The sequence below is a fragment of the Bos indicus x Bos taurus genome, chromosome 7 (genome assembly GCF_003369695.1).
Source record: "Bos indicus x Bos taurus breed Angus x Brahman F1 hybrid chromosome 7, Bos_hybrid_MaternalHap_v2.0, whole genome shotgun sequence".
Taxonomy (NCBI): domain Eukaryota; kingdom Metazoa; phylum Chordata; class Mammalia; order Artiodactyla; family Bovidae; genus Bos; species Bos indicus x Bos taurus.
In genome coordinates this window covers 10,390,865-10,462,953 of record NC_040082.1, presented here as the reverse complement: position 1 = coordinate 10,462,953, position 72,089 = coordinate 10,390,865, and positions in this window count along the sequence as shown.

The following is a 72,089-nucleotide window of genomic DNA, read 5'->3' as shown; positions in this document are numbered from 1 at the left end:
GGGAATGACATGTGTGCAGGTGTGTGTGTGTGTGTGTGTTTGGACTCTGCCAACACTGGGATTATAGCCAGTATTCCCTACATACTTCCCACTTGGACTGGCGGAGCTTCAATTTAACTAAACCTACAATGTTTTTAATATGTTTATTATGCTATATCATTGTAAGGATTAAACAGAGCAATATCTGTAAAATATCTGCACCAAATGACAGCAGTAAATAAACTGTGGCAGGCAGCAGGGGAATAGTTATTGATATGAGAGTTGTAATTATGGAATTCTTTGATTAGTTTCTTCTTCTTCCATAAAAATATTTTTTGTTGTTTACATATTTTATTCACTTTACTGGCACTCAGTGAATGGACTCATTGAAAAACAATATAAAAGAAAAACAGATGTGTGATTTTCATAAGTTCCAGAATATCATTATGTCAGGTAATAAATAAACTAAGCACATTAAGCAGGAAAATGTACTTAGGAACTAAACAGAATTTTGTTTATATGTGAACAAATGGCTGTGTTGCCAAAGAATAAACCATTCAACTTAGATGTAATAATTGAAATGAATATGCATTGAATGCATGGAAATCAGCCTACTTTTAGGAAAAGATGCTTTCATTTTAGTAAGACAGAAGCTAATCAAGGCATAGGTGCTATTCTGGGTAAATTAAAACAAATTAGTTTAAATATTCATTTTTTTTTTTGTAAATATGCTGTTAGTTTCAAAAGTATCCAGATTTTGTGTCAATTTTAACAAATTTATCAATTAGAAAAATATTCCCCTCTATCTGTGTAATTTACAGTTTCTTCACATACTCTGAAGAGTTTGAAAGAAAATCTGCATGAATTAAGTTCTTTGAATTGGTTTTACTACAAGTATATTATATTTTAAAAAAGCTTTACCTGTTATTGTAAACATTTTTCTTTAGATGAAAGACAAAATAAATGAAAACAAGATGATAACTTAAAAATTCATACCACTGAAAGAATATATGGATATACTTTCCTATGAATATTAAAGGATTATTTAATAGTGATTTGAACAATGAAAATTTTAAAATAGGTTCTTAAATGACCCACTACATCCATAATACAACCAAAAAATAACAATAAAGAGGAATATACGGTTCCAATTCACATTTAATTTTAAATGATCTTAATTCTCCCAATACATATTTTCAAATATTGGGGTTTTTCAGTTTACTGCAAGATCCAACCAGTCCATTCTGAAGGAGATCAGCCCTGGGATTTCTTTGGAAGGAATGATGCTAAAGCTGAAACTCCAGTACTTTGGCCACCTCATGTGAAGAGTTGATTCATTGGAAAAGACCCTGATGCTGGCAGGGATTGCGGGCAGGAGGAGAAAGGGACGACAGAGGATGAGATGGCTAGATGGCATCACCGACTCAATGGGTGTGAGTTTGGGTAAACTCCGGGAGTTGGTGATGGACAGGGAGACCTGGCGTGCTGCTATTCATGGGGTCTCAAAGAGTCGGACACGACTGAGCGACTGAACTGAGCTGAACTGAACTGAAAGTGGTAGACATGCAATCTTTGACTTACAATTTTATTCACAAATTAAAATTTATAAAGTTTGAAAATTTTGGTTTTAACAATTCTGTTAATTCTCTTAAAATGCTCTTTTTTTCAATGTTAATTCCTCATTGATAATATCATTGTAAATAACTTTCACAACCTTTGATGCTAGTCTCAACTTTCTACACATTTTACACATTTTAACAAAGTTCAATGCTTAAAACTCTAGATTTTATGTACTGATGGGTGTTTTAAATATAATTTCACATTATTATGCTGTGAAAGATGAAAGAAGAATCAGAGTTAATAAAAAAAAAACTAACATTTCAACTAATATTATCCTATGGAAATTCAGATAGTAGAGAATGTGGCATTATTGTTACTGAAAAAAAGAAGATAATGGAACTTGGAACTCAGTTGGTGGGTATGTGTAACACAAGCCTGTGCGTGTGTGTGGTGTATAAACAAAATGTCCAATTTGTGAGATCTGTTTAAATGCAGTAACTTGTTCTCTGCGAATTGAGCAACAGATTGAATTTTCAATTAGCTTGGTAATCTAACAGAAAGAAGCTTTGAGTCATGAGGGTGATAGGGTAATGTTTACTCATGAAAGCTTGGCGTATTCACTTAGGAATATCAAAATATATCAGTTCAGTTTGGTCACTCAGTCGTGTTTGATTCTTTGGGACTCCATGGACTGCAGCTCGCCAAGCTTCCCTGTCCATCACCAACTTACAGAACTTACTCAAACTCATGTACATCGAGTTGGTGATGCCATCCAACCATCTCATCCTCTATTGTCCCCTTCTCCTCCCAAAGTTTCCCAGCATCAGGGTCTTTTCAAATGAGTCAGCTCTTCACATCAGGTGACCAAAGTGTTGGAGTTTCAGCCTCAACATCAGTCCTTCCAATGAACACCCAGGACTGAACTCATTTAGGATGGACTGGTTGGATCTCCTTGCAGTCCAAGGGACTCTCAAGAGTCTTCTCCAACACCACAGTTCAAAGGCATCATTTCTTTTGTGCTCAGCTTTCTTTATAGTCCAACTCTCGCATCCATACATGACTACTGGAAAAACCATAGCTTTGACTGGATGGAACTTTGTTGGCAAAGTAATGTTTCTGCTTATAAACGGTCTAGGTTGGTCATAACTTTTTTTCCAAGGAGCAAGTATCTTTTAATTTCATGGCTGCAGTCGCCATCTGCAGTGATTTTGGAGGCCCCCCATAAAAGTCTTTCACTGTTTTCATTGTTTACTCAACTATTTGCCATGAAGTGATGGGACCAGATGCCACGATCTTAGTTTTCTGAATGTTGAGTTTTAAGCCAACTTTTTCATTCTCTTCTTTCACTTTCATCAAGAGGCTCTCTACTTCTTCTTCACTTCCTGCCATCAGGGTGGTGTCATCTGCATATCTGAGGTTATTGATATTTCTCCCAGCAATCTTGATTCCAGCTTGTGCTTCATCCAGCCCAGCGTTTCTCATGATATACTCTGCATATAAGTTAAATAAGCATGGTGACAATATACAGCCTTGACATACTGCTTTCCCAATTTAGAACCAGTCTGTTGTTCCATGTCCAATTCTAACTGTTGCTTCCTGACCTGCATACAGATTTCTCAGGCAGCAGGTCAAGTGGTCTGGTAGTCCTATCTCTTTCAGAATTTTGCACAGTTTGTTGTGATTCACACAGCCCAAGTCTTTGGCATAGTCAATAAAGCAGAAGTAAATGTTTTTCTGGAACTCTCTTGCTTTTTTGTTGATTCAACATATGTTGGCAGTTTGATCTCTGGTTTCTCTGCCTTTTCTAAATCATCAGTAGACACTCCACTATATCATCACATCATTGAGTCACTAACAACTATTCACCTTCTATTTTATGCAGATCTTCAGTTCAAACTGTTCTTGAAAAAAAATCATTAAGAAATTGGTCAAAACTGCCATTTTGAAAAGGGGATAATGGACAATTCACAACATTTCTTAACATAGCAGAAATTAGTGAATGTAGGCTCTCAAATCAGACAGTGAATATGAATATTTGCTTTTTCAGATCCTAGTTTCTTAGAGAGATTTTATCATTCACCTTCTGTGGTTACATTTGTACTGCTTTTCTTCATCTGTTTCATCTTATTTCCCTGAGAGAGAGAGGAGAAATGACACATTTATCCAAGATGTTTGTACAGAGTTAAATAGAAATTGCTTTGGAGTAGGAAGAAAGAGTTCTCAAGATTTATTTTATGAGTCAGCTTAGCAAGCTTCTCCAAACTACTGGCCCCAGAATAGGAGCCCACATACACTTCTAGAGTGGTCTGCACTTCTTGGATTTTGATGACCAGCTTTTTGTTTTGAGATTCCTGGGAAGATGAGAACTAAGTGAAGAAAATAGTAAAGAGAAGCAGGTGCTTACAGAGGCCGCTGCTGCTAAGTCACCTCAGTCGTGTCCAACCCTGTGTGACCCCATAGACGGCAGCCCACCAGGCTCCCCCGTCCCTGGGATTCTCCAGGCAAGAACACTGGAGTGGATTGCTATTTCCTTCTCCAGTGCATGAAAGTGAAAAGTGAAAGTGAAGTCATTCAGTCATGTCCGACTCTTAGCGGCCCCATGGACTGCAGCCTACCAGGCTCCTCCGTCAGAGGCTACTAATTATCAAAAAGAACAAATTTTCTGAGTTCATCAAATTTTATTAACAGATAGGGACTAATAAAAGTTATAAAAAAGTTAGTACCTCTTTTAACTCACATTTTCCAATTTTTTTTCTTTTCCAAAGCAAAAAGCAGAGTGAAGGTTTATGTTACACATTTTTTTTCCTCTACCTGGTCAAGAAAGAAAGAAAGTATCTTACATATTTTATTTCTCTGCTTGGGGAGGGGAGGGAAGAAGAGAGAGAGAAGAGGGAGGAAAGGAAAAAATAAACAGAGGAATAATTAAGAAAATCTCTTTTTGAAAAAAGGTAAGAGAAAAATGTACAGATAGCGTAAGTTTTTGATACATGAAAACATTAGTTTCTTTTTTTCTAGCATATTCTTAAAGGAGAAACTTGTGTGAAAATAAGGACTATATTTCAAGATATTTACAACTAGTTTTGTTATATTTGGTAGTATATATAAATTTTCGTTTATTATTTTTATGGAAAATACCTTTCTACAAAAGGTTAACAATAGTAATATGGAACTCAGGAATTACGGAGTTTTTTAATTTTCTTAGTATTAGTCTATTTATTGAAGGTCTATTTGAACATTGTAAGGTACTTGTTGCATTGCTAGTGCCAGTGCTCTGTCACTTCAGTTGCGTCTGGCTCTTTGTGAACTTATGGACCATTGCCCACCAGGGTCCTCTGTCCATGGAATTCTCCAGGCAAGAATACTGGAGTGGGTTGCCATTTCCTCCTCCAAGATATCTTCCTGATCTAGGGATCAAACCCGAGTCTCTTACATCTCCGGCACTGGCAGGTGGGCGCTTTACCGCCAGTGCCATCACTCCGTCATGTCTGACTCTTTGTTAACCCCTGGACTGCAGCTCGCCAGGCTCCTCTGACATGTTACATTACATTACTGGGCAAAATTCATACTAATTTGAGCTAATATCTGATTTCATTCACAATGTTTTCTTTTTCTGCTTAGAATCATAATTTCAGGATAGCTTCGTTTGAGCTTCTCTCTGGAAGTCTAATATGTGGACTCATTATATATGCATAGCCACAGCTGGGCATGTAAAGATGTTTTCACATTACTATCAATGACATTACAGATATAGCTATAGGTACGGATAGCTTGGTTCCAATAATTGTACATGGGTATGTATTTCTAAGAAATAATTTCTCTATTGTTTTATTGCCCTTTTACTTAAATTGTGTTTTTTTTTTTAACTTAGTGAAAATAATTTTATCTCACTAAGAATGACAATGGAGAAAAACATAAGAATAAACAAATAATTCAAAAGTCTGAAGGTAAGGATCAACTCAAAGCAAATATTTGCTCATGAAGAGAGGCATTGTTATTTGGCTATCCTTTTGATGGATTTACAATATTCATGAGCTAGCAAGAGGGAAATGTGTTCTTCTTGTCCAAATGTCTCAAATAGGAAAAGATATATAGAATGTCAGAAGAAAATAGATACAAAAAACTACTTCATTGTACTGAGGGACTCAGCATTATCATATTGTTTGGTTGTTGTTTAGTTGGTAAGTCATTTACTACTGAGCCACCAGAGAAGCCTATGATATTGCTTTGTTGCTGCTTACTTGATTAGTCACGTCCAAAACTTCTGTGACCCCATGGACTGGAGACTGTCAGGTTCCTCTGTCCATGAGATTTCCCACGTAAGAATACTGGGGTGGATTGTCGTTGCCTCCTCCAGGGAATCTTCCCAACCTATGGATTGAACCCCTGTGTCCTGCATTGGGAGATGGATTCTTTACCACTGAACCACTTGGGGACCCTTTCATATGCCTTAGGAAGGAAAACAACAACCACAAAAATAAAACAGTAAATAAAAAAGGACTCTTAATCATTATTTGTCCTAAAGGAGGCAATTGATGCTTTTGAACTGTGGTGTTGGAGAAGACTTTTGAGAGTCCCTTGGACTGCAAGGAGATCCAACCAGTCCATTCTAAGGAGATCAGTCCTGGGTGTTCATTGGAAGGACTGATGTTGAAGCTGAAACTCTAATACTTTGGCCACCTGATTCAAAGAGCTGACTCATTTGAAAAGACCCTGATGCTGGGAAAGATTGAGGGCAGGAGGAGAAGGGGACGCCAGAGGATGAGATGGTTGGATGGCATCACTGACTCAATGGACATGAGTCTGGGAGTTGGTGATGGACAGGGAGGCCTGGCGTGCTGTGCTTCATGGGTTTGCAAAGAGTTGTCCACGACTGAGTGACTGAACTGAACTGACTAGGGTATGGAAAAATCCTAAAGGAACACAGAAGACAGTTTCCAATTAAGAAAACACAAACCATCCTAAGAATTTTGATCAGAGGATACTTAATACAGAAAATTGATTACATGGGTGATGAAGGAAATAAGAAGTCACACAGAGGATGTTGAAAGAAGCTGAAGATGAGCGATAGCAAGACATCAATACCATTCTGAGGTTGGAGAACTTATTAAGGAGACTGTGTGGTCACAAGTACCCAGTATGTGAACTCTATCGATGTCAACATTCTGACTGTGATATTTTACAGTGGTTTCTGGAAGCATTTTGGAACTGGGTCAAGTGTACATAGGAGCTGTCAGTATTGTTTACAAATGCATGTGACTTCACAATTATTTATAAACAATAAACTCTGTGTTAAATAATAAAGGGAAATAAATTATTTCTGAATCATGAGTTGTATATAGGTAATTAACTTAGCCATACATATTTTAATAAATGCATTTGGCCATTGAGACCAGGAATTCATTCCAAATTTCATTTTTAGAAAAATAATTGCTATGAGATAGACACGTAATTCTATTTCCCTCCATCTACCCCCCCACCCCCACCTATGTAAAGAAATCAGTGATGAGGGTATTAACAGAATCATAACTAGGTTTGGCTAAACTATATGAAACATGAGCTAAACTTTAATCAGTAGAAGAGATCTCTGTTCCCAAAAAAACATGACTTTGCAATAGGTTATATATTTATAAAGTTTTTAGATGTCAGTATCACCGTGATGGCTTTGGAATGGGTCAGCTTGGTTAGGCTGAGCTCCGTTTCACAGAATCCAGTTTTTTTATGTTTCCATTTGGGAGGCAGTGAAGAAAAGAGACATCCTTGCTAGATGAAGAGAACAGAGGCAGCCATGACCATTGTTGGCGTGTCCCTATGTGTGCACACATATGTGGATACACATGCTGTGTATCTGCTGATTCACTTTGTTGGTTTGAAGCAGTAGTGGATTTGCAGTTGCTCCATCCTACTTAGATTCTTCTTTCAGTTTAACTTCTGGACCAGGTGTGGGTTTAGTTTTGCAGTGAAGGGCCTTGGAGTAGGACACTGATTTCTTCCGGATAACATTGCCACCAAGGTCAAAGGCAATTATAATGGGTATAGATTTCAGTCCATTCCTTTGGAATTAACCCACTCCAGCATTCTTACCTGGAAAATCCCAAGGACAGAGGTGAGCCTGGTGGACTACAGTCATTGGGGTCACAGAGTTGGACACGACTGAGCGACTTTCACTCACTTGGAATTCCAGCTACTACTGCCTATGGCAGGGATCCCTGGGATCTGGGATCTAATGCCCGATGATCTGAGGTGGAGCTGGTGTAATAATGAGTGGAAATAAATACCATCCTGGAACCACCCTCCCTCCCCTGGTCTATGGAAAAATTGTCTTCCATGAAACCAGTCCTTGGTACCAAGATGTTTGGGGACCGTCAGCCTATGGTTATCAGCCTGGTGATTTCCTTTCCTCATGTCTGTCTTGTGTGTTTCAAGCTTCAATATACAATACTGCAACAACAACCCCACAGTCGTGGAAAACAAATCTCTGTAAAAAATCCCTACTATATCCCCTACTAATTTCTGACTTCTGCCATCATGACCGTACTAATTTTTTTTAAGTAATTATTTCTTTTCTATAAATTCACTTTAGAGAGATGTCAGTATACATTTGACATGTCATCACTGGCTGAGACATACACACTCCTTTACTAATAATGGTTTATCTCAAAATATTTGAAATATATACAGAGGCTACAAAATAAGCACTGAAGGCATTGGAAATATCAGTAGTATGAATTTAAGTTGGAAATCATCCTGTAATTTTATTATTCATTTATTCAATGACTTCATTTTAGGATATGAGCTAAATTTAATGAAAAGAATAATTTAGTACTTGCAGAGTATAACAAGATGTTGATTGTGTTTTAAATATACAAGCCATTACAATATTAAAAAGATGCCAACTCTGTATTTATGAAACTCATTGACAGTCAAACTCAAAAATATTAATTTGGAAAAGCTTACAGGCAGAACTTCAAAGGAAGACTTACTTGTTTCATAGGATTGTTAAAATTTCAAAATTGATATCGACTATCCCTTGCTTCCTTTTACCTTGCTCTGAGCCACAATCTAAATGTGTGAATCAAAAATTGAGTATCATAAACAATGCATAGTTTGAACCTGGGAAAAATTAAACTGGAATTCTGCCAGAGTTTTGCATATTTGGTTCATCAATAATTCTGTCTTCTCTCTGAAACCAAAATTGTAACACTTTCACCTTCAGACAGTGGGGGAGCTTTGACGTTATTTAGTAATCCACGCATGAAGTTTGGAACTGAATTTCAGATGACTGGTGACAAATCATACATAGTCAAATATTAACTTCACTGCAGTTGCATATCTGGAAGCAAATGGGCTTTTACTATGGGCTTTGCTTCATTATGTGATCAGAAGGGTCACACTTTGATTGTCTTTTCAGTAATATTTGATTGAACAAAAGAATAGCCAGTGTTTATTTCAAGCTTCCTGGAAAGACTGACACATGATTTATCCATACTTAACTGAACTATTCAGAAAACAGCCCACAGTACATGGGAACATCTGAGCTGCTCTTGTATAATTCAGTTCCTTCCTTATCTTTCCCTCTAACATGTCATAACCACTTGTTTTTCAAAAATATGATTTCATCATTTTAAAATCATGTCTGTCTTAAGAAGCTGTAGCATCAGTCAGTTCAGTCAGTTCAGTTGCTGAGTCATGTCCAACTCTTTGTGACCCCATGAATCACAACATGCCAGGCCTCCCTGTCCATCACCAACTCCCGAAGTCTACTCAAGCACATGTCCATCGAGTCCGTGATGCCATCCAGCCATCTCATCATCTGTTGTCCCCTTCTCCTCCTGCCCCCAGTCCCTGCCAGGATCAGGGTCATTTCCAATGAGTCAACTCTTTGCATGAGGTGGCCAAAGTACTGGAGTTTCAGCTTTAACATCAGTCCTTCCAATGAACACCCAGGACTGATCTCCTTCAGGATGGACTGGTTGGATCTCCTTGCAGTCCAAGAGACTCTCAAGAGTCTTCTCCAACATCACAGTTCAAAAGCATCAATTCTTCGGTGCTCAGCTTTCTTTATAGTCCAACTCTCACATCCATACATGACCACTGAAAAAACCATAGCCTTGACTAGACGGACCTTTGTTGGCAAAGTAATGTCTGCTTTTGAATATGCTATCTAGGTCATAACTTTCCTTCCAGGGAGTAAGTGTCTTTTAATTTCATGGCTGCAATCACCATCTGCAGTGATTTCGGAGCCCAGAAAAATAAAGACAATAACACCTTTAATGGCAGGGCCCCTCATTTGTCATCTGTGTTTCTTTAGAAGGTAGTACATAGTATGGGTTTTAAAACAGTTGTGCAATGGAAGAACAAATAAGCAAGATTAGCTGTTTCTCTGATTACCCGGAAATTAACCCCACATTGTCTGAAATCTCTGCTAACTCCTTTATGGTATTTTTGTGTGTATGAACAAACTTAACTCTTACAAGAGCTCCTATTCACCTACTGTTAAGGGTGTGAAAAGTGAAAGTGAAAGCCGCTCAGTTGTGTCAGACTCTTTGTGACCCCATGGACTGTAGGCCGCCAGGCTCCTATGTCCATGGGATTCTCCAGGCCTGAATACTGAAGTGGGCAGCCATTCCATTTTCCAGGGTATCTTCCCAACCCAAAGATTGAACCCAATAATTCCCACTGCAGGTGAATTCTTTACTGGCTGAGCCACCAGGAAAGCCCAAGAATACTGGAGTGGGTAGCCTGTCCCTTCTCCAGCAGATCTTTCCGACCCAGGAATCAAACCAGAGTCTACTGCATTGCAGGCAGATTCTTTACCAGCTGAGCAACCAGAGAAGCCCATATAAAATGCATATGCATCTATGTTTAGCAGTTTAAAGATGCTCTCCAAGATGAATCTTCTCTTTTCCTTTTTGCACCCTTTTCTCTGGATATGTACTTCATTTTTCTCTTCTGCTATCCTTGGATTCTGCCACTCCCCAGCCAGTTTTTTGTTTGTTTGGTTTTCCTTTGTTACTACACTGGGAATACTCAATAAACAAACATGACTAAATGTGTTCTCAGGAAGCTTGTATGCTAGTCGAATATATTGGAAAATATGACTTAATTGTGAAGAAAGCTGAGTGCCGAAGAATTGAAGCTTTTGAACTGCGGTGTTGGAGAAGACTCTTGAGAGTCCCTTGGACTGCAAGGAGGTCCAACCAGTCCATCCCTAAAGGAGATCAGTCCTGGGTGTTCATTGGAAGGACTGATGCTAAAGCTGAAACTCCAATACTTTGGCCACCTCATGCGAAGAGTTGACTCATTGGAAAAGACCCTGATGCTGTGAGGGATTGGGGGCAGGAGGAGAAGGGGACGACAGAGGATGAGATGGTTGGATGGCATCACCGACTCGATAGACATGAGTTTAGGTAAACTCTGGGAATTGGTGATGGACAGGGAGGCCTGGTGTGCTGGGATTCATGGGGTCACAAAGAGTCGGACACAACTGAGCGACTGGACTGAACTGAACTGAGTAGTAAACTTGACTCTATTGATACCAAAGGACTAAAAACATTATAACTTGGTATCACATAGATGCTAAAGCTGAAACTCCAGTACTTTGGCCACCTCATGCGAAGAGTTGACTCATTGGAAAAGACTCTGATGCTGGGAGGGATTGGGGGCAGGAGGAGAAGGGGACGACAGAGGATGAGATGGCTGGATGGCATCACTGACTCGATGGACGTGAGTCTCAGTGAACTCCGGGAGGTGGTGATGGACAGGGAGGCCTGGTGTGCTGCGATTCATGGGGTTGTGAAGAGTCGGACACGACTGAGTGACTGATCTGATCTGATCTGATCACATAGAATTTTTAAACAGACAAGTAATTATTACATTGGACAAAAAGTCACAAACACATATAAAAAAATCTGATTGCCTAGATTTTTTTGGTAAGTAATACTTTAAAAAAGCTGAATCTTTAATTTGCATACATCACATGGGCAACTGTTCAGTTGTAGATTCTGATTCAGTAGTTCTGAGGTGGGCATTCAGCATTTCTGAAAATCTGCTAGGTGATGCCATTGTTAATCTTTTGACTATTCACAATATCAAAATGCTAAAATGTCAGTTTCATTTCAAAGCAGTCAAATGTGTTTCAGTTTGTGTTTCAAAAACACAAGTGAAAAATCTATCCTTAATATACTTTTATATGTTATATGAATACAAATATAACAAAGTATATCTATATATCCAGTATATCTAATATATCTATCACATACATCTAATAGATGTTACTATATAACATAATAAATATTTAACTATCTAATATAATATCACAGAGATACATATATCTCCAACAAAACAATTACAGTTTTAATGTTAATAGAAATAATATACAGAACCCAATATTCAATATTAGAATCAGTTGTAGTCACCTTTCTTTACTCAGTTTTCCCCTATGTCATATTTAGTTTTTTTATAACATTGATTTTATGTGTTTTGGGTTAGGTTCTTCAGTAAGATACCCTGAAGTAAAAAAGTAGATAAAAGGCAGTTTTATATTAGTCCCTCTGCTAAAGAGCTTCTAGAGATATACTAGAAATGTATTTATAATAATCAGCTGAGTGTCGCTGTGATGCAATATGAAGGTGCTAATAGCTTAGAGTTCCTTTAGAATTCCCTGGACTACCTTTTCTTCAGTTATTAATTCATTCTAGTGATTATTCTTTCCTTCGTTGTGTTCCCTGCAATCAAATAGTAATAGTAATTCCTGGCTCAGTAAGAAACCAGAGCTCCACCTAGGGGTAGAGTCCCAGGTTGAGACCTGAAGAATGAGTGCTGCAGCCTGTGCCATGCATTTCTTGTAATTTACAGATAGAAACGGTTTAGGGAAAATAGACTTGTATATGAAAAGTCACTTTTTACCATTTTACTTCCTTTGCCTCTACAAAATAATCACTGAGGTGATACACTGCTTAGAAAAACTTATGAGTAAAATTTTCAACAGAAGTACTATTCAAAATAATTAACACACCAGAAATGGATAATTAGCTTGTGATTTCTCATTATCAACAATGACAAAGTTATACAGTTCTAGGATCATGGAATTTACTAACATATAAATTCTACTGAAATTAATGTTATTATCATGAAATAAAAATTCTGGAACTAGGTGTTATCTACACTACCTAAAGTGTGATTTACAGTTTATATCTTTACTGGACTGCCTTGATAAAGCAAATTGTGTCCCGCTTTGTATTTGAGAATTGATCTAAAATGCTGCACATTTTTAGCCCAATAGGATTCGGTATTTGTGTATACTGTAAAATGATCACCAAAATAAGTCTAGTTAGCATCCATCGCCATACATATGTACACTATTTTTCTTGTAATGAGCACTTTTAAACTCTCAGCAACTACATCCTTAGAATCTACTTTGTTTTACAGATAAGTTGTATCTGGCCAAATTATATTCAGGGAACAAATTGTCTTTGATTCTCTTCTGTTCTGTTCAGTTCAGTTCAGTCACTCAGTCATGTCCGACTCTTTGCCACCCCACGGACGGCAGTGCCCTAGGCCTCCCTGTCCGTCACCAACTACCAAGTTTACCCAAACTCATGTCCATTGAGTCGGTGATGCCATCCAACCATCTTATCCTCTGTCATCCCCTTCTCCTCCTGCCCTCAATCTTTCCCAGCATTAAGGTCTTTTCAAATGAGTCAGTTCTTTGTATCAGGTGGCCAAAATACTGGAGTTTCAACTTCAACATCAGTCCTTCCAATGAACAGCCAGGACTGATCTCCTTTAGGATGGACTGGTTGGATCTCCTTGCTGTCCAAGGGACTCTCAAGAGTCTTCTCCAACACTACAGTTCAAAAGCATCAATTCTTTGGTGCTCAGCTTTCTTCACAGTCCAACTCTCACATCCATACATGACCACAGGAAAACCCATAGCCTTGACTAGACAGACCTTTGTTGACAAAGTAATGTCTCTGCTTTTTAATATGCTGTCTAGGTTGGTCATGACTTTCCTTCCAAGCAGTAAGCATCTTTTAATTTCATGACTGCAGTCACCATCTGCAGTGATTTTGGAACCCCCCAAAATAAAGTCAGCCACTGTTTCCACTGTTTCCCCCTCTGTTTGCTCCCCATGAAGTGATGGGACCAGATGCCATGATCTTAGTTTTCTGAATGTTGAGTTTTAAGCCAACTTTTTCACTCTTTTTTTTCACTTTCATCAAGGGGCTCTTTAGTTCTTTTTCAGTTTCTGCCGTAAGTATAAACCAAACAACAAAAACACCAAAAACAAAATAACTGACCTGTAAACCTCAGGCCCAGGCTTCTCATTTCCTCCTTTTAGCTACACAGAAAAATTCCAATGGATGATTCACACACTAGCATGCTACATCTTTATTGTGGAGATCATATCTCTCACTTGTATATTACAGACTCCGAGATATCTGGAGTCAGGAAACCTGTTCAACCCTTTCTAGCCCATATTTTATAGACTCACTTCACAAAGGAATCCATACTTTGTCACACCTACTAATGTTCTTTAAAAAGAGTGTATAGTATACCATTTTAAAACTGGAGTAGAACGGAAACATAAAAACCATTACATAATGAAGAGATGAATCACTGGAAAGGAACAGGAAATAAAATAGGCTTAAGAGTGCTGCTTTAAGCAATGTTACGTTGCTTTATATCCTCAGGGAATAAGATCTAAGTACAGAACAGATTATTAAAGTAATATAAAAAATACAGGGGGGTGGGCTTTATCATTAAATGCATTTATTTCATCACTAATTCTAATGTCAGAAATGCAAACATTTCCATACTCACTTTTAAGTGCTGAAACTACAAAGTTAATTGTAAGCTATTGTGTCTTTGATGCAGAGAAGAGAAACGAAGAGAAAATACAAAGGCCTTCTATTTTTTTTAAGACAGATTTAGAATTGGGTTACTTATTGCTTAATATTTTTGACTTTAGGTATGAGGTGTGAATGGTAATGCAGTTCAGATATACACTTGTAAAGTTCTATTTATATGATTTGACTGTAATTTGTAGCTTTCAATACTTCCCCAAAATCAACATTTGACCATATATTACCACTGAGAAATAATGTCTTCAGGCCATAATTCATTATGGATACTTGATGCTGTAGTCCCAAGAAAGGTAGACATTTAGAATAGGATGAAGCCACTTAAAGTTCTAGCTCTTCACAGGTGCAATTTTCAGTGCATTTCCCTTAATATACAAGTGTGGTTTATTTTAAAATATAGACTCATACTTGACTTAGCTCAAATAGAATCATTTCTTTTTATATTTTTATAAAATTCTTTTATAGCACAGGATTCTTTTCAAGTCAATAATATCTATCATCTTATGCTAGTCAAGCATATTCTTTTAGAAGACTGTGGAGCAGCTGGAAAAATCTGTGAAAAAATCAAACCATTTGAAAATATTTTAATGAGAATGATTATTTGTGTGGTCCTCTGAAGACTGCTGAGCGCCGAAGAATTGACGCTTTTCAACTGTGGTGTTGAAGAAGACTCTTGAGAGTCCCTTGGGCTGCAAGGAGATCCAACCAGTCCATTCTGAAGGAGATCAGCCTTGGGTGTTCTTTGGAAGGAATGATGCTAAAGCTGAAACTCCAATACTTTGGCCACCTCATGTGAAGAGCTGACTCATTGGAAACGACTGATGCTGGGAGGGATTGGGGGTAGGAGGAAAAGGGGATGACAGAGGATGAGATGGCTGGATGGCATCACCGACTCGGTGGACGTGAGTTTGAGTGAGCTCCGGGAGTTGGTGATGGACAGGGAGGCCTGGGGTGCTGCAATTTATGGGGTCGCAAAGAGTCGGACACGACTGAGCAACTGAACTGAACTGAACTGAACTGAAGTGAAGAATGCTGAAAAGAAAATTTTTTCTTTCTCCCTCCTGATTCTCTGCCAACTGACTAACCAGACCTTTCCCTGCCCACATCCCCTCTGTGTTTTCCTGCTTGACTTTGTTTTAGACTTTGATCTGATCAAGGGAGTTACCAAGAGAAGAATCACCTTCAGCAACTGCCTTCATACTTTTTAAAAATATTAGTAGAAATCTCCAAAATGTGTGCAAAAAAATATTCAAAAGCTTAGGGGACTCTAGGGGCACGTGTGTGCAAGTTTCTTTGTTGAATTACTAATTCCATTTGGAATTTTGTAGGCCCTGAGGAAAGAAGATATGGGGGAAGGAAGTATGTAAGAATAGGAACGCTAAAATGGCTCAGCTTCAGCCCTCATCTTCTCTCAGTACTTTGTTTATTCCTGAACAGTGAACGGACTGAATGCCCCAAACGGCTGTTTTCCTGAGACAAATACCAAAGGGGCTCTACAAACCACAATAGTTAACGACAGAACACCATGCAGCCCACCTGCTAATTTGTCCCTTTTTAGTTCATTTTTCCTTCCTGCTTCAACTGCCAATTTCATTTCCGGCGATCTTGTCCTTCAGGCCCATGTTTCTTGCTTTTCCAGTGTATACATAATCTGAAGACTTTAATGGTGTTTCTCTTGAGTCATATTATGTTCCCCAAATACTCACTTTTAATTTACTTAGGTAAAAATGGCAAAGTAATGACATAATTTAAATGTATAATAAAACAAATATGTCTAAAAGACCATAACACCAGAAGTCAATTGCAGGTTCTGAGAGGAGCTGTGCTTGGCAAGAGAAGTTAGATATCTGTGTTAACAACAACAAACTGTGTTAAATATATGAATTTGTTGGTCCCTACATTTGCTAAAAATTGGTGTTAAATCATAGAAAGCAGAACCTTCTATGATAATCGAAATATTTTTATTTTAGATTTTGAGAAATACAATTCTTTATCTATGGTCAAGTGCAAGAGCGCCACACTTTTTTCCTAGGAAAACGAATAGTACAGTGAAAGGATAATGACAACTGGACTCAGTAGCCACAGATTTGTGTTTTAGTTCTATCACTTATCAGCTATGTGATTTCACTGAAGATTTCTACTCTCTGTGAGCATGGGTTTTGTTCAACTATAAAAAGGAACCAATAACAATATTTTCCCTATCCACATTCATAAAGCCCATGCAAGTTAATGGATGTATATACATGAAACAAACTTTGAAATGGCATATCAAAATATAAAACTGATGGGAAGGTAGTTAGGATCTAGACAGAAGTTGATAGATGGAAGGAGATAATTTTGAAATCACGGAGCAGAAAAAGAATGGGGTAGAACTGCAACTTATCTCTCATGTAGGAAAGTTTGGTTTGGCGGCTGGTTAACAGACTTAGCTCTGGGTCTTCAATCATGGCCGAGTTGCTGTCAGACTTAGGACTAGGTTTTCAATCATGGCCAAGCTGTTAGTCAGGCCTAAATAACAACGTCCTATGTGGTAGAATAATAAAGAATTATGTACCCATCTTTCTGATGGTCTGGGTTTGTAGTGGCCATTGATTATCTGACAATATTTTTCAGCCTTATAAAACTTGCTTCAAGAAATTTCCATGTTAGTTTCACAAACTTTTTTGAAGTGGTTACCAATGTTGACCAGTTAGTCAAGTATGATACAGTTAGAACATATCCAATCTGTCCTTAAACTTTTACATTTTTGCTCTGCACATGAGCTAGCTAGAATAAGTTTGCTTTGATCACAGGATTACTGTCTAAAATTTAGGAGAGATAGTAAAACATCATCAGGATCATTGTTCAGAAAAGGGAAATCATAAATCAATGTCCTGGTGCATTTTTTTGTTTGCCTATGATTTTTTAAGGTCTCTTTGACCTAGAAGCAGAATATGTCTGAGGTTTCCATGCCTACTCACCTCTCATGGTCAGTTAGTACACAATACTGATAATCAAGAACTATAATATTGCTGATCAAATTGGTACAGACGTTTGCCTCATTTTTCTAGTTACTGATTGGTTATAACAAACACTGTTAAAATCCTTCCTCTATATTATGTACTTCTCATACTTTTTAAAAATATGGCTACTTCATGAGCTCAAGGTGATCTCTTTTGGTCTATATGTATTTAATAGGGGAGATTTAAATTTATTATACACTTAGAACCCCATTCCTCTTCTTGTTACAAAAATCTACAGATAAAATTATAAATATGGCTCAATAAGTAAGATCTATGTAAAATTTCATTAACATAAAAGATTTCAAGTTGTTGCAAAACTGATTCTCATTCTCAAATTTTAGAAAGCCAATGTAGATATTTCTTAAACATCATCAAACAGTAATCGTGGCACTGAAATGTATTTTTCAGTAGAACTGGCAGAGGACAAAAGGCATTTGAACTTACTTTGTTGGAAATGACTGAAATTGTATTGGGAACAAAATAGTTTAAAATAGTTTACCTATGCTATTCAATTTACAACAGCTCTAAACTTTTTGTCAGTTTTGCCATCTGTTTTTTTTCTATTTATCATCACTCAAAAATCCACTGGCTTATTCATGCACACTTGTTCATGTGAACAAAACAATAGCAGAGCAATATGCTAATTAAAACTTACAGAAAGAAAAACCATCTATAAGTCCATGTACATGAGCATAGTGATGTATTTGTAAAGATCATAAAAAATATATTACCTATTATTAATATTTTGGAATAACTGAGTCTAAAAACCAGGTAAATTGAATTTTATTCATACCACTTGAAAGACTTCTAATATTCGGATCTTTCTCTCATATGTTCACATGGAGAAAGCAATGGCAACCCACTCTAGTACTCTTGCCTGGAGAATCCCATGGATGGAGGAGCCCGGTGGGCTGCAGTCCATGGGGTCACTAAGAGTCGGACATGACTGAGCGACTTCACTTTAACTTTTCACTTTCATGCCCTGGAGAAGGAAATGGCAACCCACTCCAGTGTCTTGTCTGGAGAATCCCAAGGACAGGAGAGCCTGGTGGGCTGCCATTTATGGGGTCGCACAGAGTCGGACATGACTGATGTGACTTAGCAGCAGCAGCTCATATGTTCAAAAGAGAAGAGCTCCATGATGCCACATACTCTATTATCCCAACTTTTGGTTGCCATATCTTAACAGAAAAAAATGGCAAGCATAGCCTAAGGTCTAAAATTCAAGTAGAGCAGAGAAACCACGTGCTGGATTCCAGAATAGTGTGTGCATGCGTGCTAAGTCGCTTCAGTCGTGTCCGACCCTTTGCGACGCCATGTAGCCCGGCAGGCTCCTCTGTCCACGGGATTCTCCAGGCAAGAGTATTGGAGTGGGTTGCCATTTCCTTCTCCACCAGCGTAGTACACCCTATTACAATTACTATAGAACAGCAGCCCCAGATTCCCACAAAATTTCCCATTGGTGTACCAAAGACATCATGGCTGCCATTTAAAACCGGGCACCAAGGGATGGAAGAAGGTATATAGAATATGGCAGTCTGCAGAGTGTGGTCATGCAGAGTGTGACCTCCTGATGTTCCTAGTTTTCTCCCCCTGGTTCTTGGCTGAGAAAGGAGAAAAAAGATGAACAGAGGAGGAAAAAGGAAAGACAAAGGGAAAAAAAAGAACAAATTTTAATAATAATAATTTCTTGCATATTTTCCTCATTTTCTCTAGATGCAATAATACATATGCAATCTTATGGCTGGAAGCAACCTTGATATGCAGCTAGTCCAAATACATCAAAGTCTTTGCATATTGTGTATTTTTTTAAAAAAAAGTTGTCAGATTTGGTCGAAAGGCAAGCACACTAGAGGCGGACTAACAATATCTCATTCGAACTATATGAAGCTATGGATATGTCACCTAATCCTTCCAGGCCTTGCTCACAGCACAACATTGGTAAAGCCATAAGGGAAATGGTATAAATTATATACACTTCTATCCAGATTGTTTTGAAGGTGTCAGGAAAAATATTTTGAAATCCCACAGTACTATCCAAATGTGAAATGTAATTATTATTTTCCTACACTTGTAGCAGAACTCAGAATGAAAACATCTGGATGTCAACTATAAATATAGTTAGCTAAAGCAAAAAAGCTTTCTTGCTTTTTTAGATTCAGAAAGGACCTAAAGAAATAAAGGACAATATCAAAAAGAAATAATGAAAGCAACATTGCTTAAGCAGATACAAAGAGAAAATAGCTTAAATAATAAGATATTCTGGCCAATTACAGAACCTTTATGGGGGCTGAAAAATAAATCATTCAGGATGAAATAAAAACGAGAATGTTTTTAAAAAACAATGAAAATGGAGGTGAAGTTTAAAAAGCATTCTAACTGCTGGAAATAAAGAACCAACGCTGTACTCAACACTGAGCACTAAAATGAGAACACCTAGAACTTTTTAGAAACATAGATAATGCCCTTGGAAAGCATAATGTCATGATGCATCAGCAAACATTTATATAAGAATTTTTTCTTTCTTTGTGGAAAATTAGTAAAAAAATCAGACATTTTTAAGACAAACAAGGAGTTTCACTGCAGACCTGAGCAGACATTCTGAGAATATAACTGGAGAAATATGAGAGAATACAGCCTTGGCATGGTTAAGCATGGCTGAATGAAGACAGCTGATGAAAAAGGTAGGTAAAATTAAGACTGACATTAATTGGAATAAAAAATATTACTACAGTAAAGGCAGTGCAAAGACAAGTTGGGATTTCATTTAAAAATATTTTATAAAAAGCCTTATTTATATTGGGCAATAAGCTATGCTATGAGGAATTTACGTTATTTTATTTTTCTTAATTGAGATGCAAATACTTGACTTGCAACACTGTGATCATTTAAGGTGTAAAATATGCCTTATCTGATACATTTATATATTGCAATACAATTACCACTGTAGACTTAGCTAATACCTCTATCAAGTCACAATATTACTTCTTTTACAGTGAAAACAAATTTCTCTGCAGCACCTACAACACTTAAATTTCCATAAGTATTCCACTGTTTTCCAAGTTTCCAAGTTTTCACCATTTTTTCCAGAATTTCCATTTTATTAATATGTTTCTGACTATTAAGTCTGACTGGCAACAGGGTACCTCTGAAAGTTATTTCTGTTGTTGTTGGCTTGCTGTGACTCAATTCAGGTCTTCAGACTATTCTAAATGAAAAGTTCTTTCCTTTTACTTCAAAGCCACCTTCGATTTCATACTAACTTTATAACCTTGGTTATACAACTTAATCTCTCTTTATGCAAGATTTTTGTCTACATAATAGGATAACTCATCATATAAACTTATGTAAATTTGTTTTAATAATTTCATGGATATATGTAATAACAATATCATATGGCATTTACAAATCATTTTTTTAAATTTCTTTACTTATTAGATTTTTAAAGACTTTCCCCCAAATCATTACATTTTTATTAAAATTAGAGATTAGTAGACATTTTCATAAAATGAAAGAAATAAAATGATTTTAAATTATTAAAAGTTAGTATTGTTCTGGCAGGATAGCAATTAATTCTTGTTACTTTTTAAAGCTAATATTAGTTTTCCACATTTCTTATATAGACATTTTACTTTTACAATCAAATAAAAAGCAAATAATTGCTACTATGTAAGTTCCCTATATATGAGCGTGTTCCATTTCAAGAGTGTTGTTCGTAAGTCTAATCTGTTCAAAAGTCCGATAAAGTTAGCCGAGGTACCCAACTAACACAATTGGCTATATAGTATTGTACTATAATAGGTTTATAATACTTTCACACAACTACTACATAAAAGGCAAATGCATAAAAAAAAAAATAAAGCAAACTTTTTAATCCCACAGTACAGTATCTTGGAAAGTACAGTATACTGTACAACAGCTGGCATAGAGGACAGGCATTGAGTGAACAGAAAAGAAGAGTTACTGATGGAGGAGGTGGGGGGGGGGTGAGTGGGAGAAGGCAAAACCAAAAGATCCTGAGAAATAGGAGATGAACAGCAAGCTGCAACTTTATTCATGCCTAACGCTGATGGTACAGATTCTTGTTCCTTGCTGGATTCAATTCTGTCTACCCTCTTGAAAAAATATCCAATGATGTCTGGGTCAGTTCAGCTTAGTTCAAAGCTCAGTCGTGTCCGACTCTCTGCGACCCCATGGACTGCAGCACGCCAGGCCTCCCTGTCCATCACCAACTCCTGGAGTCCAACCAAACCCATGTCCATTGAGTCAGTAATGCCATCCAACCATCTCATCCTCTGTTGTCCCCTTCTCCTCCTGCCTTTAATCTTTCCCAGCATCAGGGTCTTTTCAAATGAGTCAGTTCTTCCCATCAGGTGGCCAAAGTATTGGAGTTTCAGCTTCAACATCAGTCCCTCCAATGAGCACCCAGGACTGATCTCCTTTAGGATGGACTGGTTGCATCTCCTTGCAGACCAAGGGACTCTCAAGAGTCTTCTCCAACACCACAAAAGCATCAATTCTTTGGCTATTGGTTTTGCTTTTTTTTTTTTTTTTTAATGTGTTTGCCTTTTACGTAGTAGTTGTGTGAAAGTATTATAAACCTATTACAGTACGATACTATATAGACAATCAATTCAAAAGCATCAATTCTTCGGCACTCAGCTTTCTTTAGAGTCCAACTCTCACGTCCATACATGACTAATGGAAAAACTATAACATTGACTAGACAGACCTTTGTTGTCAAAGTAATGTCTCTGCTTTTTAATATGCTGTCTAGGTAGACATGGGTGATGTCTGGGTAGTATCTCTTTTTTTTTCTCACCGCAAATGACAAGGTAGCACTGCATTCTGAAAGGCTGCCACAGCCTTCATGTACCATTCTAGGCTAATGTCCTGTGTCTCAAAAACTAACAGAGCCTCCTCAAATCAAGCGCCTCCTCAAAATTACTCAAAAAAAATCAGACATTTTTAGAATAATGAGGAGTTTCATGCAGACCTGAGCAGACATTTTGAGAATATAACTGGAGCACATAAAAGAGAATACAGCCTTGGCATGGTTAAGCATGGCTGAGTGAAGACAGCTGGTGAAAAGGGTAGGTAAAATTAATTATGGTATTTATTGGAATAAAAAATATTACTACAGTTAAGGTGGTGCAAAGGCAGGTTGGGATTTTGTCTTGAGTCTCTTCAGTCTTTCAGTTGCTTCTTCCGCTTATCTCTCTTCATCCTTACCTGGGCCTCTTTCTTCGTCCATTCTCCATGTCTTCATTAGTAAGCTCCTGGTGTTACACAGTAAGGAGACCAGTGAAGCCATCCTCTTGCAGATGTGGCTTGAAATAAGGATAGTGTACGTGAGTACTCTATACACTACTGTTCGGCACACAAAAGCACAACCATTTGTGGAGGATGCATGCACGCAACAGTGTCAGAAGTGAAAGTGAAGTGGCTCAGTCGTGTCCGACTCTTTGCGACTCCATGGACTGTAGCCCACAAGCCTCCTCTGTCCATGGCATTTTCCAGGCAAGAGTACTGGAGTGGATCGCCATTTCCTTCTCCAGGGGATCTTTCTGACCCAGGGATCGAACCCAGGTGTGCTGCATTGCAGGCAGACGCTTTACTGTCTGAGCCACCAGGGAATCCTGACAGTGTACACCAGACATTCGAACTAACTTATATGATTAGACATAAGAACACACCTTCCCATCTTTGAAAGTTTGAAACTTGAAGGTTGGCATGTAGGGGACTTACTGTATATTCAAAGTTACAGCTGTTGTATGAATAGCCTTTTGCTGCAAGAACTTCAATAATCAGTATGAGAATATTTCCTTATAAATTAACCTTGTCTGTATGCTTTTTTTCCCCTCAAACTTTCAGACATTTTTAAGACATTAATAATCATCTTATTATTTATATATTCAGAACATTCTTGAATATCCTCTTCAGTAAGAGAAATGAAAAGTTTCTGTGAGGTGATAGATTCAGCAATTATGGTACCCTTTTTGATTTCAAAAATTCATGTGATAAATTCAATGTAAATCTCATTCTTACGCAATGCTTTAAACTGGTTTAAACCTTGGTTATAAGGAGAAGAATTATGACTGAATATTCATAAAATGAGTGAATGAAATTAGAGAATGAAGAAATCATACATAGAGCCAAATATTAGGCTACCTTTTCTCTGAGATTTGTGAAGTGCTCATCACTTCAGATATTTAGAGCTATAGTATGTGAAAACCAGAACTGTTCTTTTTTTCAGAGTGAAACATACTGCTATTAAAGAAGTAATCAGAAATTTATGGAAAGTATTGCCATTTTGAGTAAAGCAGAAATATTTTGCTTTTAAGCAAACGTCAAGGGAAAGTGAGGTGCATATTTTTCAAAGCAATGGCTAATTATTTGCTTAATGCAAACTGCATTATAGTTTTTGTCATTTTACCTCCCTTTTATCCCATTTAGGATGAATGCAAGGACTATTCCGATTGACATCCCTGTCTTTATTTTAGATTTTTGGCCACCTCATGCGAAGAGTCGACTCTTTGGAAAAGACTCTGATGCTGGGAGGGATTGGGGGCAGGAGGAGAAGGGGACAACAGAGGATGAGATGGCTGGATGGCATCACCGACTCGATGCACATGAGTTTGAGTGAACTCTGGGAGTTGGTGATGGACAGGGAGGCCTGGCGTGCTGTGATTCATGGGGTCGCAAAGAGTCGGACATGACTGAGCGACTGAACTGAACTGAACTGAACCTTTTTAGAGGACACATCTGTTCCAAATAGCCCTCACTAAAATCATAGCATTCCACCCATTTAGGTATTATAAAACTAGAAAATTTTCTTTGATTATACTAAAATATAAACTAAGTTATAGTGATAGGCATATTTTCACAGTTAAGCCTGTTTTATACCTGTTATATTAGAAAGGAATCCATCTTTCTATCCAGAATAAATATAGTCATTAATTAAAAGGTTGTCATTTCATCAAAATTATTAATAAATATTAAGATTTTAAGGGGAAAATCTGCAGACGGCATGCCGTTCTAACACTGGTATGAAGCCACCCCTTACAAATATTTTTAATACTTAAAATAGTAGGATTTTTTGTTTGTTTCTTGTAATTTAAAATTGGGGAAATATATATCCAAGAATTATAAAACAAGCCATGGTTACAAGGACATGATTAATCTAGTGTGATTAAAGTGTCACTTTAATATCTGCAGCACTGAACATGAAAATCTGATCCTTTTTGTATATATGATGCAGAAATAAATTCTAAGGATGATCCAAACAATTATTAGCAGGAACACATTTCAAAGACAGCCGTGCCACCTTCTGTTCTTAATGTTTCTTATCTGGTTTTAAAGTCAAATCAGTAGTATTAAATCACTAATTTAAGCACATTATAGGATTAATAGCTTAACCAATGGCTTTACTTCCAGAAGAACATTAACCCTAATTTCCCTATATTCATTAATTCAGCCATGCAGAACCATTTATTTCATTAGTCAATTCTAATACTTTTCAAAAAGTGAACTTATGGATTGTATAGCATACTTCTTAGAGTTTGCATGTGTGTGTTTATTATGTTATTCAGTCATTTAAATATTTGATTTTTTTAAGCTTTGCTTTTTACAGTATATGTAAGCTATGACTGGAAATGAAATTCTTATCATATGAAATACAATTTCAGGAAATTGAATTAGTAGAGGGCACTGTGAGTCTGGATGCAATAGAGAATGAAAGTTGAAGTTTTTAGACCTTGGCAAATTCTCTTCCATTTTAAAAAAACTTTCTTCTGCTGTATTCTCTGCTTTTCTTCTGGGATTCTGATTTCACAGAAGTCAGATCATGTAATATTGTCACATAGATCTCAGGTGTTCTGCACAGGTATACCTTGCTGCTTTTCCCTTTATTGTACTTATAGATATTGTGCTTTTTGCAAATCGAAGGTTTATGGAAACGCTTGCATTGAGAACGTCTATTTTGCTAATAGCTTTTTCTCACTTTGTGTTCTCTGTGTCACATTGTAGTTATACTCACACTCTTTCAAGCTTTTCATTGTTATTATCTTTGTTACAGTGGTCTGTGATCTCAGATCTTTGATGTTACCACTGCAACAAGATTACATCTTGCTGAAAGCTCAGATTGTGATAAACATTTTTTACCAATAAAGTATTTTTTTTATTTTATTTTTAAACTTTACAATATTGTATTAGTTTTGCCAAATATCGAAATGAATCCGCCACAGGTATACCTGTGTTCCCCATCCTGAACCCTCTTCCCTCCTCCCTCCCCATACCCTCCCTCTGGGTCGTCCCAGTGCACCAGCCCCAAGCATCCAGTATCATGCATCGAACCTGGACTGGTGACTCATTTCATACATGATATTCTACATGTTTCAATGCCATTCTCCCAAATCTCCCCACCCTCTCCCTCTCCCACAGAGTCCATAAAACTGATCTATACATCAGTGTCTCTTTTGCTGTCTCGCACACAGGGTTATTGTTACCATCTTTCTAAATTCCATATATATGCGTTAGTATACTGTATTGGTGTTTTTCTTTCTGGCTTACTACACTCTGTATAATAGGTTCCAGTTTCATCCACCTCATTAGAACTGATTCAAATGTATTCTTTTTAATGGCTGAGTAATACTCCATTGTGTATATGTACCACAGCTTTCTTATCCATTCATCTGCTGATGGGCATCTAGGTTGTTTCCATGTCCTGGCTATTATAAACAGTGCTGCGATGAACATTGGGGTACACGTGTCTCTTTCCCTTCTGGTTTCCTCAGTGTGTATGCCCAGCAGTGAGATTGCTGGATCATAAGGCAGTTCTATTTCCAGTTTTTTAAGGAATCTCCACACTGTTCTCCATAGTGGCTGTACTAGTTTGCATTCCCACCAACAGTGTAAGAGAGTTCCCTTTTCTCCACACCCTCTCCAGCATTTATTGCTTGTAGACTTATGGATTGCAGCCATTCTGACTGGCGTGAAATGGTACCTCATAGTGGTTTTGATTTGCATTTCTCTGATAATGAGTGATGTTGAGCATCTTTTCATGTGTTTGTTAGTCATCTGTATGTCTTCTTTGGAGAAATGTCTATTTAGTTCTTTGGCCCATGTTTTGATTGGGTCATTTATTTTTCTGGAGTTGAGCTACAGGAGTTGCTTGTATATTTTTGAGATTAGTTGTTTGTCCGTTGTTTCATTTGCTATTATTTTCTCCCATTCTGAAGGCTGCTTTTTCACCTTGCTAATAGTTTCCTTTGCAACGGAAAGAATAAAATACTTAGGAATATATCTACCTAAAGACACTAAAGACCTATATATAGAAAACTGTAAAACACTGGTGAAAGAAATCAAAGAGGACACTAATAGATGGAGGAATATACCATGTTCATGGATTGGAAGAATCAGTGGGGTGAAAATGAGTATACTACCCAAGGCAATTTATACATTCAATGCAATCCCTATCAAGCTACCAATGGTATTCTTCACAGAGCTAGAACAAATAATTTCACAATTTGTATGGAAATACAAAAAACCTCGAATAGCCAAAGCTATCTTGAGAAAGAAGAATGGAACTGGAGGAATCAACCTACCTGACTTCAGGCTCTATTACAAAGCCACCGTTATCAAGACAGTATGGTACTGGCACAAAGACAGAAATATAGATCAATGGAACAAAATAGAAAGCCCAGAGATAAATCCACGCACATATGGACACCTTATCTTTGACAAAGGAGGCAAGAATATACAATGGATTAAAGACAATCTCTTTAACAAGTAGTGCTGGGAAAACTGGTCAACCACTTGTAAAAGAATGAAACTAGAACACTTTCTAACACCATACACAAAAATAAACTCAAAATGGATTAAAGATCTCAATGTAAGACCAGAAACTATAAAACTCCTAGAGGAGAACATAGGCAAAACACTCTTTGACATACATCACAGCAGGATCCTCTATGACCCACCTCCCAGAATATTGGAAATAAAAGCAAAAATAAACAAATGGGACCTAATTAAACTTAAAAGCTTCTGCACAGCAAAGGAAACTAAAGTATTTTTTTTTAATTGAGGAATTTACCTTATTTTTTTTTAGATATAAACCATTGCACACTTAATAGGCTACAGTATAGTAAATATAAAGAAGTAAGAAATCAAGAGATACCTGGAATAAGAGGCAAGTTTGGCCTTGGAGTACAAAATGAAGCAAGGCAAAGGCAAATAGAGTTTTGCCAAGAGAATGCACTGGTTATAGGAAACACCCTTTTCCACCAACCCAAGAGGCTACTGGACACATGGACATCACCAGATGGTCAATACTGAAATCAGATTGATTATATGCCTTATAGCCAATGTGGAGACGCTCTATGTGCTGTGCTAAGTCGCTCTAGTTGTGTATGACACTATGCGACCCCACAGCCTCTATGTAGCCTGCCAGGCTCCTTTGTCATGGAGATTTCCAGATCAGAATACTGGATTGGGTGGCCATTACTTTCTCCAAGAAAAGTTATATACAGTCAGTAAAAACAAGACCTGGAGCTAACTGTGGCTTATCTCATGACCACCTTATTGCAAAATTTGGACTTAAATTGAAGAAAGTAGGAAAAACCACTAGGCCATTTAGGTATGACCCAAATCAAATCCTTTTAAGTATACATTGGAGGTGATGAATAGATTCAAGGGATTAGATATAGTAAACAGAATGCCTGAAGAATTAGAAATGGAGGTTCCTGACACTGTACAGGAGGTGGTGACCAAAACCACCCCAAAGAAAAAGAAATGGAAGAAGGCAAAATGGTTGTCTGAGGAGACCTTACAAGTAGCTGTGAAAAGAAGAGAAACAAAAGACAAAGGGGAAAGGAAAAGATATATCCAATGGTAAGCAGAGTTCTAGGGAAGAGCAAGGAGATATAAAAAGGCCTTCTTAAATGGATCAATGCAAAGAAATAGAAGAAAAGAGAAGAATGATAAGACTAGAGATCTCTTAACAAAAATTGGAGATATCAAGGAAACATTTTATATAAGGATAGGCAATATAAAGGACAGAAATGACAAGGACCTAAAGAAACTGAAGAAATTAAGAAGAGGTAGCAAGAATACACAGAAGAACTGTACAAAAAAGGCTTTATGACCCAAACAACCATGATGATGTGGTCACTTACCTGGAGCCAACATCCTTGAGTCCAAATTCAAGTGGGACTTTGGAAGCAGTACTTTCAAAAAAGCTAGTGGACATGATTGAATTACAGCCGAGCTACTTAAAATCCTAGAAAATTATGGCGTTAAAGTGCTGTACTTGATATGCCAGCAAATTTTGAAAACTCAGCTGTTGCCACAGGATGGGAAAACATCATTTTTTATTCCGAAGAAGGGCAGTGTCCTTAAGAACAAGACCCAGTTTCCCCCTCAGTCAGTCTCTCCCATCAGGAAGCTTGCATAAGCCTGTTACCTTATTTATCAGAGGGTAGACAGAACAAAAACTACAGTCACAGAAAGTTAGCTGAACTGATCACATGGACCACAGTGTTCTTTAACTAAATGAGACTATGAGCCATGCTGTGTAGAGCCACCCAAGACAGGTGGGTCATGGTGGAGAATTCTGAAAAAACATGGTCCATTGGAGAAAGGAATAGCAAACCACTTCAGTATTCTTGCTTCGAGAACCCCATGAACAGTATGAAAAGGCAAAAATATATGACACTGAAGAAGAACTCCCCAGGTCGGTAGGTGCCCAATATGTTATTGGAGAAGAGTGGAGAAACAACTCCAGAAAGAATGAAGAGATGGAGTCAAAGCAAAAACAACACCAATTGTGGATATAAGTGGTGATGGAAAAAGCTTGATGCTGTAAGAACAATATTGCATAGGAACCTGGAATGTTAGGTCCATGAACCAAGGCAAATTGGAAGTGGTCAAACAGGAGATGGCAAGAATGAACACTGACATTTTAGGCATGAGTAAACTAAAATGGACTGAAATAGGCAAGTTGAATTCAGATGACAATTATATCTATGATCATGGGAAAGAATCCTTTGGAAGAAATGTATTCTTTTTAATGGCTGGGTAGAATAACCTTCATAGTCAACAAGAGTCCAAAATGCAGTACTTAGGTGCAGTCTCAAAAATGACATAATGATCTCTGTCTGTTTCCAAGGCAAACCACTCAATATCACTGTAATCCAAGTCTATGCCCCGATCAGTAATGACAAAGAAACTGAAGTTGAACGGTTCTATGATGACCTACAAGACCCTCTGCTGCTGCTAATTTGCTTCAGTCATGTCCGACTCTGTGCGACCCCATAGACGGAAGCTCACCAGGCCCCACCGTCCCTGGGATTCTCCAGGCAAGAACACTGGAGTGGGTTGCCATTTCCTCCTTCAATGCATGAAAGTGAAAAGTGAAAGTGAAGTCGCCCAGTCGTGTCCTACTCTTAGCGACTCCATGAACTGCAGCCTACCAGGCTCCTCCATCCATGGGATTTTCCAGGAAAGAGTACTGGAGTGGGTTGCCATTGCCTTCTCCACAAGACCTTCTAGAACTAGCAAAAACAAAAAAGGATGTACTTTTCATCACAGAGGACTCAAATGCAAAAATAGGAAATCAAGAGAAACCAGGAGTAACAAGCAGGTTGGCCTTGGAGTACAAAATGAAACAGGGAAATGGCTAAAAGAGTTTTGCCAAGAGAATGCAATGGTCATAGCAAACACCCTCTTCCAACAACATAATAGACAACTCTGCACATGGCCATACCAGATGGTCACTATCAAAATAGTATTGAGTATATTGTTTGCAGCAGAAGATGGAGAAGTTCTATACAGTCATCAAAAATGAGACAAAGAGCTGACTGTGGCTCAGATCATGAACTCCATATTGCCAAATTCAGACTATATTGAGGAAAGTAGGAAAACCACTAGGCAATTCAGTCAGTTCAGTTCAGTTGCTCAGTGTCTGACTCTTTGCAACCCCATGAACCACAGCACACCAGGCCTCCCTGTCCATCACCAACTCCCGAAGTCCAACCAAACCCATGTCCATCCAGTCAGTGATGCCATCCAACCATCTCATCCTCTGTTGTCCCCTTCTCCTCCTGCCCTCAATCTTTCAGAGCATCAGGGTCTTTTCAAATGAGTCAGCTCTTTGCATCAGGTGGCCAAAGTATTGGAGTTTCAGCTTCAACATCAGTCTTTCCAATGAACACCCAGGACTGATCTTCTTTAGGATGGACTGGTTGGATCTTCTTGCTGTCCAAGGGACTCTCAAGAGTCTTCTCCAACACCACAGTTCAAAAGCATCAATTCTTCGGCCCTCAGCTTTCTTTATATTCTAACTCTCACTTCCATATATGACCACTGGAAAAACCATAGCCTTGACTAGACGGACCTTTGTTAGCAAAGTAATGTCTCTGCTTTTTAATATGCTGTCTAGGTCGGTCATAACTTTCCTTCCAAGGGGTAAGCATCTTTTAATGTAATGCCTGCAGTCACCATCTGCAGTGATTTTGGAACCCCCCAAAATAAAGTCAGCCACTGTTTCCCCATCTATTTCCCATGAAGTGATGGGACTGATGCCATGATTTTAGTTTTCTGAATGTTGAGCTTTAAGCCAACTTTTTCACTCTCCTCTTTCACTTTCATCAAGAGGCTTTTAGTACTTCTTCATTTTCTGCCATAAGGGTGGTGTCATCTGCATATCTGAGGTTATTGATGTTTCTCCCAGCACTCTTGATTCCAGCTTGTGCTTCTTCCAGCCCAGCGTTTCTCATGATGTACTCTGCATATAAGTTAAATAAGCAGGGTTACAATATACATCTTTGACATACTCCTTTTCCTATTTAGAACCAGTCTGTTGTTCCATGTCCAGTCCTAACTGTTGCTTCCTGACCTGCATACAGGTTTCTCAGGAGGCAGTTCAGGTGGCTTGGTATGCCCATCTCTTACAGAATTTTCCACTGTTTATTGTGAAGGCCATTCAGGTGTGACCTAAATCAAATCCCTTACAATTATACAGTAGAAATGACAGATAGATTCAAGGGATTAGATCTGATAGAAAGAGTGCCTGAAGAACTATGGAGGAGCTTCATGATATTGTACAGGAGGCAGTGATCAAGACTATCCCCAAGAAAAAGAAATGCAAAAAGGCAAAATGGTTGTCTGAGGAGGCCTTACAAACAGCTGAGAAAAGAAGAGAAGCCAATGGCAAAGGAGAAAAGGAAAAATAAGATATACTCATCTGAATGCAGAGTTCCAAAGAATAGTAAGGAGAGATAAGAAAGCCTTCCTCAGTGATCAATGCACAGAAATAGAGGAAAACAATAGAATGGGGGAAGACTAGGGCTCTCTTCAGGAAAATTAGAGATACCAAGGGAACAGACTACAAAGAAAAACTATACATAAAAGATCTTCATGACCCAGATAATCACGATGGTGTGATCACTCACCTAGAGCCAGACATCCTGAAATGCAAAGTCAAATGGGCTTTAGGAAGCATCACCATGAACAGAGCTGGTGGAGGTAGTGGAATTCCAGTTGAGCTATTTAAAATCTTAAATGATGATACTGTGAAAGTGCTGCACTCTATATGCCAGCAAATTTGGAAAATTATGCAGTGGCTACAGGACTGGAAAAGTTCAGTTTTAATTCCAATCCCAAAGAAAGGCAATGTCAAAGAATGCTCAAAGAACCACACAATTGCACTCATCTCACACGCTAGCAAAGTAATGCTCAAAATTCTACAAGACTGGCTTCAATAGTACATGAACTGTGAATTTCCAGATAATCAAGCTGGATTTAGAAAAGGCAGAGGAACAAGAGATCAAATTGCCAACATATGTTGGATCATCAAAAAAGCAAGAGCGTTCCAGGAAAAACATCTACTCTGCTTTATTGATTATGCCAAAGCCTTCTACTGGTGGATCACAACAAACTGTGGAAAATCTTCAAGACATAGGAATACCAGACCACCTGAACTGCCTCCTGAGAAATCTATATGCAGGTCAAGAAGCAACAAGTAGAAGTGTACATGGAAAAACAAACTGGTTCCAAATTGGGAAAGGAGTATGTCAAGGCTGCATATTGTCACCCTGCTTATTTAACTTCTGTGCAGAGTACCTCATGTGAAATGCCAGGCTGGATGAAGCATAAGCTGGAATCAAGATTGCTGGGAGAAATATCAATAACCTCAGATATGCATGTGACACCAACCTTATGGCAGAATGCAAAGAACTGAAGAGCCTCTTGATGAAAGTCAAAGAGGAGAGTGAAAAGTTGGCTTTGCAATTAGCCTCCAATTAAAATAAAATAAATTAATTTAAAAAAGAAAAAACCTCACCATTCAGAAAACTAAGATCATGGCATCTAGTCCCATCACTTCATAGAAAATAGATGGGGAAGCAATGGAAACAGTGAGAGACTATTTTCTTGGGCTTCAAAATCACTACAGATGGTATCAGCAGCCACAAAACTAAAAGACGTTTACTCCTTGGAAGAAAAGTTATGACCAACATAGACAGCATATTAAAAAGCAGAGACGTTACTTTGCCAACAAAGGTCCATCTAGTCAAAGCTATGGTTTTCCAGTAGTCATGTATGGATGTGAGAGTTGGACTGTAAAGAAAGCTGAGGGCCGAAGAATTGATGCTTTTGAACTGTGGTGTTGGAGAAGACTCTTGAGAGTCCCTGGGACTGCAAGGAGATCCAACCAGTCCATCCTAAAGGAGATCAGTCCTGGGTGGTCATTGGAAGGACAGATGTTGAAGCTGAAACTCCAATATTTTGGTCACCTGATGTGAAGAGCTGACTCATTGGAAAAGACCCTGATGCTGGGAAAGATTGAAGGCAGCAGAAGGGGATGACAGAGGATGAGATGGTTGGAGTTTTGGGTAAACTCCGGGAGTTGGTCATGGACAGGGAGGCCTGGAGTGTCTGGAGTCCATGGGGTCGCAAAGAGTGGCACACGTCTGAGTGACTGAACTGAACAGTTATTCATCTAAGTAGAATAGAGGGCTTCCCTGCTGGTTCGGAGGGTAAAGCATCTGCCTGCAATGCGCTAGACCAGGGTTCGATCCCAGGGTTGGGAAGATCCCCTGGAGAAGGAAATGGCAACCCACTCTGGTACTCTTTTGCCTGGAGAATCCCATGGACGGAGAAGCCTGTAGCCTACAGTCTATGGGATCACAAAGGGTCAGACAGGACTGAGTGACTTCACTTTCTTTCACTTTCATAAAAACACTAATTGGCTATTGATTGTCTTTTGTAGGCTCCCCTAAAATTATATCAAATTTGTTTTTTAAAATGTTTTTGGTAAAAACTAGACAAATTATTATATTTTGTTTTGTTTTGCTGTGGATAAGGATATGTTTCTATGACAGAGTCCTGGAAACATAACTGAGGCCATTTTGAAGCACTTAAACAAGGAGAGAAAAATCAATGTGAACCAGGCTGTGACAATTCTCTGTATATTGTAGCACCATCAATAGAGGTCTCCTCTGGTCCCTTGCTAAATTACATGCATTTAGAGAAACCTTATAAATTATTTACCAAACCATAGGAATAAAATCGAGAACTGCAAATAATTATGCTGGAACAAAATGCACAAATTAGAACTGCCCTGGGCAGGCTAAGATTTAGGAAGAACTAAATTATCATTTTAGTTCTCATAATATGAATCAGTCTCTCTAGTCCTAAGTGACTTTATGATGATAATTAACACTATTGTGCTTCATTTTAGATATTTACTGTTGTAAGTAAAGAGGAAATGCTTGAAGGTGTCTACCAGCCAACAGAAAAACATCCTTAATTCTCTTTCATAAAGATAAGGCAGGAAAAGGAAAAGCAGAAGTGACAGAAAAAGGGAAAAATCTTAAAGTGAGAAGTTTGTTTCAGAAAAGGACAAACTTCCAGCCTGGTCAATCTAGCTCATGTTAAATATAGAGATCTTAATATCAGTAAGCGCAAGTGTAAATTTTTACTTGTCTGCTAACAATATCAACTGTGAGTCTGAAATAATCAAGATAAGGACAATGAACAATGTAGTTAAAATAAGCACAAACATACACATCACATATATATGCTCAAATATTTTGCCACATTGTTGAATTGTGTATTGATAAGCACTGTTAGCAAAATAACCATAAGTTTTAAGGACCCACAGGGTTTCAATTACATCATAAAGTACAGAAATACACACTACCATTCTTGTACATCCATTTTTTTTTCACAAGTAAGGAATCAACAACTCTCTAGGTTCTTATTTCCATAGGTGACCCAGCAGGTAAGCAGTGAAACCTATGCTAAAAGTCCACTTTACCTCAGTCACTGTTCCTTCATGATCTTCTGAGTTACAGCAAGAAATTCCTACAGCTGCTGCTTTTGGATTTATATCAAATGCCCAAATAATCACTGCTTAGCTTTAAGTTATTAATTATAAGGGCATCATATTCTTACACATTCAGAGGCTGAATCAATCCTACGTGTTAAGTAGTCCAGATGGAGAAAGAAGACTGTGTAAACTTTGAAGCAACTTTGTAAGACCGAGTACTGTTGATCAAATCACAAAGGCAGCACAATATGTGATGAAGAAGAGACCTTTTTTCCTAGCCTTGAGTCTTTCATTAATTAAAGAGAGCGTCACCCCTGTGAACTTGCACAAGGGTATGTCGTATCTGTGCTTTGCTTTCCTTAAGTAAGCAAAGATGAGATGGATATCTAAGTTCCTTTCAACTTCAAGAAATTCATCCAAGTGCCTTAGATTAGCTGTTTTTTTTTTTGTTTGTTTTTTTTAAGATATGTTTATACCAGTTGGAAAAGTGTGCTCATCCTTGTCATAAGTAGTGTCTGTATTGCCTTCTTTCCAACTGGTTACTAAGAACATATGACTTTCTTTGCAGTCTAAAGCCCCACACCTCTAGAAAACAACTTGTGTATTTATTTTTGAATACTTCTCTGATACTTGTGAGCAGCCATATTTGCAGTAATTCAAATTAGTGGTTTCTAAATCCGAGGTGCCATGAAAGTATCTAAGACCACTGTGAAGGGTCATGTGACCCACCTCCTATATTCACACAACATATACTAAAAACTTTCTCAAAGGTTTTTTTTCTGGCATTTTGTCTTTCCATTTGTCTCTCCAAGGATGACTTAATTCAAGGTCTTGTCACTGAGGCTATTGAAATAGCTCTCTATCTCAATTTCTAACTTAATGACTTGAAGCCTGTTTGACAATGGGTGTGATACTGAATCTCTAAAACCTTACTTTCCTCATCATAGAGCTTTTTGTCAGGAGTAAATGTATAATGTATATGTAAGTGGTTTATTTGCTGATCTAATTTGATAAGGTATAAGAAAGTAACTTCATTTTTTGTCATCACTGTACTTTGAAATACTTGTATATAATATTTCATTCCTTTTTATGGATAAATTCTTGGTTGGAATCCACACTTTTTTGCAATATTCAAAAATATTGACCAATTTCATTTTGTAGCTGTTAATAGTCAAACCCACCTCGTATTTCATTCTGTTTCCACTCTATTCTGTTTATCAACTGTCTTGCTACTAGATTTTAACCTTTTTAAACAGGGATTATAATGACAACTTTAGCATTTTCACAGGTTCTGTTGCTTCTAGTTAGTAATAGAGAAAATATAAATAGTTTAGGAGTAGGCACAAGAGTGGAGAGGCATGTAATATAATAGTGAAGAGCCAAAGCTCTATAAACTGGTTAAAATTATATAGAACTAGTTACAATTCCAGTTCTAATGTATATTAGCTATGTGGCCTTCAACGGTGACCTAATGAACCTGTACTTTAGATTTTAATCTGCACTTTGGAGATGATAACAGCACCAGCCTCATAAAGTCATAGAATATAATAGTCATTATAAATGAAGTGTAAAGAATAACAAATGGTACTTAGTAAACCTTTCAGAGGTTTTTTTTAGAGTATTTATTACTATCAACATTATAATTATTGGTTGAGTTGTGAGTATGCTGTGCAGAACATTTTACTGATCTTTTAAATTTGAATTTCTTCAAATACGTAAGCTAGAATTATCATTATACTCATTTTTATAAGGAAACCAAGTGGTAGGTACTTCACAAACAACCCTCAGATTCAGAACCAGAGTCTGAATTTGAACATAAACCTGTCTCACACCAAGTTCATATTTTTAACTTACTGCTATAGTAGGCAGGCTTTCCTGTGGCTCAGCTGGTAAATATTTTACTATATGAGACTTCTATTGGAGAAGGCAATGGCACCCCACTCCAGTACTCTTGCCTGGAAAATCCCATGGACGGAGGAGCCTGGTAGGCTGCAGTCCATGGGGTCGCTAAGAGTTGGACACGACTGAGTGACTTCACTTTCCCTTTTCACTTTCATGCATTGGAGAAGGAAATGGCAACCCGCTCCAGTGTTCTTGCCTAGAGAATCCCAGGGATGGAGGAGCCTGGTGGGCTGCCGTCTATGGGGCCGCACAGAGTCGGACATGACTGAAGCGACTTAGCAGAAGCAGCAGCATGAGACTTCTATAGCTTTAAAGGAACTAGGTTAATGAATGAAAGAATACCAAGTTGAAAATAGCTTATTTTAAAGGATTTATCGGAGGTGAAGACAAAAACTTGTGAGGGCTGAATTCAGGCGTTTGCTACCAGTTTGTGATATCTGATCAGTAAGTGCTATAGAGAGACCAATAATAACATTTAGAAAGAAAATAGAACCATAAATCTCAAGACACATAGTTTAATTTGTTGTTTTATAATCTTCAGATGGTTAAAGGGGATAATCTGTTGTTAGTCAACTCCAAAATCTCAAGAAAATGATCGTTGTTCTAGACACATTCTGGTTTTGGACTGCAAAGGTAGTAAGGTTGCCTTCCCCTAGATATTCTCAAAATGTAAAAATGGAAACAATGACTTAAGAGGGTTGTTGTAATGATGCTGTTATTATGACTGGTTGACATGTTTTAGTATGTGAGTACCACTCCTTTTTCTCTTTCATCAATCAGATTAATTCTCTGAAGTTAAAAGAGAGAGAGAGGGAAAAAAAAAAAAAAAAAACCTCTTAATCTCACTGTTACTCTGAAGTCACAGCAGATAAACTTTTCAGGATTTGCTTAGAAAATTCTATGATTGAATTCTAAGACACATTGATGGACTGCCTATGTTAACCTTACCGGGACAAACAGAAAAACCAGTTCTCATAGAAGCTCCCATGCCTGTGCGCTGGGGTCATTACCAATGCGTTTGTGCCTGAACATTTGTGCCCTCTCAAGGAACTGATTTCTTTACCAAAGACAAATTTAAATCTTGTGTGTGCGTGCCAAATTGCTTCCATCGCGTCCGACTCTGTGACCCTGGTCTAGCCCTCCAGGCTCCTCTGTCCATGGGATTCTCCAGGCAAGAATACTGGACTGGTTTGCCATGACCTTCTCCAGGGGATCTTTCTGACCTAGGATTGAACTTAAGTCTCTTATGTCTCCTGCACTGGCAGACAGGTTCTTTACCATTAGCACCACCTGGAAAGCCCCATTAAATCTTGTGCAAATCACCAGAGAGGATATCTCATTTCTCAGCACAATATCTCAGATTGGTTACTGAAACTTAATAGTTGATGACAATGCCATACAGGCTTTGACATCTGAAGTAACATAGTCTTTGATGTGAATAAGATTTCTCTCACCCTGGAACTGTCATTTCCCCCGAAACATCTCAGAGATGTGCTGTCTTGATATATAAATATCAGCACCATGTGTCTGATGTTACAATAGAGTATTTTAAAATCAGGTTTCTATGTTCTTTATCTGTGTCCCACTCTACATGATGAAATGTTATTTGTTTTGGTCAATTTATAAATGTCTAAAACCTGACACTTGAAATACAAAAAGCAACTACACTAATGGAGATTTCTGTACAAAGGCAAACACATTAGAACTGCAAAAAAGCACAGTTTGAGTCAGTCTGCTGCACAGAAGACATCATTTTCCTGAAAACAAATGGTGTGTTAAGTTCAACTGCTATCACAGTGACAGTAGAGACAGCTAAAAGACAGAATTATTGCTAAGAGTTCCACTTTACATGTTAATGACTGAAAGGAAATTTATTGTGATACCACTGAGAAACATACTGCTGATGGAAGTAATGTTCGACATTGTTAAGAACAATATTGCACAGAAACCTGGAATGTTAGGTCCATGAATCAAGGTAAATTGGAAGTGGTCAAACAGGAGATGGCAAGAGTGAACATCAACATTTTGAAACCAGGGAACTAAAATGGACTGGAATAGGCATTTTGAACTCAGATGACCATTATATCTATGACTGTGGGTAAGAATCCTTTAGAAAAATGGAATAGCCCTCATTAGTCAACAAAAGAGTCTGAAATGCAGTATTTGGATGCAATCTCAAAAACGACAGAATGATCTCTGTTTGTTTCCAAGGCAAACCATTCAATATCAAACTAATCCAAAACTATGCCCCAACAACTAAGGCAGAAGAAACTGAAGTTAAGTGGTTCTATGATGACCTTCTAGAACTAACACTAAAAAAAGATGTCCTTTTCATCATAGAGGATTTGAATGCAAACGTAGGAAGTCAAGGGATAGCTGGAGTAACAGACAAGTTTTGCTTGGAGTACAAAATGAAATAGGGCAAAGGTTAACAGAGTTTTGCCAAGAGATCATAGTTAACACCCTTTTCCAGCAACACAAGAGATGACTCTACTCATGGACATCACCAGATGGTCAACACCAAGATCAGATTGATTATATTCTTTGCAACTGAAGATGGAGAAGTTCTATACAGTCAGCAAAAACAAGATCAGGAGCTGACTGTGGCTCAGATCATGAACTCCATATTGCCAAATTCAGACTTACATTGAAGAAAGTGGGGGAAAACTACTAGGCCGTTCAGGTAAGACCTAAATCAAATCCCTTATGATTATACAGTGGAAGTGACAAAGATTCAAGGGATTAGGTCTGATAGACATAGTGCCTGAAGAACTATGGACAGTGGTTCATAACATTGTACTGGAGGTGGTGATCAAACCATCCCCAAGAAAAATCAATGTAAAAAGGCAAAACAGTTGTCTGAGGAGGCCTTACATATAGCTGAGAAAAGAAGAGAAGCTAAAGGCAAAAGAGAAAAGGAAAAATACATCCCCATCTGAATGTCGAGTTCCAAGGAATAGCAAGGAGAAACAAGAAAGACTTCCTAATTGAACAATGCAAATAAATATAGGAAAATAATAGCATGGAAAAGATGTTAGAGCTCTTCAAGAAACTTTGAGATACCATGGGGTCATGGTATGGACCTAACACAAGCAGAAGATATCAAGAAGAGGTGGCAAGAATATACAGAAGAAATATACAAAAAGATCTTAAAGACCAGATAACTACAATGATGTGATCACTCACCTCGAGCCAGACATCCTGCACTGCAAAGTCAGGTGGGCATTGGGAAGCATCACTATGAACAAATTCAGTGGAGGTGATGGATTCCAGCTGAGTTATTTCAAATCCAAAAAGATGATCAAAATTCTCCAAGCCAGGCTTCAGCAATATGTGAACCGTGAACTTACAGATGTTCAAGCTGGTTTTAGAAATGGCAGAGGAACCAGAGATCAAATTGCCAATATCTGCTGGATCATGGAAAAAGCAAGAGAGTTCCAGAAAAACATCTATTTCTGCTTTATTGACTATGCCAAAGCCTTTCACTGTGTGGATCACAATAAACTGTGGAAAATTCTGAAAGAGATCAGAATACCAGACCACCTGAGCTGCCTCTTGAGAAACCTATATGCAGGTCAAGAAGCAACAGTTAGAACTGGACATGGAACAACAGACTGGTTCCAAATAGGAAAAGGAGTACGCCAAGGTTGTATATTGTCACCCTGCATATTTAAGTTATATGCAGAGTACATCATGAGAAACTCGGGGCTGGATAAAACACAAGCTGAAATCAAACTTGCCGGGAGAAATATTAATAACCTCAGAAATGCAGATGACACAACCCATATGGCAGAAAGGGAAGAAGAACTAAAGAACCTCTTGATGAAAATGAAAGAGGAGAGTGAAAAAATTGCCTTAAAACTCAACATCCAGAAAACTAAAATCATCGCCTTCAGTCCTATCACTTCATGGCAAATAGATGGAGAAATAATGGAAAAAGTGAGAGACTTTATTTTCTTGGGCTCCAAAAATCACTGCAGTGAATGACTGCAGCCACAAAATCAAAAGACACTTGCTCTTTGGATGAAAAGTTATGACCAACCTAGACAGCATGTTGAAAAGCAGAGACATTACTTTGCCTATAAAGGTCAGTATAGTGAAAGCTACGGTTTTCCCAGTGGTCATGTATGGATGTGAGAGTTGGACCATAAAGAAGGCTGAGCGCTGAAGAATTGATGCTTTTGAACTGTGTTGCTGGAAGACTCTTGAGAGTCCCTGGGCCTGCAAGGAGAACAAACCAGTCCATCCTAAAGGAGATCAGTCCTGTGTGTTCATTGGAGGGACTGATACTGAAACTAAAGCTTCAGTACGTTGGCCGCCAGATGTGAAGAACTAACTCATTTGAAAAGACCCTGGTGCTGAGAAAGATTGAGGGTGGGAGGAGAAGGGGATCACAGAGGATAAAATGATTGGATGGCATCACTGACTCGATGGACATGAGTTTGAACACCCTCTGGTAATTGGTGATGGACAGGGAATCCTGGCATGCTGCAGTCCATGGGGTTGCAAAGAGTCAGACATGATTGAGTGACTGAACTGAACTGAGTTGATTGAAAATGCAGGTTTCTAGAGTTTTTATTTCCTAAAAGAAACAACCACATAAAACAGTAATGTGCATTTATGCTCTCAGTAGTAATTTTATTAGGTAGAAAAATAAATTACAAAACCAACAATAATTTGTATTTCATTTTATTCATGAATCTTTCAACTTGGGAAAAAAGTATTTTCCTAGGTACATGAAAGTCAAATATACGAACTTTTTCTTCTCAGCCACACAGCTTAAGAAAGACTAAAAAAATAATTTTCCTGGTCATCTGCTGTTTTGTTCTCTATCCACCCGGATGTAAAATATCTTGGGAGGAGTTAAGATGTGCCATGGTTGAGGAAAATGCATAGAGTAATGGTTTTCCCTGGCTTTTTTTTTTTGAGCATGCTGTTCAATGTATAAAAGCAGCAGATTTATTTATTATCATTCCTATTTTTAGCCCATAAGGCTTGGAATTATTTTTCTAGTTTATTTCTTGCTACTGCTCTTTTAAAATGAAATATTTCTAAAATGTTTTAGGATATTTTCTCTTACTTTTTTGTTCTACTTAATAAAAATTCTTGAATCTGAATTTATTAAAAAAAATTAGTATGTAACTGTTCCTAATAACACACGTGTATTTACATACAATACAGTAAACTGAGTGAAGAAAGAGTGTTGTTCAACCTATGTCTTGGTCCATGGTTTGGAGGTTATTGTACCACAGCCTTGCAAAGGTTAAGCTATTACTTCAGGTAATACAGCTTAACTTTATGTAAAATCAAGAGATGAAGCTGGAACAGATGAGCTTTGCCTCCTCCAATGTATAACAACAGCCAAACACATACACATATATAGTTATATAGTTACATATAACAGTTTTGCATGTATTTTTTTTTTTTTAGTACAGATTTGTTTTCTCGTATTACTAAGGCCACTAGTATTTTCAGAGAGACATTCTAAGGTGTAATATTCATTAGTCAGTCTCTTTCTAAGGGATTTAAAGGTTAATTGGAGCTAGCTCTCCAACTAAAGAAATAAATCGCAAGTTTCAGGCAACAATGACAGATGCTCAGTATAATCTATTTTGACAGAGAGTTCTCCTGAGAATCTTTTAAATTCAAATTCTCTTATGTGGGGGGTTAGTTATCTTTCTGTGCACAATGCCAACTAAGAATCATTATCCAGTATACTTTTCTTCCAGAGTTTCTGCTTCTCCTCTCTCAGTTTCATTATCTGTGTAGAAGCTTTTCAAGTGCAAGGGCAAAGCAGACATTTAAAATTTAAGGAATAAGACATAAATGCCGAAATCAACTCCATAGGAGTCGATTGCTTAGGACAGCTATTCAGGAAACAGAGCAAAAATGAATCCTGAGATAAAATACAATACATGTGGGAAAAGTTGCGGGGGCGGGGGCTTAAAGAGTTCTTTTTATTTCCTATAGGAATACTTGTCATTTCTGTGATAGAGTCTTTTGAGGGATTTTCCTAGGGGTTCAGTAGCTAAGACTCCATTCTTCCAGTACAGGGGCCCTGGGTTCGAGCCCTGGTCGAATACTGGACTGGATTCCACATGCCACAACTAAGAGTGTACATGCTGCAATTAAGAGCTGGCTGGCACAGGCAAGTTTTTAAAAAAGATGTCTTTTGAATTTGTAATACATCTAGTACAGTACTCTTTTCCTTCTCCCACACAATGCCTGTCAACATGTTGAAAATATTTATCAGGGTGCTCCATGATTTCCATAGCTACTGGTAATGGACATCTTCCCTGTTACTTTCTGTTGAGGAAAAATTTACCTAATCACAGAACCAAATGTTTTCACCAGCCACAACCTTTAAGCGCTTAGATGAAGTTCCATTATATTCCGCTGTTACCTGCCAGGTCATTATGCTCAATGTTTTGAGAGAGATAATAAAATTCATTTAATCCATCCATGACTCAAGAACATTTCCAAGTCTGTTTTTTTTTTTTTTTTAGCTGCAGCGTTGGAAGTAGGCAAGTACAAGTATTAAGGCAATTTCAGTACATATAAATTTTCAACATATATAGCATCTGGTATTTAGGCATGAACAGATGGCTCAAGTGCAGATGTTTTTAGATACTGGCTACTGTTCCATTGTAGATCATAAATCATGGTTACATCCAAAAGTTCTTAAGCTAAAGAAGATGGATGTAAAGGGCTTCAATGGTAAGATAAAAAAACAAAGCAAAGAAACTCATCAACTAAATCTCCATTTAATTAACTAGCTAGTTCCCTCATACTATTTGATTACACATAAAGGGGTATTAAGGGACAAATTAACTTAAAAAAAGTCCTTAAAAAAGATGAATATACTCATAATAAATATAACTAATGTTTATTATGTGTGCAAGTCACTTCTTTAATATATATATAATATATATACACACAAACACAAATATATAAGTCATTCTTTCATATATATGTGTGTGTATATACATGCATATATATATATATATATATATATATATATTCATTCCAGAGCTCACTCCACCATGTTATAAAGATACTGTGTAAGTGACTTCCAAAAAAAAAGGCTTATAAGTTGTAATCGGCATGTTTCATTACATGACGGCCACTGCAGAGACAAGAACAAAAGATAGATGGATAGCAGAGATGTTCTGATGGTAGACAGTGGCTTAAGAATGTCTTTAAGTTCTACTAAGACTTTCAGGTTGCAAATGATTCACATATGATTTATATAATGTGACATTATTATTCAATTTTCATAGTATTCTGATGATCTCAATGCTGTTCCCCCTGTCACATTTCTAACCATTATAACCTGAAATATCTTAAGGACAGTTTAAGGATCTGTTAACATCAAATCTTTGTCATTCATAAGGCAAATTTCCAAAAACCTTTTATGAATAAGAAGTCAATGAGAATGGTGTAGAAACCATGTTAGATGGCGCAGTGCTACCACCTCCTTAGCCCTTCCTTCATTTTCATCACAAGCTTGGGTACATTACCTGCCACACAAGAAAGGTTCAAGAAAGTTTCACTGATTGAAGGGCAAGCTGAAAAAACTCTCAGGAAGTTGATGCATGCATTACTCATCCCACAAACTTTTGAAGTACACAAAAGGTGAAATTATGAATTTGAGGGGTGCTGGGAAGGAGGGTCTCAAGCATGGGTAGCATAAGGTGGCAAACTGGAAGCCACTAGTCCAAAACAACATCACAGGCAGGTTTTCCTTAGATTCCATAACTTAAAAAGCGTTAATTGTGAGGTTTGAATAAAAAAGAACTCTAGATTTCTGGTTTCCCAGGAAAAATCAAGAGATCTAGACACATAGCTATGCTTTTCCATAGTTAATTGGAAGTACGCAACCTCTGCACTCTTTAGAATGGTTTCCATGCTTGTGAACACAGGAAGATTTTGAGAGAGTGCTGTGCTCAGGAGAGGACATGGAAACTCCTCAACCCTTTTCCCATACCTGGCCCTGAACATCTCTTCCATCTGGCTGTTTCTGAGTTATTATCCTTTCTAGTAAACCTGTGATCAAGAAAGTAAAATGCTTCTCCAATTCTGTGAACTATTCTAGCAAATTAATCAAACCCAAGGAACAACAGACTGGTTCCAAATAGGAAAAGGAGTACGTCAAGGCTGTATATTGTCACCCTACTTATTTAACTCATATGCAGAGTGCATCATGAGAAACACTGGGCTGGAAGAAGCACAAGCTGGAATCAAGATTACTGGGAGAAATATCTATAACCTCCGATATGCAGATGACACCACCCTTATGGCAGAAAGTGAAGAGGAACTAAAAAGCCTCTTGATGAAAGTGAAAGAGGAGAGTAAAAAAGTTGGGTTAAAGCTCAACATTCAGAAAATGAAGATCATGGCATTTTGTCCCATCCCTTCATGGGAAATATATGGGGAAACAGTGGAAACAGTGTCAGACTTTATTTTTTTGGGCTCCAACATCACTGCAGATGGTGATTGCAACCATGAAATTAAAAGATGCTTACTACTTGGAAGGAAAGTTATAACCAACCTAGATAGCATATTCAAAAGCAGAGACATTACTTTGCCAAAAAAGGTCCATCTAAGTCAAGGCTATATTTTTTCCAGAGGTCACGTATGGATGTGAGAGTTGGACTGTGAATAAAGCTGAGCACTGAAGAATTGATGCTTTTGAACTGTGGTGTTGGAGAAGACTCTTAAGAGTCCCTTGGACTGCAAGGAGATTCAACCAGTTCATCCTAAAGGAGATCAGTCCTGGGTGTTCATTGGAAGGACTGATGCTGGAGCTGAAACTCCAGTACTTTGACCACCTCATGCGAAGAGTTGACTCATTGGAAAAGACCCTGATGCTGGAAGGGATTGGAGGCAGGAGGAGAAGGGGACAACAGGGGATGAAATGGCTGGATAGCATCACCGACTCGATGGACATGAGTTTAAGTGAACTCAAGGAGTTGGTGATGGACAGGGAGGCCTGGCATGCTGTGATTCATGGGGTCACAAAGAGTCAGACACAACTGAGTGACTGAACTGAACTGAAGGAAGGACGGAATTGTGGAAACCTCTGATTTATAGGCAGCTGCTCAAAAGTACAGGTAACAGCCTTGATTTGGGCATAGCATCTGAAATCTCAAGAGGAGCTTATGGAAGCCTGCATGTATAGCTAGTGATTCAGAAGCATAGTGACAAGTTAGACTTGTGACTGACTTTGAATGTAGGGGGTGAGGGGTCCAATCCCACAGGTTAAGGGTTCACCTAGCAGATAGTGAACCCTTATCTTATGTCTCTAGCAGATAGTGTCAGAATTGAGTTGAATTGTAGGACATCCTGCTGGTGTCCAAAGAGGTTGAAGGTACTCCTCCCCCCCAGGGTTGGAATTGGGTTCCGGACCCCAGAAGAGGCCCATTCTAATGATCCCTGTTAAGATTTTACCTCCAAATAAGGTCACACTTTGAGGTACTGAAGGTTAGGACCTCAACATATGAATTTTGGGGGAAACACAGTTCAACTCAAGATACCTACCCCTGTGCATTACACAATCAAAGATTTCCTCACTCCCCTAGTTTATTTGCGTGTGTGTGATACACTATTTAAGATATTTCAGGAGAGGATAGGTGAACACAAAGCCGAACCAGGCAGACAATGTGGTCCTAACATGTTCTGTCCCTTAACAGTTACTTTTAAGAAGTCAATAGCCTGAAATTTGGCTAAAACAAATCTCTGAAATCTTATAAAATGCATTAGACTGGAAGGCAACTGAAATCTCTCTTTATGAGAGCATAATTCCATTTGATTATGTCATTAGATTTTATCAAAGACAGACTTAGGCACAAAAATCTCCCACTTTCTATTCTGGCAGTGATTCAGCCTACTACCATTTATAATAGAGGCAAACTCCCTACTAATTCCATATATTATACATAGTCATACAAGACTGAAAGCAAAGTTTGTCTTCCTGTTCCATTATAATAAAAATTCATTTCCATCTGTGTCCCAGCAAGGCAGAGATTTCGCTGTTTTATGCTAAGTTTTGACAACACTTATACTAGGGATCAATGGATAAAATAACACAGTGCCATATGATTATCATATATTTCACAGATAGAAATATCAATTTCCATGCACTGGAAAGGAAGAACACCTGAAAACAAATGCAGGAAAGGAAATACATATATGCAAAATCATACTGGATCTACTGCATTTAAAATATTCAGGACATCTGTTATTAATCTTCTTCTGCTATGCAAAAGAATATATTAGCTACTGAAGAATCAGAAAAAAATAGAATCAGGATCCAGAGGGATATTTTAATATTCCATAAATATTCAGACTAGCTAGGCCAATTTTACAGGCTTTGGGAAAAGCAAAATTTTATGTTGACTGTGCGTTTGGTTCTATTCTCCTGATAAGTGACCAATTAATGGGTGAGTTAAGTAAAAGTTAAGTAAAAGAACAGAACATATAATCCACTTTTAATCTGGAGGCCAGAACTTCTATATGCTAATACTTCCAGGAAACTTGGCAAAGAATCAGGAATATAATGGCTCCCTGCTCCCAAATTGTCTGAGCTATTATAAAAGACAGACCAAGGATCATGGAAATGAAGTTCCTACTAGAGATAAATGTTTAATTTTTGTATATACATATATTAAGACAAATAAGCTATATTCTAGGGGTAAATAAGTCTCCAATAAGAAACTCTAATTTATGATTGTTTTCAATTTTGGAAAGCAAGTGTGTTGACAGAAATAATTAAAAGTCTTTAATAATAAATAAATAAACAAAACACAAATAAAACAAAAGCAACATGCATACTTTTCCAGCTTCCAGAATTTCAAGTCAAATTTTTATGCCTTTCAAAACACTTGTAAAATAAATTGATTATAATATCTTTAACCTTCAAAATTACTTAAATACATCTCCTGATCTTTTGTGTACATAGAATGACATGCTGAATGTGCTTTGCAGTATGCAGTTTTGCAGGTGCGAGTTCATTGGGAATTTCTGCTAGCAAAACAAAAATCACAAGATCATGGTGCTACCAACACTCTCAAATTTAAAATTGCTTAATTTGGACTGTTTTTTTTTTTTCCTTTTCCAGAATCATATGGGAAGATTATATACCTCATGGATGCCATTTGTAAAGAAGCTTCATAATTACATCTGTATTCCTTCCTTTTTTCATGTGATAAAGATTCTCTGTTTGACCAAATCCTAATCAGCCTCTTCTGAGCTTTTTGGCAATGAGGTCATGACTTTCAGACTTCTGTGTTCATCTCTCTATTGTCCAATTTAACAGAAGTCTTGTGATGTCAGTTTAGCCAGAATGCCCTACCCTGGATACCTTCTCACCCTTGATATCTGAGCAGGTTTCTCATCCTCCACTGTCTCCTAGATGATAGTTGATCACCCTAGCCTGCCTTCAGCAAGTATCCTTTAAAATCTCTTTTGCTAGAATCCTCCCCTTGCCCTCAATGTTTCATCTTAATTAATTTTCTATCCACTGCACGTCCCAACCCCACTCCCAGCTCCTTGACTATGAATTCCCATTTTTCCTTGTTGTATTCAGAGTTGAGTCCAATCTCTCTCCCCGACTGCAAAACCTCATTAAAATGGTCCCTACAACTACCCTGATAGTTTCCTGCATAAAGTCTGCCTCAAACAAGTGTCATGAATAAATTATTTAACAACTCTTCTCTCCTTTCCTCCTCCAATTTAGCCTTCATTTGATCTCTCCTTCTTATTTTTTTCTCTTCCTTACCATTAAAATGGAGAAGGCAATGGCACCCCGCTCCAGTACTCTTGCTTGGAAAATTCCATGGATGGAAGAGCCTGTTAGGCTGCAATCCATGGGGTCGCTAAGAGTCGGACACTACTGAGCGACTTCACTTTCACTTTTCACTTTCATGCATTGGAGAAGGAAATGGCAACCCCACTCCAGTGTTCTTGCCTGGAGAATCCCAGGGACGGGGGAGCCTGATGGGCTGCTGTCTATGGGGTCGCACAGAGTCAGACACGACTGAAGTGATTTAGCATAGCATACCATTAAAAAGAATGTTTATTAAAGGTTAATTTTCCACATACTAACTATGGGTTATTATGCTAGACAAGTTTTCTGTTTGTTTTTTTTTTGGGTGTGTGTGTGTGTGTGGCTGCTGCTGCTAAGGCGCTTCAGTAGTGTCTGACTCTGTGTGACCCCATAGACGGCAGCCTACCAGGCTCCCCCATCCCTAGGATTCTCCAGGCAAGAACACTGGAGTGGGTTGCCATTTCCTTCTCCAAGTGTGTGTGTGGTGTGGGGGCTAAATATTTCAAAATTGATGTAGTAGATTCACCAGATCATGAGAATACTGATAGATGAAGTCATATTAAGGAGATGGATTCTACTAATATTAAGGGGGCCAGTTGGCGCTAGTGGTAAGGAACCCAGCCTGCCAATGCAAGAGACATGAGAAGTGGTTTCGAACCCTGGATCAAGAAGATCCTCTGGTAGAGGGCATGGCAACCCACTCCAGTATTCTTACCTGGAGAATCCCATGGACTGAGAAGCCTGGCAGGCTATAATCCATAGGGTCACAAAGAGGCAGATATGACTGAAGCGACTTAGCAATCACATACAGAATCTGATTACTGTGATCTAAAAATACCTTATTCCAGGGGAGTATATGTAAATTCAAAAGTTGACTCCTATTCAATATGACAAGACAATAAATGTTAAATTTATCATTTATTTGTATGCCATTTATTGTATTTATTCATCATTTATTTAATCTAACTTCAAGGTTAAATATTTTTTAGAAAATTAGAATAAATAACATTTATCAAAACCTACAAAGGCTCTTCCATGATACTTTAGTATCTTGGAAACTTAAAGAGGAAAAGGATTTCAAGAGTCATCAATCCTTCCAGAATTTCACACGAAGTAAGAAGAAAAGCATTTTATGTATTCATCAACCAATTACTATTTGATGTGCAAGATATAAGGTACAAACTATGATATAAATATGAAACCACGCAATTACATGGAAGTCCTCTATTGCACTGTGTAAGTGGGGACAATAAGAGGAAAACATAATGAAGGTCATTTCCAGTGTAAGATAATTTATGACACTTACCAAATAATGATAGGGACAGTAAGTACTGAAGGATTTAAAGAAAGATGAGGGCCCTATGGTCAAACTGTCTGGGAAACATAGGTAGGTCTCAAGTTAGAATTTAAGAATTCCTGATATTTTTTTCATAATTTAAGTCAGAATATATTTTAGGCAAAGTAAGAGTATGCTTACATTCTATCCTAAGCTGAAAAGCAGCAAACCACCTGCTCCCTCCATCATCATCACCAGTATATTGCATGTGCATAATGGTATATGTGAAATAGTAAGAAATATATATTGACCTCCACTCCCAGTTCCTGACATAGAGTTCTTAAAGCCTTTGTAAATTACTGAGTGATAAGAGCACCAGGAGCACCTATTGTTCTAAGAGGTGACTCTGGATGGGCTCCTGGAGGGTGGCTGGTCACCAGCAAGACAAAAGCTACAATTAGAAGCTTGGGATTTTCTCTAAATTGAGGACAGGGCTAGAAAGAGACTTAATGATCTCTTATGTCTGTGTAATAAATTCTCCACAAAAATCCCAACAGCATAAGATTCAAAGAGCTTCCAAGTTGTGGAATACACCCACACACAAGAAGGGTGTTTTATTCCCAAATTCATGGAGTCAGAAGATCCTTGGTTCAGGAACTCCCTACCCCAGACTTTGCCTTATATATCTTCATCTCACTGGTCACTTGTATCTTTTGTAACACCCTTTGATGAACTAGTAAGTATAAGTCAGTATTTCCCCGAGTTCTGTGAGAACTGAATATAAGGGATAGGAGGTCTTGGGGACCTCTGATTGTAGAAAAGATAGACAGAAGCTGTGGGCAGTCTCTGGACCCACAGCTTGCAGCTGATTTCTGAAGAGGACACCAGTCTCCTGAGAATATGTCTTTAACCTGTGGGGTCTGGCGCTCTAAGTAGACAGTGTCAGAAGTGGGGTAAATTGTAAGATAGCCAGCTAATGTCTCAGAATCGCTTGGTGTGAGGAAAAAATCCACACATCTCAAGTCAGAAGTGTTGTGAGTGTGGCAGTAGTGAGACAGTAAAAGAGAAACATGAAAGGAGAACAGGGTTGTCCAGCTCAGCATGCAAATTAGGGGCGGTGACTCTTACTCAGTCCCTCCCTCAGAGTCAAACAAACTAAAACAAAAATATTTTGTCCTTGTATGTCCATCATCTCTATCATCTTCATCTCAATAAATTGTTTTCTCAAAGCAACCTAGAGTGTTTCAGCTTGGTCAAATGTTTCCTGGGACAAATGTGTATTGTATGCATATAGGGTTTATTTATTATTATTATGCTCTAGCTTGGCTCAAGGTAGATTACATGACAAGAAAATGAAGCCTAGCAGCATTAAAAATATGCTGAATTATTTTTATTTTATTAATTTCAAAGAACTCTAACCTCTGATGCTTTTATTTCTTGAAACATCCTTTTAAGTATTGAGCATGATTTTTCTTTCATGATGCCTTTATAAGAATAGAATATATTACTAGACAAAATGTACTTCCATATAGAAGACCAGTATTTTATCATATGGATTGGCACAGCTTCCTGTCACAAGAAAAATCTGTATTGGACAGGTATTAAATAAATAGCTGATGGAGAAAACTGAATATCCCTCTTTTTAACAAAAAGTCATCAAGGAAGTGAAAAAAGTTGTTCTTCTCCAGTGACTGCTTATTTATCTGTTAGATATTCCACATATATCCCCCCAAATCACTCTATTAGGCATGCCAAATCATATATATTAAGGTGATACTATCATACTGCTTTGGCTCCACATATTGATTTCTCTCAGTTCTGTAACCAGAGATCCAAACTTTCATCTCCAGTCTCTCAATTCCTCCCATTTACTTCACCACATTTCACTTTGAAGCCCAATTTAATAACTGAGCTTTGAAACTGAAAGCTGGGGCAGGCCTTATCTTTAACAACATGAATAATGTCATAATTCTCAAAAAAAAAAAATGCTTTTAACCCAGACAGCAAGATTAAATTATATATTTACCCGAGCTTCTGGGCATAGAAAAAGTCAATGGGCTATTTCAAATCATCTTTATTAGCCACGCTGTAAAGATGTCATCCAGTGCCATGTAGTGTTGATGTCTTTATTGCTTTCTTTTCATACTGTGATCAATAACAGTAGTATGAAATTCCCTGCTAGTTACTTGGTCACCTTATAGCCCTATGGCATGACATAGAAAACTCAAGAAGATATGTAATTGAAATACTATATACAAGAATGTATCATTTAAATGCTGAGCGAACACAGTACTCTTCTTGATTTACTAATAAGATAAAAGTCAGTGAAAGAGGAATACACACTCAGAGTGTATTTCCATAGTTTTTCTTTTCCCTTGGTGCATCATTTTATTACTGAACTGGACAGCAAAGACTAAATAGCCTTTGAGTCTGCATCAGCAATTCTATAGCTACTCAAAATACATGTTGTCCTGCTGTTATTTTATTTTTGATCATAACGCTTTTTTAGGTCCTGAAATAAATCTGAGGTTTTCACACTGTTGATCATTCAAAGGAGCTGAATCTTCCTGGTAGAAGAGAGTGCCCCAGAAACAGGAGAGTCAAACCACAGAGCCCACAGATAAGCAAGACTTTCTTGAGACAGTCCTACTTTATTACTTGAAAAGTACAGTATATTATTAAGATGCTCTTGGTTACAAATTAGAGGAACATATTGAACTGATTTAAATTAAAACCATGGGAGTTACTACATGAACAGAGAGGTATCTTGTGGAATACAAGGGAAGAGATGAATCACTACTAAGATATATTGAATCTAGATGGAAAGTAATCATGAACATTAGATGTACTTTCTCTCTGCCTTTTGGCATTTTTCTTGCTTTCTGCACATTATCTTCTGCTTCTTGCTGATCTCAGCCAAAGTTTGCTACCAGACCACTCCTGAATTTACATGCTTCAGTTCCAAAGAAACCAACTAGCTTGCTCTCAAACCTGTTCTTAATGTCACAGTGTAAATGTTCTCTCCTATGAATATAGAGAATTCATCCAGTTTAACTTATTTGAAGGCAACTTATTTAACTTTTTTTGCTTTTATGACTACTGTATTATTTTATTTCATCATATACTTTTTAAATTAGTAAAACAAGTGCAAAGAAAATGTGATTGAGGTATTTGAATTGGTTTTAGTTTGAAAGTGATTGCTAAGTTACTTCACTCATGTGTGACTCTTTGTGAACCTTAGACTGTAGCCCATCAGGCTCCTCTGTCCGTGGGATTCTACAGGCAGGAATACTGAAGCTGGTTGCCATGCCCTTCTCTACGGGATCTTTCCAACCCAGAGATTGAACCTGTGTCTCTTATATCTCCTGGACTGACAGGAGGGTTATTTACCACTTAGTGTGGACAGTATGTATATTTAATATAGCTACATTTCTTTGTATATTCATTATTATCTTACATATATATGTAAACATATACGTAATCTTATGTTTTTATTTATATATGTTAAATATTCAGAAAAATAGTTTAAAAAAGTATATTATATGCATGGTATTGGCCATGTAAATGAACTTGAATCTATGAACAGGTGGATTAAAACAAGATAAGATACACTGAATTTGTTTTTATGAGAAAGTTAGATCATTAATCTCTTCAGAAATGTGGTATTAAACTATACTTTGTCAACATGACATTTATTACTCTATCTACTATATAATGAAATAAAAAGACATCTATCTTTTAGACATCTAAATACAACTCTATATATTTGAACAAAGATACAGTCATTTCCCTAACATTAGCATAATTCATATAATTTAAGTTAAATTAACACTTTTGGAGTCTCAACTCCTTTAAACAAAGAGTTTTAGGAATTCTTCTATTAATCCAGAAATTCTTATGAATTAATATATTTGTTAATAATTAATATAAGAGAAGTCATGAATTACGGCTGTAAAATTATAAAAAGGAAGATAAATAATATTGGTGGTATTTCAGCATTGACTATTTAAAAAATATATTTAGGTTGTTCAGTATAAATCTTAATGCAGAGAAAAATCTAAGTTCAAGATTACTCACAATCAAAATGTTAATGCTGCTACCTTCAACTTAGTTATGTAAAGAACCAGAATTCATGTGTAGAAAAGTCCAGAGAAGACCCTAAGCATTCACTTCTGGCTGATATATAGGATCAACGATATAACTGATCATTGTGAAAACACTAGCTGAACATAGCTAAAGGAGCAGATAACTCAGAGATCACACATGACAAAAAATACAGACTTAAAAAAATACTTCATAAAAGTTACACAACAAAGAAACAGCAACAGCCTACAGCAACCAACAAACAGTGAAAGAGGAAATCTCTATGGTCACCATTTTATAATACTCAAATGTCAAGTTAAAAAATACAGGAATTAACAAAAAAATGAAAAATATACAGCCCATTCACAGAATAAAGTAATGAAAACTACCCTAAGAAGAATAGGTTGAAATTGCTAGGCAGAGACTTAAAATCAACTGTCTTAAATATGCTCAAAGAGTTAAGAAGACCATAAACAAGGGCATACAGACAACCAGGAGAAAAATGTATAAACAAACAGGGAATATCAACAAAGAGAAAGAAATTATAAGAGACCCAAACAGAAATTTTATGGCTGAAAATTTTGATAATTCAAATGAAAAAGTCATAGTCACTAGAGGATTTCAACTATAGGTCTGAGCATACAAAAAAAATCAGTGACTTGAAGATGGTCCATTTGAAATCATCCAGTCTTGGAAATAGAATAAATGAAAATAATAAGTAGAATCTAAAACTTGTGAAATACCATCAGTGAATCAACAGAAACAGTCAGAATCTTGAAAGAAGAGGAGAGAAACAGTGGCCAGAAAGAATACTTGAGGAAGCAAGGACTGAAAATATCCCAAAATTGTCCAAAGATATGTATCTATTCTTTAAGGAAGAACTCTAAAAAAGATAAACACACAAAAAAATCTATATAGTAGTGAGGCACAGTATAATTAAACTGTTGAATGTCAAGGACAAAAGGAGAATCTTCAAAGAAGGATGAGAACAATGACTCATTGGTACAGTAAGTCTTCAATAAGATAAACAGCAGATTTCTCACCAGAAGCCATGAAGGCTAAAAAGAGGTGAGATGGCATTTTTAAAGAGTTGAAAGCAAAGAGGGAAACTCCTATCAAAGAGGAGTTTTGTATGTAGCCAATCTATCTTTCAAAAATGAAGGACAAATTAAGACATCATAGAAGAAAAAAAAAAGACATCATGAGATTAAAAAAAAAAAAAGAAAGAAAGCTAAAGGAGTTCTTGACAAGTAGGCCTACTCTAGAAGAAATGCTAAATGGAGTCCTTCAGGTTGAAATAAAAGGATACTAATCTGTAACTCGAAATTAGATGAAGAAGTAAAGAACTCTGTAAAGGTAAGTATTTAGTAAATATAAAGTCTGGTATTTTACTTCTGGTTTATAACTTTTTATTTTCTGCACGATTTAAAAGATAAATACATAACCCAACAAGTATATATCTATGACAACATGAAAGTAATGCAAAAAGATGCAATTTGTGACAGTAACTACACAGTGAGGTAAAACTAGAAAGACAGGGATAAAACTTAAATGCATATTTCTAAGTGAAAGAAGATAATCTGAAAAGGGCTTCTGATTTACTCCAATATTATGGAAAAGGCAAAACTATTGAGAAAATAAAAATATTAATGTTTGCCATGTATTAAGGAGGATGAAGAGGAAATAGGTGGAGCATAAAACATTTTTATGCACTGGTCCTATTCCATATGATACCATGTGTGTGCTGTGGGCTAAGTTGCTTCTGTCAGGTCCGACTCTACAATCCTATGAACCACAGTCCCCCAGGCTCCTCTGTTCATGGGGATTCTCCAGGCAAGAATACTGGAGTGGGTTGCCATGCCCTCCTCCAGTGGATCTTCCCAACCCAGGGATTGAAACTTCATCTCCTTACGTCTCCTGCACTGGCAGGCAGGTTCTTTACCACTGGTGCCGCCTGGGAAGCCGCTTTATGATACTGTGGACATATACCATTATGCATTTCTGAAAAGCCGCAGAATCTACACCACCAAGAGAAAACACTAATGTAAAATATGGGTTTTGGATTATAGCATTGTGTCAAGGTAGGTTGATCAATTATAATGTTTGACTCTGGTTGGGGACTTTGATAACAGGAGAGTCTATACTTTTGTGGGGGCAGAAAGAAAATTCTCTCTTCTGCTCAAATGTTGCTTTAAACTTAATACTACTCTAAAATAGAAAATCTATTTAAAAATATGCCACATAAACACAAAACAACTTTTTATGAAGTTGAAGTAAAACTACAGAGACCAATAACTGTTACAGTTTACTTAGTATTTTGTGACTTTTTTTTTTGGTAGCAAAAAGAGAGGAATTTCAAGTAGGCAAAAGGTAGTAGAAAAATGATTCAAAGCAAGTGAAGCCCTCTCATGGAAGAAGATGATGGATTATACTCAACTTCAGGGCAACAAAGGGAGAGGGTTAAACTGCAGGTTCCCTAGTTTCAACTCTGAAAGCCAAACACAGATACCCTATCGTGAGAGAAATGAAACAATCTTGTCTCTTACTGCTGTCAGCTTCCTTTTATAAAACCAATATCAAGTTGGAATTAGAAGTGTGCTAGGTTGGAAGACTGTAGGAACAGATTTCCTCTTCCCCAGCAAGACAAAGGGCTTTGTTTCTACTGCGTTTACCTTGGAAACAGCATATTCTCAGTAAGCATCACAGTGCATGCACCTTGTCCTTATGCCCAAGAAATTCAATAATTTCTCAGAGGCCACCAAGCCAGTGATGAATTTTTCTGTCAAGTATCATGGCAGAGTGGAGGGATTTGAAGATACAGCCTTTGTTGTTTAAGCAGTGAATTCTTTTCTAGATACAAGTGCCTATTGGGTCATTATAACAGCAGTATGCTTAAGGAAATGTAAAAATGCATCATTAAGGGAAAAGCTGACAGTTCTCTTTCTCTTGGATTTACACAGCTGGCTTTTGGAGCAGCAGTGGACCTCTTGCATCAATTTGCAGTTGATTTCAATCAACACTGATTGCCCAGTCTGGACCATTAAGCGCATAAGCTGACTTCAGAGAAATGAAATATGATGGGTGTAGAAATCAGTGCAAGGAAGCTAAAGAACAACAGGATGAAATCAAGGGTTCCTGAAGTAAATAAACCCATTTACAACTGTTTGCTAATTAGCTTTTTTTTTAAGTTCAGCAGTTTTGTTGAATGTTCTTTTCTTTACAGAGTCTGATTCTAGTGAATCTGAAATGCTTTTCATCCTCAGAAGTATACACTGGTAAATAAATTCATCCTAGTAGGATTCCCCAAGTTAACGACAGTTCTACATACACAGGGGCATGGAAGAGTGGATACTTCTGAAATTCCTCAAACACATAAACTAGGATATGAGGAAGGGGGCACCTAGAGATTTGGGAGCTACTGAGATTTTTCTTTTTTAACTTTAGAATAATTGTTCTATTTTCCTCATAACTTGAAATCTGAATACCTTCTTTAAAGCCAGTCAAGTTTCCTTCCTACTTGTACACTTACTGCTTTCTTCAAAAAATACAGTGTGACTGAAACCCATCATCCTTTTATTAATAATCAATAACAGCAAAAATAGAAAATGAGAAGCTTAGGAGTTTGGAGCTTCTTAAGTAACTTTCCTCTGAAATTACAGGCACACAAATCATTTTGGTTACCTTCAGTTCAGTTCAGTTCAGTCGCTCAGTCGTGTCCGACTCTTTGTGACTCCATGAATCGCAGCACGCCAGGCCTCCCTGTCCATCACCAACTCCCGTAGTTCACTCAGACTCATGTCCATCGAGTCAACGATGCCATCCAGCCATCTCATCCTCTGTCGTCCCCTTCTCCTCCTGCCCCCAATCCCTCCAAGCATCAGAGTCTTTTCCAATATTTTCCCTTTTTAAAATGAGCTTAAAGCAACAATGAAGTAAAAAAAGAGAGTTCACAATTAGGTAAAAGGCAGGAAAGAAAGGGAGAATCACTGATATTAAAAATGGGAGACTGTTTCAATGGCAAGCTTCATACTGTCAACTGAACAATAAACTATCTAGCATTTTAACATATACAAGAAGTTGGGGATTCATTTTTTTTTCTTCTTTTTCTCTTCCGTCAAAGAGCTTACAAACTCTTCAGTGGTTTACAGGAAGCCATTTCAGTAATTAATAAAATTTCCTTTTAGTTCTAGTCTCTTATAGCCTCCACTTCATTAGAAAAGATAGTGATTCTTCATTTGCATGCTAATATTGTGTTCTTAATACCTTATTTATATTCCTCAGATCAATAAATCTTCTTAGCCTTTGATTCCTTATTTATGCAATGTAGAGCATATGTATTTAACTAAAGCCACAATCTTAATATTTATGTTGCATGATTATAACACAATTTTGGCTTAATGAACCATAAGATCTCGAATAGCAGAAGGTATAGGTACATTTTTGAAAAATATATTTGTGACTCTTCAATGAATATTCAAATATGGATTCAAAAACTGCAGTGGGATTGCAGCTCTATTGAAATAATCTCAGATATATGCAGAAAAAGATTATTTTCTTTTCTCCAGAAATGAGCTGATCATTTTTGTAAGCCATCACCATGCTCTGGAAGTGGAGATATATGCCCTTGACATTTAAAATAATCTTTTGTCTGAAATAGTCTTCTTTTACTACAAATAATTCTTTTCGATAACTGGTTATGTAATCAGTTTCTCAAGTTCCATCCTTTCCATTTCTCCAAAACGGCAGACAGTATGCGATGTGAATCACAGGACTGCTGACTGGCACTGACTGTCATCTGGGAACTTAAGTGGAGGGCGTGCCAGTCAAAACTCCTACATCTGGATTCACCACATTGCCATGACTTCCTTAAAACGTCATGGGTGGGTCCAAAGTTCAAATATTCCACGAGGGAGAGGAGAAGATAGAAATGATGTTGCACCTGAAGGCAGATGTGACATTTACAAATCATTTCCATGACGTTGATTAATCAGAAGCAAGTCATTCAGACCAGGTCATATTCAAAAGGAGGGAAGTTAGAATCCACCTTTTGATGAGAAGTGCCAGTGTGTTTGCAGACATATTTTTTTTAATTACCACAGTCTGCAAACTACTTATATATTCCTTTCACATGTAAAATACACTTCCCTCTTCCATGACCCTAATAAAGTCTCATATGTTATGGAATCATGTTCAGCTTAAAGTTCACCATTTCATTACCTAAATTAGGTCCAGATGTGGAGGAGTCTTTTCGGATAGAGTTCCTCCACGATAGCCATTCCCGGACAATTCCCTTGAATCTGAAGACTTGTGAGCTATAGAAACAAATTATCCATTCATCCCCTACTCAAAACACAAATAACACATTATGGTGATAATGGCCTAGGATAACTGCTATAGGCCATCTTATTCAAAAAGGAAGAGAAGAGAGGAACATAAACAACACATGTATTAGCAAACTGATATCCAGCCAAGACCACGCTGCCAACTTCTTGATCAGGTGATTAATCCTGTGACCTGGGCATGACCCTGGATGGCTCTGGGATTCTACTATTTGAATTCTCATTTCTTTTCCATTAAATAGTATTTGAAGCTGGACCGTTTTCTCAGCATGCACCTTGCCCATTTTGTTTTGCCTCTGCCCCTTGGTTCAAGCTAGCAATGTTTCTATCAATATACACTTAAAATTTTTGCAGATTTTCCATGAGTATGAATAGTGTTTATTCCGCTAGACAAAAACCATACTCACAAATCTCAAGATAAGTCTATTGTTAAAATGTAAACTGAGACACATTATAAAGTTTATTTGAATAAGAATGATTTTGAACTGGGAAGCAACAGAGGGAAAGTGGTTAGGAGCACTCCACTGACAGGGATTACGGGAAAATTTTTAATAGAGAAGATACAGAAGCAAAGAAAAGCAGTTATTTGATTCACTACAACTTAAGCAGTTGCCTTAAAACCTAGTTGGCTGTGATCGATTGTTCTCAATTTCCACTTTTCTGGATTTGAACAGATTGTCTCTAACTTTTAGGGTTTGCTTTGCTCACTGGGGCTACCAAGGTGTTAGAACTGGCTTCCTGTAAGGTTGTAAGGAGAAAGTCCTCAGGATTTTTAGAGGTTCTATAATTTAATAAAGAGGATCAGTGGGGCATGACATTACCATGTTTAGAGGAACTCCTGTCTGTTTGAAGTACCAATACATATTTCTGTGGATGTAACAGACGGTTTTACAGTCACAGCTTTAGTCTTCTTGAGACTATATTTTCCTGACAATGCCATGAATTTGATCTCAGCTCAAAAAATATTTTTAATTTTTCAGAATCATTTGCTAATAGCAGATTGTGTGGGTGACGAATGGCTTTATTGTCAAGCCCTGAAAGTTCTGGTTCATTTATGCCAAAATAAAACCTGTGCTTTTCAAAAATACTGTCTCACTTCTTTCATGTTTTAAAATGAGCAACCAGGAGAAGCCAGATGGCAACTTTAACACTGTGTCTGGAACATTCATAACTAGATCATCAAGTTCATTTTCCCTGTTTTTCATGTTAACAAAGGTAAGAGTATTATTAATAGTATTCCACCTTCTGAAAACATTTTTCTCATGTTCTTCTCACCTCCCACCAGCCACTAAGTTGTCTATATATCACAATAGGCAAAGCCTGTGTTTATAAAAGTTAAAAATTAACAATTACACATCACCACAAATTATGAACTGTTTAATGCTAACACTGTATGGAAAAATCTGAATGAATTTTTTGGCTAACTCAATATCAATAGTAATCTCAGTTTGTATTCTGGCAGATGGTATATACTAGTTGGCTATAAATTCATGCGACTACAAAAAAAAAAAAAAAAAAATCCCACTGCTATTCTCCCTTCAAATAATCACCTTGGACAGTTCCACAAAGTCAGGAAAGAAATCAGTCTGGACTCCCGGTGTCATCCTGCCCTGTGCACCTTCCTGGTTGGCCCTAAATGCCCTTGCTCCTCAGTAGTTTGTTCTGCTTCTTAGTCACTCAGTCGTGTCCGACTCTGTGCGGCCCCACTGACTGTAGCCCGCCAGGCTCCTCTGTCCGTGGGATTTTTCATGCAAGAATACTGGAGTGGGTTGCCATGATCTCTTCCAGTGGATCTTCCTGACCCAGGGATTGAGTCCGAGTCTCCTGCATTGCAGGGAGATTCTTTACTGCTGAGCAACCAGGGAAGAGGCTGGGTTTTTTCTCTCCTCATGACCCATCCTGACTCTTCTCACTGAGGCTATCCCTGGGCCAGACTCTGGTAAAATTCTACTACCCTCAAGTAAGTTATAGCCTGCTCATCATTCAAAACATTTTTTCCAAGAAGGTATATTGGATCAATCGAAATATATAATTGCCTTTGTGCCAATATACCCATGCATTCCTAAATTTTTATACAGTTACAATCAGCTACCAAATATTAAAATGCCTCATTTGTATAGTATCACAGGTTTCAAATGCATTTCCTCATGTATATCTCACAATACATCGAGAGTTTGTTTTGGAATTTCCACTTCAGTAGACAAAGACATTGAGGATCTGAAAAGGAAGTAAACTACTTTGGGTCAGAAAGCTTCTATTTAGATATTTTACCTCGAAATCCTGATGCTTTGACTTCTGCAGATCTTTGTTTTCTGTGACATCTTTACATTGCAAAATTACATTAGGACTTATTTCCTGTTCAGTTAGATAAAAGGATATTTCCATGGAATGTAAGAGGTAATCCATGAAAAGACTGGTGCTTTACATGTTTTGTACCGCCTATTACTGCAGATTGTTACAATATTGGCAAATACATACCTGAATAGTTTACTCCAGAAATTCCTTATTAAATCACTACGCAGATAACCTTCAGCAATATAATTGCTGTATTTAGTTGGTGTGAATTAGTTATTAATATAGTAATGACCTGGACATGTATGTCAAGGTAGAGGGGAATAATGATAGGTCAGGATTTGGGGAAAGTAGTATCAGTGGCACATCAAACCAAAGTATTTTGAAAGTGGCGCCTGGAAAATATTGAGTTCTGGCTGGTAGGAGATGAATGAAAGGCATGGAAAGAAAGAAGGTTGATGATAATATATACAGAACTTAAAGCTCTTTCTAGGAGTTCCATGCAGACACAGATATGTTTAATTATATATCTAATATATATAATTAATACATTTATATAATTAATAGTACATTTATATAAATTAATATTTAGTTATATACCATGCATTATATATTTTTATAAGAATTAAAGGGACAGTATTTACTCTGTGGTGGAACTTTTAATCAACAATTTAAAATTAATAAGAGCATGAAAAATTAAAACTGGAAGAAACTCTAACTCCTGATCATCTTCCAGAGAAGGATGTGAGTATGCTGAATAAACTAAGTAAATTTTTAAGGTCAAATGCAGAATAGGAACTAAGGAGAATTCTATTGCCATTTGCCCTCTATATGCTAGTCACGTTATTTTTTAACTTGCTTTGCCCTCAAATGGCTGGTTCTCATGGGGTATTTATTTGTCCTTCAATATTTAGCTCAAATATCACCTGCAAGAAGCTTTTCTGAGCCCTGTTCCTTCTGTCTGAATTTGAGTCCCTTCAATGTCTGATTTTGACAGTATATTACTTATTTATCTACCTCTGTCATCCACCTATATTTATTTGATACCTATATCAATATTTGACTCTTTACTTTTCTGTTCTTCTTAATCTGGTAGAATTCTTCAAGAAATGGAGCTGTATCCCAGTTATTTTTGATTGCTTGATGTCTCCTTCAGAGGCTAACTCACGTGCTGTGCTGTGCTTAGTCGCTCAGTCATGTCCCATGCTTTACGACCCCCCTAGACTGTAGCCCACCAGGCTCCTCTGTCCTTGGGGATTCTCCGGGCAAGAATACGGAGTGGTTTGCTATGCTCTCCTTCAGGGATCTTCCCAACCCAGGGATCGAACCCAGGTCTCCCTCATTGCAGGCGGATTTTTACCATCTGAGCCACTAGGGAAGCCAGGCTAACTCTAGTTTGGGTGCTTAATAAACATTTGTTGAAGAAGCAATTGAATGAATGTCGGCTAGAACTATCACTTGATACACTATAATTTTTGCTCCTTATTATCTCTTTCAAAGGACAAAGATAAATTTTCTTCTATATATTATGGAATTTAAAATGAACTACAGCATGTCTCACTACCTGCTATATTTTAAGTATCATAATACATACCACAATTTCTCATATGGTATTCAATAATTTTTCTCTTGAGCATCTGTTATTGAACCAGTTTTATAGCTACATTTCACTGTTTACTTTTCACAGTTATTGGAGTGCTTCCATTTTCATGCCCAGTAAAATATCCAAAAGGAGGCATATTTATTTAGAAGGATGCATTATACTTTTCAACTGTCATACTCCATTCCTTTATTCCAGCAGCCAAATAGCCTCCAACTCTGTATTTTGACAGCTTCAATTACACAGAAAATACCTGGCTTCATCCATCGTTTTTTAGACATTTCTGTAATTCAGAGCACAAAAGGAGCATCAGGCCTTTTAGGTTATTTCAGCTATTTTGCATTGAACAAAAAACACATTTATCAAATTAAGTGGACACCGTCACAGACAACAGAAGGCTATGCCAAAAAAATAAGACTGATTAAAATCTCATATGAAAAGAAATATTTTATGAAAATTTATCTTGCTAATTTACCAAGCAGGACAGTAGATATAAATAGTTTATCCCAGTGAATGACAGCTGTTGTAAGTTTCTAATATCTCAACTGCTTTACATAACCAATTGCATTTGGCTACTCTACATTTATTTTTTGTATCTGAATAATCAACAGTTTTGATTGTTGTAATATGCTATAAATCTGCCTAAATATTGAGAAAAAACTGCAGTATAAAAATGGCATTCTCCCATTTTCATTACACATATTCTTATCTTGTGAGACCATTATATACTTCAGATTAGATTTATGTTGTTTCATCCATTCAGAGTCATCATTTTGATTTCTATTCATTAATCCCTTATTTATCAAGAAAATATGCTCAGAAGTGTCTAAAATTGTATTCATATGTTGTTGTTGGATTGCTAAGTCATGTCTGACTCTTTGCTACGCTGTGAACTGCAGCACCTCAGGCTTCCCTGTCCTTCACCATTTCCCAGAGTGTGCCCAGACTCATGTCCAATGAGTCAGTGGGCTGGTACTCTAATCTCTAGAGTTTTCCAGTTTGCTGTGATCCACATAGTCGAAGGCTTCAGGGTGGTCAATGAAGCAGAAGTAGATGTTTTTCTGGGACTCCCTTGCTTTCTCCATGATTCAACAAATATTGGCAATTTGATTTATATATGTATGTGTTTATATATGTACATATCAGATCAGATCAGATCAGATCAGTCGCTCAGTTGTGTCCAACTCTTTGCGAGCCCTTGAATCGCAGCACGCCAGGCCTCCCTGTCCATCACCAACTCCTGGAGTTCACTCAGACTCACGTCCATCGAGTCAGTGATGCCATCCAGCCATCTCATCTTCTGTCATCCCCGTCTCCTCCTGCCCCCAATCCCTCCCAGCATCAGAGTCTTTTCCAATGAGTCAACTCTTAGCATGAGGTGGCCAAAGTACTGGAGTTTCAGTTTTAGCATCATTCCTTCCAAAGAAATCCCAGGGCTGATCTCCTTCAGAATGGACTGGTTGGATCTCCTTGCAGTCCAAGGGACTCTCAAGAGTCTTCTCCAACACCACAATTCAAAAGCATCAATTCTTTGGTGCTCAGCCTTCTTCACAGTCCAGCTCTCACATCCATACATGACCACAGGAAAAACCATAGCCTTGACTAGACGAACCTTTGTTGGCAAAGTAATGATATAAACTATATAGTGTATAAGAATACCTTTTTTTTCTTTGACATAAGCACATCTTTCCCTGGGACTAGATGATGTTATGAAGATCCCTCTTTGTTCTTAATTCAAAGGACCAAGTTGAACTAATTCGAATACAAGTTTTAAAGCATTACTCATAATAGACTGAGATACAGGGATTGTACACATGCACATGTGCTAAGTTGCCTCAGTCGTGTCCGACTCTTTGTGACTCTGGATGGTAGCCCACAAGGCTCCTCTGTCCATGGAATTTTCCAGGTAAGAATACTGAAGTGGGTTGCCATGCCCTCCTCCAGGGAATCTTCCTGACCCAGGGATTGAACCCATGTCTCTTATGTATGTTGCATTGGCAGATGGGTTCTTTACCACTAGGAGGATCATAATTGCTAGGGATATATCCTGAATTAGAATTTTAACAGGTACCACAGGAAAAATTTATGTACTACTAATTTAAATTTATGAGGGTCACTGGTGTAAAGGGTAGGTCAAATATACAAGTGGCAACATGGTGACAGTAGAGGTAAAAGCAAGTACTAGATGAGGATTCCTAAAGTAAAGAGAAGAGTCAATATGGATATTTAACTGAGTAAAATATAAAAGGAACTTAGTATAAATGCAAAATTCTGATTTATCCCGTGGCTTTAAAATATCTTCTTCCTATGGTGTAAGCCAACTTTATGAGTCTGTTAAGGACCTTGGCCAGAGGACAGAAGAAAGAAGAGACATAGGAAGGAAATGTGAAAAAAAAAAAAAAAAAAAGGAAAGGTAATCTGCAGTGTACTGCAAGGTACTCTGAGAGCAGGGAAGAGGGGAATTCTGAGCATTACAGATGAAAAGATGCATGTCTATTTCTATCTCTATTTATTCATATCATCTGAATGAAGGGGTAGAAAGCAAAGGAGTGAGAGAGGGAGTGAGAGAGGGTGGGTGAGAGAAGTGATTTAAATGCTCTATATGGAGTGGATAACATGATTATTTGATCAGTGAGGCATTACAGTTGGGAGTAATAATTAAGTTGTGGAAATTGCTTCTAGGATCACATCGCTTTTTTAGAAAGAGTTTTCTACTGTATTAAACTCTAATGCAAAGTCTGTTCACATTCATGCTGTGTTTATTGGACCTTCATAGTTCTGAATTTTCTAATCAATTGGGCAATTAGCAAAAGTAGATGTAACAGCAGCGAGAAGATTCCTTTAGCAGCAGATGGCTGGCTGTAACTCTACTTCATACAGTAAAGGAGCATTAAACATCGCCAACTCTTAACATCCTGTCAAAGTGCATTTTATTTTCCCTTTTCCTTTTTTTTCAGCTAGCACATGTTCTTCTTACATAGTTGAGCTCTCACCTGTGTTTGATTAAAATAATGTATTAGGGCAGCCATGTTATTATGGCAAAACAATGTCTCTGTAACATGCCCTCCCATCAAAAACAAAAAACAAAAACAAAAATTCTCTTATAGGTCAGTTAAATTCTCAATGAGGTCAACAATTAATTAAGGGCAGGAGCCTCAAACCAAATTAGGTATTACCATGCAATATAACACTCTTAACCTTGTCTTGGTGTAATGGGCTAATAATGCTGCATTTTGGAAATGCAGCATTAATAAATTACTTGATGGAAGCTAAAATAATCCAATATGCTTAAAGATGAATACATCACCTTAAGAAACTACCTGTACACATACAACATAACATATTACTGCCTTTTCAAACTTTCATTATAGATGTGCCTCTTAAGAAGCAAAAAACTGAAAGTGTTTAATTTTATTAATTGTGTGTTCCTATATTTCTTTGTATAACATTACCTATAATTTATTTTCATCACTGAGTAAGATTAGGGAAGTGAGGAATAATGCAAATTAACAACAGTCATCAGACCTGCCTGAATTTATTAGAAATTAAATACTGAACATGTTGATTCACTTTAAGTTTGGAAAATTATTCAAAAATAAAATCCTGTATCAAATATCATTTTTATTTAGATTATCTTCCTTGAATGTACAAAATATTATGTCTGATACTTCTATGCTGACTATATTTTTTAAATTAAAAATATCAGATAGCTTACAAATACAAGTTTTAAGATTCAATATTATTCTATATCTAAAATGAAAAAACATACGTAACAATTTTACTTTTAATCTTGGGAAGGAGTAACTAAGTGGTTAGGAGTTAACATCTCCCATTACATTAATGGCTTTACATAATTTTTCTGTCTGCTGAATGCAGCTCATTAAGCTTTATGTTCTTCTATATTCATCACAATAGCACTTTGTGAAATTTGTGATACTTTTTCTTTATGATCCTCCTGTAAATCATTTGATAGGTGAGGAGGCTTAACATAGTTTCCCAATGATAAAAATCTCTTCAAATCACTAGTCCAACATAATCTTGAAATCACTGTCCCCTAGAGTCTAGAAGATTTACATGGACATAAGGTAGTATTTTAGTCAGCTTGGGCTGCCTTAACAAAATGCTACAGACTGAGCAGCTTAAACAACAGAACTTTCTTTTCTCACAGTTCTGAAGGCTATAAATCTGAGATCAGAGTGCCAGCATGCCTGGATTCTGGTGAGAGCTCTCTTCCTGATTTGCAGATTACCGTCTAGATATGGTCTTTCCTTGGTGTGTGTAGGAGGAGGTGGAGAGAGAAAACTCCCTGGTGTCTCTTCTTCAGTTCAGTTCAGTTCAGTTCAGTCGCTCAGTCGTGTCTGACTCTTTCCGACCCCATGAATTGCAGCACGCCAGGCCTCCCTGTCCATCACCAACTCCTGGAGTTCACTCAAACTCACGTCCATCGAGTCAGTGATGCCATCCAGCCCTCTCATCCTCTGTCGTCCCCTTCTCCTCCTGCCCCCAATCCCTCCCAGCATCAGAGTCTTTTCCAATGAGTCAACTCTTCACATGAGGTGGCCAAAGTACTGGAGTTTCAGCTTTAGCATCATTCCTTCCAAAGAAATCCCAGGGCTGATCTCCTTCAGAATGGACTGGTTGGATCTCCTTGCAGTCCAAGGGACTCTCAAGAGTCTTCTCCAACACCAGAGTTCAAAAGCATCAATTCTTTGGCGCTCAGCCTTCTTCACAGTCCAACTCTCACATCCATACATGACCACAGGAAAAAGCACAGCCTTGACTAGATGAACCTTTGTTGGCAAAGGGATGTCTCTGGTTTTGAACATGCTATCTAGGTTGGTCATAACTTTTCTTCCAAGGAGTAAGCGTCTTTTAATTTCATGGCTGCAGTCACCATCTGCAGTGATTTTGGAGCCCAAAAAAAGAAAGTCTACATTGTTTCCACTGTTTCCCCATCTATTTCCCATGAAATGATGGGACCAGATGCCATGATCTTCGTTTTCTGAATGTTGAGCTTTAAGCCAACTTTTTCACTCTCCACTTTCACTTTCATCAAGGGGCTTTTTAGTTCCTCTTCACTTTCTGCCATAAGGGTGATGTCATCTGCATATCTGAGGTTATTGATATTTCTCCTGGCAATCTTGATTCCAGCTTGTGTTTAAACTGTATCAGATCAGAGCTCCATCCTTATGACCTCATTTAACCAAAATCACCCCTTTAAAGCCCTAGCTCTTATACAGTCACATGGAGGAGGATAGAGCTACAATATATGAATTGGCAGGGGAGGGGATATAATTCAGTCCATCCTAGTATGCAACATAGAGTGACTGATACCACTGAGAAATCATCTTGAAGTGAAAGGTGAAGTTGCTCAGTCATGTCCCACTCTTTGTGACCCCATGGACTATAGCCTGCCAGGCTTCTCTGTCCATGGGGTTTTCCCGATAAGAATATTGGAGTGAGTTGCCATTTCCTTCTCTAAGGAATATTCCCCACCCAGGGATCGAACCAGGTCTCCTGCATTGCAGGCAGATTCTTTACCATCTGAGCCACCAGGGAATCCCTTATATCATGGATAAATCATCCTGGGTGTCTCCTTTAAGTTGGTCAATAATTAGTGACCACAGGGTGGCTCAGATGGTAAAGCATCTGTCTGCAATGTGGGAGACCCGGATTCAATCTCTGGGTGGAGAAGATCCCTGGAGAAGGAAATGGCAACCCACTCCAGTACTCTTGCCTGGAAAATCCCATGGATGGAGGAACCTGGTGGGCTATAGTCTATGGAGTCCCAAAGAGTTGGACAGGACCGAATGACTTCACTTTCACTTTCACATCCTATTAACTCAACAAATACTAACTGTTCCAGGTACTGTTTGGGAGCCAGATATAAAGTGACAACAAAGACAGCTCTGCTCTTCTATGTTTGTATGATACATGCGTATAAAGGAAAAGTTCCTGATGTGAAAAGATTGTGGGATGAGGGAAGGCTTCTCTGAGAACACTGAAGGTAAGACTTCAGATGAATTGGAAGGTGTTCACCATGCCCTGCTGGGCATGAGGCTGGACCTAGGAGATTCTGAGCCAGGTTGTGCTGCTGCAGCCTGCAGGAGCACCACCTGCAGGGGCCTTTCTACTTGCATATCACCCTGCAGCTGGTGAATTGCACGTACTTACCTGGTGTTTGCAGTGCATCTTGAGAATGCCTGCATAGCTGTCATGGATTTGGGGGACACACAAACTTTCCTTATACAGCAGCTATCTGTCTAAAACTCCATCTAACCTACATAAGAAAAAATTATTGGATTTGACACAGTTTAAATTTCCTTTTGGAGAACTGAATTCATAATCTTTGAGTGATAAACACACATTTCCAGCTGTTAAGCTTGATAATTGAATGGGGGAAAATGTAAAAATGTAGCCTTTATGGCTTTTTCCCATTACCCACAAATAAAGCAATTATTTGAAAAACATATATATTGTGTGTACACACATACACTCACACACAAAAAATATTATTGGTGTTTGATGTCTCATTTGTTTTTATTTAACCAGATATCAGAACAAACTATATACAATAGAGGGTGTTCATGAGATATATTCATAATGCATCTTTAATATCTGAAAGACTGACAATTGTGAACACAAGCAATGGAGTTCTGTAAAATCTATATTGTGTTTAGCACTGTTTATTTGTTCAAATGAATTGATGAAAGTAACTGGATTGCTATTCACCTTTTAAAGAACAGTGGAGAATTAAAATGGATTCAGTAAATGGTCAGTTTAGTACAATAGCTCAGTCGTGTCTGACTCTTTGCGACCCCATGAATTGCAGCACACCAGGCCTCCCTGTCCATCACCAACTCCCAGAGTTCACTCAAACTTACGTCCGTCAAGTCGGTGATGCCATCCAGCCATCTCATCCTCTGTTGTCCCCTTCTCCTCCTGCCTCCAATCCCTCCCAGCATCAGAGTCTTTTCCAATGAGTCAACTCTTCGCATGAGGTGGCCAAACTACTAGAGTTTCAGCTTTAGCATCAGTCCTTCCAAAGAACACCCAGGACTGATCTCCTTTAGGATGGACTGGTTGGATCTCCTTGCAGTCCATGGGACTCTCAAGAGTCTTCTCCAACATCACAGTTCAAAAGCATCAATTCTTTGGTGCTCAGCCTTCTTCACAGTCCAACTGTCACATCCATACATGACCACTGGAAAAACCATAGTCTTGACTAGATGGACCTTTGTTGGAAAAGTAGTGTCTCTGCTTTTGAATATGCTGTCTAGGTTGGTCAAAACTTTCCTTCCAAGGAGTAAGCGTCTTTTAATTTCATGGCTGCAGTCACCATCTGCAGTGATTTTGGAGCCCCAAAAATAAAGTCAGCAACTGTTCCGCTGTTTCCCCATCTGTTTCCCATGAAGTGATGGGACCAGACGCCATGATCTTCGTTTTCTGTTGAGCTTTAAGCCAACTTTTTCACTCTCCACTTTCACTTTCATCAAGAGGCTTTTGAGTTCCTCTTCACTTTCTGCCAAAAGGGTGATATCATCTGCATATCTGAGGTTATTGATATTTCTCCCGGCAATCTTGATTCCAGCTTGTGCTTTTTCCAGCCTAGCATTTCTCATGATGTACTCTGCATATAAGTTAAATAAGCAGGGTGACAATATACAGCCTTGACGTACTCCTTTTCCTATTTGGAACCAGTCTGTTGTTCCATGTCCAGTTCTAACTGTTGCTTCCTGACCTGCATACAAATTTCTCAAGAGGCAGGTCAGGTGGTCTGGAATACCCATCTCTTTCAGAATTTTCCACAGTTTATTGTGATCCACACAGTCAAAGGCTTTGGCATAGTCAGTGAAGCAGAAATAGATCTTTTTCTGGAACTCTCTTTTTTTTTCTGATGATCCAGCAGATGTTGGCAATTTGATCTCTGGTTCCTCTGCCTTTTCTAAAACCAGCTTGACCATCAGGAATTTGACGGTTCACATATTGCTGAAGCCTGGCTTGGAGAATTTTGAGCATTACTTTACTAGCGTGTGAGATGAGTGCAACTGTGCAGTAGTTTGAGCATTCTTTGGCATTGCCTTTCTTTGGGATTGGAATGAAAACTGACCTTTTCCAGTCTTGTGGCCACTGCTGAGTTTTTCAAATTAGCTGGCATATTGAGTGCAGCACTTTCACAGCATCATCTTTCAGGATTTGAAATAGCTCAACTGGAACTCCATCACCTCCACTAGCTTTGTTTGTAATGATGCTTTCTAAGGCCCACTTGACTTCACATTCCAGGATGTCTGGCTCTAGGTGATTGATCACACCATCATGATTATCTGGGTCATGAAGATCTTTTTTGTACAGTTCTTCTGTGTATTCTTGCCACCTCTTCTTAATATCTTCTGCTTCTGTTAGGCCCATACCATTTCTGCCCTTTATTGAGCCATCTTTGCATGAAATGTTCCCTTGGTATCTCTAATTTTCTTGAAGATATCTCTAGTCTTTCCCATTCTGTTGTTTCCTCTATTTCTTTGCATTGATCACTGAAGAAGGCTTTCTTATCTCTCCTTGCTATTCTTTGGAACTCTGCATTCAGATGCTTATATCTTTCCTTTTCTCCTTTGCTTTTTGCTTCTTTTCTTTTCACAGCTATTTGTAAGGCCTCCCTAGACAGCCATTTTGCTTTTTTGCATTTCTTTTCTATGGAGATGGTCTTGCTCCCTGTCTCCTGTACAGTGTCATGAACCTCAGTCCATAGTTCATCAGGCACTCTATCTATCAGATCTAGGCCCTTAAATCTATTTCTCACTTTCACTGTATAATCATAAGGGATTTGATTTAGGTCATAACTGAATGGTTTAGTGGTTTTCCCTACTTTCTTCAATATAAGTCTGAATTTGGCAATAAGGAGTTCATGATCTGAACCACAGTCAGCTCCCAGTCTTGTTCTTGCTGCCTGTATAGAGCTTCTCCATCTTTGGCTGCAAAGAATATAATCAATCTGATTTTGGTGTTGACCATCTGGTGATGTCCATGTATAGAGTCTTCT